Source organism: Ahaetulla prasina, chromosome 3 (assembly GCF_028640845.1).
Source record: "Ahaetulla prasina isolate Xishuangbanna chromosome 3, ASM2864084v1, whole genome shotgun sequence".
Classification (NCBI taxonomy): Eukaryota; Metazoa; Chordata; class Lepidosauria; order Squamata; family Colubridae; genus Ahaetulla; species Ahaetulla prasina.
This window is the reverse complement of record NC_080541.1, coordinates 26,777,348-26,849,436: the sequence shown is the minus strand read 5'-3', so window position 1 is coordinate 26,849,436 and position 72,089 is coordinate 26,777,348. Positions and strand designations below refer to the sequence as shown.

At 40.3% G+C, this 72,089-nt stretch overlaps 1 pseudogene; it reads left to right on the top strand.

Moving 5' to 3' along the window:
- Positions 1-29,394: 29,394 nt before the first annotated feature.
- On the top strand, positions 29,395-39,754 carry LOC131194237 (L-lactate dehydrogenase A chain-like; annotated as a pseudogene).
- Positions 39,755-72,089: the final 32,335 nt, after the last annotated feature.

Genomic DNA, 72,089 nt, shown 5'->3' with positions numbered 1-72,089 from the left:
ACTTGGAGTAGGCATCTACCACAATTAAGAAGGTTTGCCCATGGAACGGCCCGGCAAAATCTATGTGGATCCTGGACCAAGGACCCTGGGGTTTCTCCCAATCCCTTATGGGGGCTGTTGGGGGTAGTGGCCTTGATTCTTGACATGCTTGGCATTTCCCTACCCGGTAGCTAATGTCTTTATCCATTTGTGGCCACCACACGTAACTTCTTGCTAGGCTTTTCATCCTCACAATCCCCGAGTGGCCCACATGCAATAGTTCCAACACATGCCCTCGTAATTTGTCCGGAATAACCACTCTATCCCCCCATAACAGACAATCCCCTTGTACCGACAGTTCCGAACGCTTTTTTGTAAACTCTTTGAAACGATCCCCCGGTACAGCGGGCCATCCCCTCTGCACCCAACCGATCACAGTTCTTACGACAATGTCTTTGTAAGATGCCCTAGTCACTTCCATAGATGTGACTGGGCCAGAGTCCAAAAAGTCAATTAACAAGACGGGCATCCCTGGGGTCGGGTCTTCAATAGTCTCTGGCAATGGGCATCTACTTAAAGTGTCCGCGTGTCCCAAGTCCTTGCCCGGTCGGTGAGACAGTTTGTACGAATATACTGCCAGGAAAATAGTCCAATGGGTCAGCCTGGGTGATAATGCAACCGGTGTTGGACGGTCCCCCGCCAAGAGTCCCAATAAGGGTCTGTGGTCTGTAACTATTTCAAATTGCCGCCCAAACAGGTACTCGTGGAATTTTTTAACCTCAGAAACTATAGCCAGGGCTTCCCGGTCCAGTTGGCTATAGTTCCTTTCCGCTGCGGACATCGTGCGGGAAAAATATGCGATAGGGGCTTCTGAACCATTCAGTAACCTGTGGCTGAGGACAGCCCCTACCCCATAGGGTGATGCATCACAAACTAATACTACTGGCAACGTCCCATTGTACTGAATTAGAAGGCTATCGCTGGACAAGAGATTCTTAATGCCTTCAAATGCCTTAGCCTCAACCCTGCCCCAAGTCCAAACAGATTTTTTCGCTAGCAGTTTATGTAGCAGTTCGGCTACCGTTGCCTTATTTTTTAAAAATACCGCATAGAAGTTTACAAGCCCCAAAAATGCTTGTAATTCTGTTTTGTTTTTTGGGGTTGGAGCCTTTCTAATGGCTCGCACTTTGCTCTCAGTTGGGTGGATGCCTTCCTTATCTATCCAGTAACCCAAGAATTCTACAGATTCAACTCCTATCTGGCATTTGTTGAGTTTAACCTTAAGCCCCGCAGACCTGAAAATGCCCAAAACCTTCCACAATTTGACCCCTAATTCTTCCAAGTTTTCTGCTGATACCAGTACATCGTCGAAATATGGAACTACTCCCGGTAGACCCTGTAGGAGTCGTTCCATTAGGTTTTGGAATAACCCGGGGGCTACACTAACTCCAAACTGAAGTCGAGTGCATTTAAAAGTGCCTCTATGTGTGACAATCGTCTGCGCTTTGGCCGTTCCGTTGTCAACTGGTAATTGTTGGTAGGCTTGAGCCAGATGAAGTTTGGCAAAGACCTGTCCCTGCCCTAACGATTGCAACAAATGTTGCACTACGGGAATGGGGTAAGCACTCTTTTGCAATGCTTTGTTAAGCATTGCCTTATAGTCAGTGCAAATCCAGACTGATCCATCCGGTTTGACTGGGGTCACTATTGGTGTCTCCCATTTTGCATGGTCGACGGGGACTAGTATTCCCTGGCTTACTAATTTATCTAGTTCCCTGTCAATCTTGGGTTTGAGGGCAAACGGGACCCTCCTAGCTTTTAATCTAATGGGAGCCACCTGGGGGTCCAAATTGAATGAAATGGGGGTCCCCACGTACTTGCCCAGGCTGTCTTGAAAAACGTCCTCGAATTCCTTCAACAATTCGTCCTTCAGGTTGACTCCATTGCTGTGGATCCCGGTTATGCCCATTCCTAGGGCTTGAAACCAGTCCAGTCCCAGTAAACTGGGCAGGTTTCTATCAACGATGGTGATCGGCAGGGTTTTCTTGAATTGTCCATATCTTACTCTGACCATTGTGGCTCCTTTAACGGGGATCCAGTTTCCCTGGTAGTCTTGCACTCTCAGCTTTTGGGGTTGCAGCTGTCATTTCGCGACTTCTGGCAGGTCCCGTGCGACCATGTCCCAGGACATAATCGTGATTGATGAGCCGGTATCCACCTCCATTTTACACTGCACTCCTTCGATGTAGGTCTTAGTGAATATTTTCTTTTCTAGTCGTGTCGATGCGTGGCCCACTCGCACAGTGGTGTGATTCGACTTCGCGCCTTTTTTGAACTGACCAATCCCTGGCCGCTTCGCTGAACCGGCACCCTGTTGATTGGCCGGTTTGAAACTTTGGCTGGAAGGTTGGGAGGCTCGACAGGCCTGAGCTATGTGTCCTTTCTTTTCACACCACCGACAAATCGCGTTTTTGAACCTGCAATTCTGTCGTTGGTGTTGGCCTCCGCAACTCACGCACTCATCCCGGTCGCCTCTCTCTGGCCTCCCAGTGTGGAAAACCTCTTCCTCTTCCTCACCGTCCGATTCGGCCTGGATTTCTTCGCTGTGGACTGGCGTTGCTTTTGCCGCGGTATTCGGTGTGTTCGGCTTTTGTAAGGTTTCCGCCACTTTGGTGGACATCTCGTGTGCCCTGGCCTCATCCAGGGCTATCGCCAGGGTTAGGTTGCTTTTCGACAGCAGCCACCTCTGTATTCGGATGTCCCTGACCGCACAAATGAGTTGTTGTAATAGAGAGTCCTCCAAGTCTCTATACTCACAGTGGTTTGCGGCTTTCCTTAATGCGGCCATGTAGACGCTTATCGATTCGCCCTCTCGCTGAACTCTTTGCCTCAACTCGAACCGTTGTACAAACTTCGATGGCACCAGTGCGTAGTGTGCTCGTAGCATCGTTTGTAGCGTTTGCCATGGCACCGACTGTACCGCCGTTGGTCCAACAGCGATTCAGCGGTATAGAAGACTTCTGGCCCACAGTGGCTCAGGAAGTAAGCCCGCTTCCGATTATCTGATACTCCTTGCAGTTCGTTAGCTTCGAGGAAACACTCGAAACGAGCCATGTACGACCCCCATTTCTCCTTGGCTGGGTCGAATGGCGCTGGCGGCGTATAGCTAGACATCACTATGTATCCGCTCTTGATACTGGCTGGGTTTGAAATTACGTTGCTCCTTCAGCTCTTTTCCTAGTCTCACTGCCTTCAATATCCCACCTTCGTCGCCAATGTTAAGTTCGGGCAATGAAGAGGCAGGAGACGATACAAGTGACAACAGCTCTTTGGTTTATTGTGATCCCAGCAAAAGCCAACAGGCAAAAATCCCTCTTTAAATAGTATTTTGGCTGAGGCATCAGCCAATCAGCAACGTGCATTTTCCCGCCCAAATTGCCTCTTAAAATTCAAATACATTACACCCAAGAACCTCTTTGAGATTGGAGTAAACATCCTCTGGTGATTTCATGCTGCTGAAATGCAGAAGTTCTAATTATTCTTGAGAAGTCTTTTGATAAGACTCAGATTCAGGACTTGCAGAAAGCAGTGGCATCTTAGCCACTGTTGAGAAAGAACTTGAGGTAATGAACTTTCCATTTTGGCACAGCTGGAGATAAGTTTGTATTCTATTCAAGACAGTGAAGGCAATTGAGGTGCTGGACAAAAGACAGAATGTATACTTGAATATAAAAGAGGAATTGGGACTTTTCTGACAGAATAATGACAGCTAGTTCTGAACTTACGAATAGACTTTTAAGGAGTGTTTGAAGTTATGACGGACCTAAAAAAAGGTACTTATGGCCCAGTTTCAATGTTCCAACAGCCAACCCCCCTCTCACATGGTCACATAACCATTGGGTGCCTGGACTTATGGTTTCTTGAAAGACAATGCCCATTGAGGAAAATAGGTTTGCTTAGCATATTCACATAATCACTTAATGGCCACCACAAAAAAGTAATAAAATCAGGTTGGTCACATGGTGACCTGCTTAATGACCAGCATGACCTAGGACCGTAATTCTGGGCTCAATTATAGTAATACTACACTACACTACACTACACTACACTACACTACACTATGGATACCTTACCTTTCAATTTTATTCAGTGTGGTTGTGACTGAAATGTCTTCCTCAGCATACTGTGGATCCTTTTCACATTTTACATAGGATGTGACTGGGAACCTCCCCTTTTTGATACTATAAGCAAAACTGCTGCTATCAGATCCAGAGAATGGCTGGTCATAGACAATGGAGGATGCAAGCAGGGTAGCATACCCTTTCTTCACCACATCAGTGCTGAAGTTTTATTATAAGGACTCCTCCTCCCTTTGTGTCCTTGACTTTAATCTTGGTTTTAATTTACTGTTGTTTTAACGTAGATGAATTTTTATGTCTGTAAGCCATCCAGAATTACCTTATGGTAAGATAGGTGGCCAATATATTTTATAATTAAATACATTTTATAATAAAATATACAGTGTAAGTGCTGGTGGAGAAGTATGCCAGCTTAAAGAAAAGCCAATCACACTTCTGACTGTTATAGAATTTTTAATGACAACTATCCTAGGAAATTCTAGGAACTGAATTTCATACATCCAGAAGATACCTAGATTAGGAAAAGCTGGTTTAGGTCTTCTCAGATGCCATATGTTGCCCTTATTATTAAAATTCTGTAAATAGAATCCAGGAAGCTTTGATTTTTCTTTTTTCCTGATCAAGAGAAAATTCATAGAACTACCAAGGACCTTTTGAACATTAATGGGAATGAAGCAGCTATCTTGGAGTTCAGAAAGCTAGAGATGTACTTGTATGGGGAGTGGTCATAATTGCCTTTCTTTGAGAAAATGCCCCAGGGATGGTATTCATTTACTTTCCCTACCAGTTCATAAATGTGAGTGCGCATGTTTGCACGGCCTTCCACGTACGTGCCCGGGCTCAAAAACATGCCTACATAGGATGGCATTCAGATGGGGCAGGTGGGCAGGACCACCAGTTTTCCTGAACCGGTCCAAACTGGCTGAATACCATCTCTGTCCTGCCCACGTTCTGTTGGAAGAAATATCCATCCGGGTTCAGTTCCAAGTGGGGATAAAGACACTGGAAACATGGAGACTTCTTGGAAAAATGGTTTAATGGAGGACAGGATCACATAGTTTGAGTTCCTGAACAGAAAAGGGCGAGATGCTGAGCGTGCCCTGGCTTTATGCTTTCTCTGAGCTTTGAACTTTCTGGGGCACAGGAAGAGTATCCTGATTGGTTGTCAGATTCCCAGGGGGTGGGGGTCTTAGCTAGCCTTGCTGGCTGATGTAATCTTCCCAGGTTCCATGTGGTGAGTTTCTTTTGCTAGATGGGTCCTATTGTGTTGCAGATGATGGGGCCATTGACAAAGGTGGGGAGAATGAGTTTCTGTCTCTGGCCCATTGACAAAGGTGGGGGGAGGCAGGAAGCTGCAAGGAGCTGCTTTGTCTTTAAAACATGTTTCTTCATTTCTCATCCAGGGAAATATAATATTCTGCCCTTTTTAATATTTCCTAAGATATTTCATTCTTCTAGGAGGGGGGTGGGCGCTAACTTCCTACAGTTCTGAAGCCATTCTTTAAACCTTTCATTTATAATGTTTGATAGTCTTGCCTAAGAAATGAGGCAGAAGCAATTTGTGTGATTATGGCTCATTGCACAGTCAGCCAGATGTTTAGACTGAATTTGGCATTTTTATCCAGCTATCACGTCTTTCCCAAGGACCTGGGATAGGCAGAAGTTGTTCTCTGATGATGTTAAAGTATTATCACAGGATGTATTATTATGATAGTGATGATTTATAAACTAATCTCACATGTGCATGAAAAATACAGAATAATGTCAACTGTTCATATTGCAGAAAAAACACTGCAAAACACCCTTGGGTGGCTGTATAATTTGCTAACAGATTGAATTCATGGAAACTGATCGTGCACATTCAATCCAGATAAGGATCCCCAGAAGAAGTTGCAGATATTTAGCAAGTTTTAAAAATTAATCTGACAGATTTCTAACAGCCCTAAGCGAGATGGCGCTTCTGTCTTTCAGATTGGAGGTGACAGGCTGGTTTGGTTCAGCCACTTCTCTTTGGCCCTTAAGTGTCTTCTGGGTGATTATGAGCTGAAGGCAGAAGCTGCTTTCTTTGAAGCAAAACAGGTGCTAGAATGGATCAGCCTTCCTTCATGTTTCATTTTGAGTATTCCTGAAACTTTCATCACTCAGATAAAGCACTGGGGCAGATAACTTTTGGAGGGTCCTTGTGCCTACTGTTAAAGTAACAAACGTGGTCAATATTTACTAGGTCTATTGATTAGGATACTCTTGCTGTCAATTAGATTTATTTTACTAAGTCTATTCATGAGAATGTTTTTTCTCTCAATTATATCAAAAATCGCCAAGAAGACTGACAACTTCAATAATATTGTCTATTTAAATGATAAATTATCTGTACTGCATAGAAACAATCCTCTGTTTAGAATAATAATGGGTCATTGTGTCAAAAATTAAAATAAAAAAGAGAAGATTGAAGACACTTGTCTCCTTTTTCTTCCTTGTTTAGAAATTCCTCACTCCCATCTGTTTGAAAAGCTGGTGAGACCAAGGGACGTCTGCAACTTGTATCAAATTAATATGTAAAAATGACTTGGAAACGTACCATATTCATGTACTGTTATGTTATGTCATGTTATGTTGCTTGCATTGTATCTTCACCTCATGAGCAAGATAATCTGAATTTGAGCTACCAAGTATATTGTTTGTTGGGCAAGTACAGTACAAGTAGTCCTTGACTTACAACCACAATTGAGCCCAAAATTTCTGTTGCTAATTGACACATTTATTACATAAACTTTGCCTAATTTTGCCCCATAGTTGTTAAGTGAATCACTCCTAATTAGTTGTTAAATTAGTAACATGGCTGCTAAGTGAATCTGGCTTCCCATTTACTTTGCTTATTAGAAGATCACAAAAGGGGATCACATGACTCCAGAACACTACAACTGTCATAAATATGAGTTGGTTGCCAAGCATCTGAATTTTGATCATGTGACCATAGGGATGCTGCAACAGTTATGTGAAAAATGGTCATAAGTCACTTTTTCAGTGCGGTTATAACCTTGAATGGTCACTAAATGAACAGTTGTCTATTGAGGACTACCTATATTTGCAGGCCAGCTTTCTCTGTTTAACTTTGTGCACCACACTTCAAAAGACGGTTTCAAACAATTTTGCATAAGTGCAAAACTGATCTACAAAAGAAGTCTTAAGCTAAAAGAACAAAGTCACTTTAGTCCTGGCAGAAGACAACTGAAGAGGGTTATGATTCTTCCACTTCTCAAGTGTCTGGAAAGATGCTTTACAGAAGAAAGCCAAAACTTGGTCTATGGTGTATCCCAGAATAAAACACGGTCTCAGATTGCAGGAAGGCTGATTCTGTTTAAATATTAAGAAGAGCTTTCAAAAGATGAGAGAGTTTCGCAATGAAATGAAATATGAGAAGAGGCGAGTTCCTCTTCATTGGATTCATTCAAGTAGTGGCAGTACCATTCAAGTACTAATCTGTTGGGGATGCTTTAATCTGAATTCCTGCAGGGAGTTGGACTTTATGGCTTCAGGTGATCCCTGACAACCTATAACTCTTTCATTTATCTGTGTGATGACTCTAACTACATGGATATGAGTAAGAAGAGAAGTGCAACACCAAAGCCTATGTTGAAAGACAAGTAATAAGACTTTGATAGCAGTATAAGATATAACACAGCACATTTAAATTGAAATAGCCAGGGAAAGGAAAAATAGCTGTAGGTCAGTCATACCTCTGGAATTGTGATGAATTCCCAGAGACTGAAATAGAAAATCTGCTCAGCTTTCCTGATAATGTTTTTAGAATATTGTCATGTTGATGTTGAAATGGACAGAGACAAAGAGGAGGAATTGGTAAAGTTTAATTTCCAGATTAGAAAATTTCCACTTACAATACAATGCATTTTTGTTCCTCATTTCTTGCTAGATGAGAGAGTCTTAAAAGCATCTTAAAATTTATGTTAACTCCCTTGGTAGGACATGCCATTTCTTCCAAAAGCACAAGTGGTTTGGTGACATCCTCAGTATGCATTAGTTATCACTCAAGTACCTTGGGGGAATTAACTGGAGATGGAAAAGAAAAACATTCATTTGGGTACTCTAGAATATATTACTTGAAGGGTTATTTCATTTTTTTTATTGGACATTTACAAGCTATTGGATTTATCTCTGATTAATTACTCTAGCTTCCCATTTCATCTTGGCACAGCTGGGCAATGAAATTATCTGGAGAAAGAAAGAAAAAAAAACCAATTCCCTCTGGATTTCTTAGGGTAGTTCAGCCAATAAGGATAATCACATATTAATATATGTCATAAAATAGAATGCTATGATATTGTGTTTTGCCCCTGTTCAAATACTAGGAATTGCTACTTCATTAGAGAACAAAAATGTATAATGTATCATTTAATTGAGATTTTGACCCATTGTTTACTTTTCAAGACTTGCTGATATTTTGATAAGAACAGCCCTTTTAATTCAAAAGAGAAAGAAAAAAAAATCCATGTGCTTTTACAAAAGACCAAACTTTAATTAACTGTTCATTGGCTTTCTAATTTCCTGATGATGCTCCATAACCTTTTTTCTTTCTAATAAATTACTCTAAATTTTTCCAGTCAATTCCCTCCTCATCCAGTAAAGTCGCTAGCACAGAATTATCTAGATATTTAATTATCCAAGAATATTTTTGTAGTATAATATTCATTATACGTGTTTGCTTTGAATTCATCCTTCAGATCTGTCAATTGGAATTCAGTAGATCATTTTAGATGCTGGATTCTTTTTCATACATAACATGATGAGTGTATAATAAAGAATAAAAAATTCATGTAAACATTCAACTCAGTATTATATTTAACAGACACAAGTTGAAACTGTTTTCTTTCCAATTGATTGATTCATTTTAAATTATGGTGGTGAACATTGAATTTTTAGACATTTAAAATAGGGCAGAAACACCACTTTCCAAAAAAACTCCTAAGTTTTATTTAAATATATAATAAAGAAAATAGCTTAGAATAGTTTCCTGGCTGTTTAAAGTTCTATGCATACAGTAAGTTTGCAATTAACAGATTTGTATGAGAGTTGCCAAATGTACTGAAAATTTTATTAAAGGGGACATAAAAAGTATGTCTCTATGATTCTGTTGCCTAAAATGAAACAGTCCTGAGACAATAATTGAAGGCCCATTAATTTTGTTCCTCATTTCTTGCTAGATGAGAGAGTCTTAAAAGCATCTTAAAATTTATGTTAACTCCCCTGGTAGGACATGCCATTTCTTCCAAAAGCACAAGTGGTTTGGTGACATCCTCAGTATGCATTAGTTATCACTCAAGTACCTTGGGGGAATTAACTGGAGATGGAAAAGAAAAACATTCATTTGGGTACTCTAGAATATATTACTTGAAGGGTTATTTCATTTTTTTTATTGGACATTTACAAGCTATTGGATTTATCTCTGATTAATTACTCTAGCTTCCCATTTCATCTTGGCACAGCTGGGCAATGAAATTATCTGGAGAAAGAAAGAAAAAAAAACCAATTCCCTCTGGATTTCTTAGGGTAGTTCAGCCAATAAGGATAATCACATATTAATATATGTCATAAAATAGAATGCTATGATATTGTGTTTTGCCCTGTTCAAATACTAGGAATTGCTACTTCATTAGAGAACAAAAATGTATAATGTATCGTTTAATTGAGATTTTGACCCATTGTTTACTTTTCAAGACTTGCTGATATTTTGATAAGAACAGCCCTTTTAATTCAAAAGAGAAAGAAAAAAAAATCCATGTGCTTTTACAAAAGACCAAACTTTAATTAACTGTCCATTGGCTTTCTAATTTCCTGATGATGCTCCATAACCTTTTTTCTTTCTAATAAATTACTCTAAATTTCTCCAGTCAATTCCCTCCTCATCCAGTAAAGTCGCTAGCACAGAATTATCTAGATATTTAATTATCCAAGAATATTTTTGTAGTATAATATTCATTATACGTGTTTGCTTTGAATTCATCCTTCAGATCTGTCAATTGGAATTCAGTAGATCATTTTAGATGCTGGATTCTTTTTCATACATAACATGATGAGTGTATAATAAAGAATAAAAAATTCATGTAAACATTCAACTCAGTATTATATTTAACAGACACAAGTTGAAACTGTTTTCTTTCCAATTGATTGATTCATTTTAAATTATGGTGGTGAACACTGAATTTTTAGACATTTAAAATAGGGCAGAAACACCACTTTCCAAAAAAACTCCTAAGTTTTATTTAAATATATAATAAATAAAATACCTTAGAATAGTTTCCTGGCTGTTTAAAGTTCTATGCATACAGTAAGTTTGCAATTAACAGATTTGTATGAGAGTTGCCAAATGTACTGAAAATTGTATTAAAGGGGACATAAAAAGTATGTCTCTATGATTCTGTTGCCTAAAATGAAACAGTCCTGAGACAATAATTGAAGGCCCATTAATTTTGTTCCCTTCTCCATCCATAGGTAATTTTGAGGGGAAAAGAATAATAATAAAAAAACAGAAACCTATTTACAGTTGAAACCCTACTTTATCAGCTTCAAGAGTGGCTTGTGAGAATAGGCTTAAATTTTCAAGCTTAACTTGTGAAATAATTCCTAGAACTAGCTGTTATGGACTGCTTGTTTGTAACAAAGGTAGTCATTTCTCAGGTAGATCAGTGGCTTCATTTTGGAAGCATTGAAGGAATCTCTGCTTAACCTCTTCTGATCAGTAAGGATGTGAGATTTGTCATGATAGTCATTAGAAAGATGGCTTGTTTATCATGCTGTCTTGACAGTTAGCTTACCAAGGCGATAAGTGTCTGTGAAATACCATTGACAGTAGAGAGAGTAATCGGATAATTAGGTTTAATCAAGAGCAGGTGGCAGTGGATAATATTGGGCAATGATAAAACTCCTTGAAGTCCAATCTGTAACACACCAAGCTGTGTTAAGCCATTTTAAGAGGAAAGATGGATGATTGGTTCTCAGAGTAATAATGCTATTTCTTCTTCATGGTTCTAAGGGTGAGGAATTAGATGAAATCAGAGTGTAGATTCTCTTTCTTATTATTGCAAATATTTTCTTTTCATAATATCAGATTCTGGTGATGGACAATATAATATCTTGTGGACAAAGACATCAAGAATACTTGATGAGTTTCATGAGACTATCAGAAGAAAATATCACCCTGTATTAGATTAGGTTTGTTTTCAGTGCCAGCAGAGACCTCAGTAGAATTTCCTATACCAAACTTTTGTGATAAGGGTTTCATTCTTTTTTTCTTTTCTTTTAATGCTGTGCTTCATGAAAATACAAACTTCTGAAACCATATTACAAAATAATGTATTTCTGTTTACAGGCTCTACATATTAGGTAAATAAATCTTTGGGAAGCTGTCCTTCTTCAGAACAAGGCCCAAAGATTGAAAAATAGATGTTTCATGGATTTGAGATATGAGATGAAGAGATATCTGCTTAAACCTCATAGGGAGGAAGAGTTTTCCTGACCAAAGTGTTGCTGATCCAGTTCTACAGAGGAATTATTGAGTCTGCCACCTGCACCTCTATAACTGTCTGGTTTGATTCCGCAACCTAACAAGACAGACACAGACTTCAGAGGATAATTAGAATTGCAGTAAAAACAATTGCCACCAAGTTGCCTTCCACTGAGGACCTGTATACTGCACAAATCAAGAAGAGGGCTGTGAAAATATTTACAGACCTCTCACATCCTGGACATAAACTGTTTCAACTCCTACCCTCAAAACGACGCTATAGAGCACTGCACAACTGAACAACTAAACACAAGAACAGTATTTTTCCCGAATGCCATCACTCTGCTAAACAAATAATTCCCTCAACACCGTCAAACTAGTTACTAAGTCTGCATTACTATTAATCTACTCATTGTTCCTATCACCCATCTCCTCCCACTTATGACTGTATGACTGTAACTTTGTTACTGGTATTCTTAAGATCTATATTGACTATTTCCCTATGACTATCATTAAGTGTTGTATCTTATGATTCTTGAAGAATGTATCTTTTCTTTTATGTACTCTGAGAGTGTATGCACCAAGACAAATACCTTGTATGTCCATTCACACTTGATCAATAAAGAATTCTATTCTATTAAATTTGTTTATACTTATGAAGGTTGAAGGTCTCTATATCTATCTATCTATCTATCTATCTATCTATCTATCTATCTATCTATCTATCTATCTATCTATCTATCTATCTATCACATTCTTCCTTTTCTTTTTCTTCTTTTTTTATCCTGAACTTTTTATCTTGTCTTTTCATTCTATTTTCTTTCTCTAATCTTAGTTTGTATTAGTTTCTACTTCCTAAAAAATATATTTAAAAAAGAACAGGAAATAATATATTGTTTGACATCTTTTTACTAAAGCAAGGAATTGAGTTTGATGTCAAATGTTGGATTATTTAGGTTCTGAATTAGACACTGCATTTGCAGCCCAGTATAGTTAGAAGGGCTTATGCTTACACATGTAGAGCTGAACTTAAATATATGTAGTTTAGTGGGTGACCTGTTACTGCAGGATAGGATCAAACCAACTATGGAGAACATAATCATGTTAGGTCTAATAAAGTGGAGAGGTAGAATTTTGCACAATTGTTAGATGAAAACAGAGTTCCAGTTTGCTCTCATTCTGAATTCAGCTGGTTCTACTGGCTCTGCTAGCAACATAACCAGGAAACAGAGCTTTAAACACACTCAGCACCACAGGAATAGTCCCAGGAACAGAGCCTGGTTTTTAGGGCCTTATGAAAGGGAATAGAACAACTCGCCATGGCCAATTTACTATGGGCAACTTGGTGCAGGACAACTCGCCACAACCAACTCACCATGAGACAACTCGTTGTGGGACAATTTAACAATTCTATTTAATTATTAAAAATAAATAAAAAATATTTTAATTTTTGTCACTCACATTTCATTCTGTCCCTCCTTTTGCATCCTTTCTTTAATGATTCTATTCCACCATTTCTTTGATATTAGTGTAACTCTTGTCCTGCAGTGAGTTGACTGTGGCGAGTTGGCCATGGCAAGTTGACTGTGGTGAATTGTCATAGACCCTTATGAAAGGCTAACAGGGTTGAGGGACATTCTGATCTCCAAATGGGAGGATGTTCCACAGAGCAGGGGCCACTTCAAAAAAAAAGCTCACCTTCTGGTCCCTGCCACCAGCCAACACTCTTTGGCTGACAATATCTGCAATGTGCCCATTCTTTTCTTCCTGGTTGGAGAGACTCTTAGAAAAAGGCAATCCCTCAGGTACCCCGGTCCCAAGCCATGTAAGGCTTTAAAGATAGCCACTAGCACCTTAAATTGCTTCTGGAAACACACTGATAACAGTGCAGCTCATGCAAGAGCAGGGAAAGGTGCAGAGGAAAACATTGTTAAATGTGCAGACAAAGTTTATTTAAAAAAGTTCATTGTCACAGATTCATCACTATCATCTCACAGTCTTCGGTCTAGTAACATCCAGTCCATAGTTTAGATTCAGCTAGGATACTTAAATGGCAGCAGGAGCAACAGAAAACAGTATTTTAGCAGCTTGTCAAATCACTCCTGTCAGAGATTTGTTTTTCCCAACCTGAAAATATCATAGTTTTTTTTCTCTCTCTCTCTTAGTTAAAGGGCAGGTTTTCTGGGGTTATTTCTTGGTGAACTGTAGCACCTTTTCAACATTAAGATAAAGCTGGTGTTTTATTCTATGGTTGCCTAATGATTTTCTTCCTGATTTTATTTTAAGTGATATCGGTGGGATTTATATCACTTTGGAGAACTGGTACTTGATAGTTCTTAAGTGTTTACCTATATTCAGCCTTCTACAATTTTAAAAAGTTGACACAACAACCAATGTCTGGTGCATATATTAGTATGCATGTAGATCTCTGCACAAGTCGTTTCAAGTACTCAACAGACTGACATTCTTGTTTAGGAGAAAGTGGACAGCCCTGGGCTCATTAAACAACATGCAAATATTTACATTCATTAACCAACACCCTGGAGCTTATGTAGAGCTTTGTGCATAGAAGATGATTTGTTTGTAAGTGTCAACATTTCTCACAATACTTGGCTCGTATTATTTTATTCTGTGCATCTTTTGTTACTCGTCTTCTATTCTCTATATTGCATCATATGCCTAGAAGAAGACCATATGGGTGGAGATCCACAACAGGAAAAATCTGCTGGCCTTATCTTGTACAAATTACACAGGAAGAAAATTCTGGTTCTGAATATATTTTTCGTAATGAAGGATGCGATATCTTGTAATTTCCTGCTGTAGTTTTTGAACCAACAATTCTAGTCATAAGTTTATTGTCCTTTGAGAACTACAATGGGGGTTGTCTTGAACACCACTTAGAAGGTGTAGTTGGTTGGAAATGCATACAATACCAGTACTCCATTAGGTGCTCTGGCCCTGTATGCTTCCAAGTACAATTCAAGGTGCTAGTTCCTATTCACAAATCCCTTACTAACATAGGAATATGTTATTGTTGGATCACCTTTCTCCAATTGTTTCCACCTAGTCTTTAAATATGTCAGGGTGGAGATACTTCAGATCCTGTCTATTAAGCAGTGCCATCAGTAGAACCAGTGGTGAAATCCAATTTTCTTTTACTAGTTCTGTAAAAAACTGTGGGTGTGGCTTGGTGGGCCTGGCAGGGGAAGGATACTGCAAAATCTACATTCCCACCCCACTCCAGGGGAAGGACACTGCAAAATCTTCATTCCCTCCTCACTCTTGGGGGAAGGATATTGCAAAATCTCCATTCCCACCCCAATCTGAGGCCAGCCAGAGGTGGTATTTGCCAGTTCTCCTCAAAATTTCTGCTACCAGTTCTCCAGAACCTGTCAGAACTTGCTGGATTTCACCCCTGGGTAGAACCCAAGAATTGAGCTATTTTTGTTACAGTCCTTGCTCCCTGTTATTTAGCCCTGACACAGCATGTAAATATTTACCTTCATTAGCTGACACCCTGGAGTTTATGTAAAGCCTTTGCCTAGATTATTGGTTTGCTTTATAAATTGCTTTGTAAAACTTTGATGACCTGATATTCTCCTAGGTATGAGGTCTGCAGATTATGTGAACCTATCATTGTGGTTGTCTCTGACATAATGGTGGTTATGTGGCTTGCATTAAATTGCCCACCGGTGTGATTGCACTATTATTGTGCTGTTGTTGTGTTATTTATTATTTTTGTTTTGTTTTTAATCCTGTGCTTGCTATGTAGATTCATGATATTGAGATGGACAGCTAAATAAACTGTCCATCAATAAACTAACTATCTGGATAGAGAAAGAATTGTCAAGTCCTGCTGACTAGTATCCTAGAGAGACATACTCACACACACACACAGACATGCAAAAGTATTTTGTTTTCACTGAATAGAAAGGTGGAATACAGAAATGCTGGAGTCTCAATACATTCACACATCCTTAACAGAAATATATGTGACAAGACATAATGATAACAGAACAATTGAGTCATGATACCATTATATAGATAAGTCAGTTTTGTCACGTGTGATGTCAGTGATGCATGTGTTATTCCCCCCTCCCCAATTGTCTCCCCTGTGGACCTTCATGATCTAAGCCAGGGGTGAAATGCTACCAGTTTGGACTGGTTCCGACGAACCAGTAGTAATAAAAGCTACCAGTTTGGATGAACCAGTAGTAAAAAAATGCTACTGGTTCATCCGAACTGTATTTCTGATGATCAGCTGTGCTATGTGATTTATATTCGCTAGAAAGCAGGAAATCCTACTTTCTGGCAAATCTAAATCATGCGGCACAGCTGTTCCCCCCCTCGCTGTTTTACTTACCTTGGAAAAGGCTTCTTAAGCCTCTTTTTTCAGCACTGCGTGATAGTGCATGTCGTGCACATGCACATGAAGCATGTTCTTGGTACGCACTGTGCATGCACGCATAAAACATGCATTTGGTGTGCACCACACATGCAGGAACACAGCAGACCGCTAGCAGACTTTGGAGCATTTCACCACTGATCTAAAGCTATCTCTGAAGATAGCTTAACTAAGCAAGTGATAATCCAGGCCACCAACTAGTCCTTATACACCATGGTTTATTTCCTTTACTAACATATTTGGAAGATCTTTGTAAGAAACTTTTGGAACTATGTAATAAATTATGCATATTATAATGTTTCCTATAATCCCTGGAGGCTTTCAAGAAGAGCCTGAATAGCCACTTGTCTGAAATGGTATAGACTCTCCTGCTTGAGTAGGGAGTTGGACTAGATGACCTCCAGGGTCCCTTCCAACTCAGTTATTCTATGTTCTATATTGTAATGTTATTTATTCTTTCTGTTTCTTATAGAAAATCCTTTTTTTAAAATCTCCCTGCAGAATATTTGGGCAAAGATTAAATCTTGACAAAATTCATGGTGTTATCATTACAGTACATATCGGCGGAAAAGGCTTTAAATTGGTTGTGGTCTCTACCTCACTTAATCTCCTCTGCAGGAGTCCAATAATATATCAGGAAAGCACAACAGAAAGTATGGTAGCAAAAAAGATGAAGATACATTTTGAGAAGCATTGTTCTGAAGGTATGCACAGCCCTAATAAAAAGAATAAATGTGACGGAGTGGGAGATATGTAGACAGTATGCATACCACAGATCATTGTAAATGGTTATCTAGAAGATTCAGACTTGTAAATAGTATGAGTAGGAATACTAGAATTATTTCAATAAGATACTGCTAAATTCTGCTTCTAATTTCGCAAATATTTTCTCACCCTACAAAATGAGGTATAATTCTATATTCTTTTTTTTTTTTATTGAAAGAGTTTTAAAAAAACAAAACATTTCTTTTTCCCCTCCTCCCAAAAACAAAACACCCCCTCCTCCCCACCCCGGCTTCCGGGTCAATCACAAGGTAAAATTATACATAAACCAAACATAGAATAAAATTTTCCCTTCCAATCCAAATAACCACATCCAAAGCTTTTCGTCTCCCAACCCCCTCCCCATTACATAAAATAACTTTCTAATTATTCAAAGGCAATCTGATATTTCTTAATCTGATATCTGTTTTGTAGATAATCAATCCATTTTTTCCATTCAATTAAATATCTTTCCTGCGTATTGTCTTTTAAAAACGCTGAGATTTTAGCCATCTCAGCCAAATTAATAACTTTCAATATCCATTCTTCTATTGTAGGTATCTCTTCTTTCTTCCAGTATTCTATATAATTCTATATTCTTAGGCTTAATATCGAAGTGTTTAGTATTCAGAATTTAATTTCGTGGTGTTTCTAAACTAAATAGATTAAGATAAAGTGAGAGGAGGTTTCTGAATTTTTATATTGTTACAGGTTCTTCCAATTTCCTATACTCTCTGTGCTGAAAAAAAAAAGCCATGGCCAATTTAGGTATAGTAAATTCTAGCATCTGCAATAAACAGAAGAGCTAAAAGAAGAAAGAAAATAGGGAAGGGAGGGAAGGACAGTTTATCTCCCTTTCTCCATCTATTATATTAGTAGGGCACCCAATGTTTTAGGAGAAGTAGATCTTTTTGGGTGTCTCCTGATTGAGAGGGGATTTTTTTTTTTAGAATTTTTGATTATAGAATCATCTTGTTTCCAAAACATGTAAAGCTTTTCAAAAACAATTTCATTGTTCTTATTATTTTCCATCTTTATTTTGTGCAATGCAAGGTTATGTACCTGATGTTTCTGCTTCCTATTTTCCATAATAATAATAAGAGGATGAAGTGGGTATCTGGGGAAAGGCCAGATAAAGATTAGCATAATAGGGAAACAAATAACATAACATAACATATTAAAGCAGAGTTGGAAGGGACCTTGGAGGTCTTCTAGTCCAACCCTCTGCCCAGGCAGGAAACCCTACACCATTTCAGACAACTGGCTATCCAACATTTTCTTAAAAATTTCCAGTGTTGGTGCATTCACAACTTCTGCAGGCAAGTTGTTCCACTTATTGATTGTTCTAACTATCAGGAAATTTCTCCTTAGTTCTAAGTTGCTTCTCTCCTTGATTAGTTTCCATCCATTGCTTCTTGTCCTGCCTTCAGGTGCTTTGGAGAATAGCTTGACTCCCTCTTCTTTGTGGCAGCCCCTGAGATATTGGAACACTGCTATCATGTCTCCCCTAGTCCTTCTCTTCATTAAACTAGACATACCCAGTTCCTGCAACTGTTCTTCATATGTTTTAGTCTCCAGTCCCCTAATCATCTTTGTTGTTTTCTGGATAAACAACATATGTATAAATACATAAATGCATATGTGCCAATGCATACATATATTTATTATAGTTTTAGATACAGTTAACCAGTCATCAACTATTAGTGCAAAGAATATAGATCTAGTTCCTGCAATATAATTACAGTACTTGCTTCCATTGTGTTGTACTATATATCTTCCTGATGCTGTTAGTATCAAATGTTCCAGCCCATTAAAAAAATGCCTAGACAAGCACAGAATCAGAAAGTTTCCTGTGAGGGAGCTACTTAAATATGTAAGCTGCTGGCAAGCTCAGAAGAAATCTCCAGATGTTTGATTCAGCACAACTAGGCTCGCTTGATATGCTTGAACTCAGCCAGGGGCACTCAGATACATGACACAGCATAGCAAGGTAAAAATATCAATGGGCTTTTTACAATTCATGGCTACTCAGTCCTGAGAACCCCATTCACCTGAGGCTTGAAATATTGCAGATCATTTATAGGGTGATGAATTCTGAACTGGGACAGAGTGTGGTATGAAAAAGCCGGTGTACTTGTATGACCCTTGTGATATTTATAACAAGTTGCCAGGGTCATACCAACAGGACTATTTACCAGTTTGGTGCCCTCCAGATGTGTGGTTGAACTGCAACTTTCAGAATAAGCAGGCAGTATAATCTTGCACTTCCTCTTTACTTCACAGAATCACAGAGCTGGAAGGGATCTTGGAGATCCTTTAATACTCCTGCCTTGGGCAAGAAATTTACTTGCCCAAGGCAGGAGTTCTTATACCATTCTGGACAAATGATGTCCAATCTTTTCTTAAAAACCTCCAGTGATGGACTACCCTACAAGCTAAGCCATTGACTAATAATTTTCACGGTCCAAAAAATTCTTCTTAATTCCAGCAAGGTTTTGTCTTCAATGAGCTTCTATCTATTTTTTATTGTGCCCTCAATTTCTATCTTTTACTTTTGTTTTTATTCATGTTTAATTTGGGGAGACAGAGAAAGACAGACAGACAGACAGATAGACGGAGAGACAGAGAGAGATTTTAACAAATATAATTAATAAAACTCTAGGAAGCAAGTAGGCAATTAAAGTATCAAAATCAGTTAAAAGGAACAAGTAGAGACTACTATGAAAATCTCCATGCTAATATTACAAGTCAGGTTCTACTGACATTGTGGCCCTAATGCCTGGGTGAAAAATCTTTATGGCCTTCTAAAACAGGAGTCTCCAATCTTAGCAACTTTAAGACTTGTGGACTTCAATTCCCAGAATTTCCCAGGCAGCTGGCTGAGGAATTCTGGGAGTTGAAGTCCACAAGTCTTAAACTTGCCAAGGTTGGAGATCCCTGTTCTAAAATGTAAATAGTGTTGGAGCTGTCCAAATTCTCAAGAGTAGATTATTGATAAACCAGGTGCCATGACAGAGGGGGGAAAAAAAACCCTGCTTCTTAAGACCCACCAAATGCCATTTTTTCAGTGAGAGGAATCAGGGCAAATCCATATTGTCAGATCTAGTGGGATGAGTAGAAACCACCAGGGATGGGAGGTCACACAAGAATCCTTCCTCCATCCCATATGTATCTTTCAAGTTGACAAGCAATATTTTGAATCTCATCCATAATTGCTCCCACAGCCCCTCAGTCTTGCCAGGGTCACATTAAAGCCTGTTCTTCCCCATTTATACCCACTGTCAGGTTCTGATGTGAAATGAAGGCGTCCACACATAGACAATGGTTAGAACCTTGTTTATCTGTTGTCAGTTTACATACTGACAACCACAACCAAAGAAAGGAGAATATTGTTGGAGCTACTGCCCCGTGCTACCCACCACCTTATAAAGCAATCAGACCCATTTAGCAATCAACCCTGCCCCACTCCCCTCATTAACCACTTAATCCAACCCCACACATGCTGCTGGCAAGCCGCCCACTCAATAAAGCATTAAAGTAAGATAGTCAGTCCATCCACACCCCCACACATGATCCCAGGATCCATGTTTCTGATAGCCAAGTAGTGGTTAGGCTAGTCAGAGCCCCACACCTCCACTCTGGCTCCCAGCTGTTCTCAGATAGCCTTGGGCACCCTGAGACATCAAGTCCATCCTTTCATCTGTGCTCACTGCGGCGATAGTGCCTCTCAGCTGATCAGGGGAAGCCACGGTGAGCCTGGTGATGTCATTCGGAGGCGCCCACCTCCCAACCAGGTACGCTGAAGCAAGAGCGCCTCTCAACTGGCTCGCACCTCCCAGCTGGCTCACTGTGGTGTCAGCAGGTCCAGCGCTGGGTGAAGAGGTTGACTGGATTGTGGAGGTGGTGGCTAGGCTGGTGGTAAGGTGGGTAGGTCGGAGAGGTGGGTCACCATTGCCATGCTCTCCGCTACCCTGCTGGAGTGGCAGCCCCGAGTCACCGGGCATGCCAGGGCTGACACCAACATAATCTTCAGGCACTGGAAAGCATCTCAATTTAGTGTAATCCTCTCAACAACCCTGCAAAGCCTTACCTAAGGACAACTGATCTTGCCTTACCTAAGGACAACTGAGTCACCCAAAACAGCAACAATAATCTGTGAATGAAGTTACCATGTTTCACTGTCTTTTATTTCCACAAGGCTATCCTTAATAAAGGTTTTTCTTTGACTGAATCACTCACTCTTTGTCTTTCTCCAGTGGCACTCCAGGTTTCAAGGCTGAATATGTGGGTTTTCTGTTCTCGTGGTGGGGAAAAAGGAGATGTAGGAAAGAAGAATGCTTTATGTAGAAAGTCAACTGAAGGGGTGGACCCTCAGAATCGAAGTCTTCAAATGAGAAAAAGTAAACCAACTTCTTTGCTTGCAATCTGTACTTCTAAACATCTCTGGCGGTTAATGAGATGAAAAGTGCAGAATAAATGCTTTTCAAGTTGCATTTTCACTAAACTTGTTTTTTCCCCCCCCTTCTCTGCATATGTGAGAGAAATGGTGAAATGATTAAAAAAAACCACTTGTAATGGTTTTATTTGCTAGATTCATTAACTATGGCTTTAAGTATCATTTTATGATTTTTGTCAGCTGTCTCAGATATAGGATGGAGCCGATTAAATATAGGGATTAAAACAATATCTAGCTAGGGCATTTGCATTTCAAGGATAATGAACATCCCACAGCTGTTTTATATATTAAGCACAACCTCACAACATTGTGAACTTGTAGGGTTGACCTAAAATGGACCTCAGAAAAGAAAATAATTGTACATTCTGTGATATAGTCCTCAGAATTGTAACAGCATTTTCAGTGTTTTAGCTGTTCCTGTGAACACTGAAGAAATGCTATGTAGGAGTGGAATGGGGGAGTAGGTTTTCTCTAGAGACAGAATTATACCTATCTGTAAGATAATGTGCAAACAAGCCTAAGGTACATTGGTGAGTTCTGAGCATTTTTTGAAATTACGAAGGTAATTTACCTTCAGAATTTAATTGAAGAATTCCCAAGGGTTTCTATGCTAGGATTGGTACATCATATGGTCACCCTTAGGGGGTCATGCAAAACTCCATTTAGCTCATAATTGATAGAATTATTTTTATCACTTTCTCTCAGAACTATAAAACTAGTTAAAATTGTTCTCTAAATGGAAAGCAGAATAATGTTTCTCTATATTTATTGGAAGAAAAACAAGAAAAGCAAGATGCCATTTCGGAATGCATAAAAGTTTCATAGGAGTTACGTCTATAAAAGTTAAGTTTATTGTTGAGATGGTATGGGATAAAGATACAGACAAATCTTGGTATACAAGTTAAGTAAAACACACTGAATGTATATAAAATGGGTGAGAGCACATCTGTACATACAAACAGATTATGGGAGATGCTATATGCTAGATCACATACAGTACTTTACAATTCTAATTTAGCATTAACTTCTACTTACTTGCACCAATCTTTTGTAAACTCACAGGTCCCTTATGCCTACAACCAGACAAGGACTGAACGTGGGGCTTCAGTACAAATAGTATGTGAGTTATGCAGTATTCTTTTTCCATAGCATTTGCTATCATTTCTTCAATCTAGGAGACTTTCTAGATAAACCCTGCATGTCCTGATCTAAGATTAGTAATCTTGTCAAGGAACCAAATGTCCACTCAAACATATTCCTGATCAGAATTTTGAAGATAGAAAAGTCCCTGGATAACAAATGTTGGTTATACATCATTTGCTCAATAATTAAAAAGGTAAAAGTTCCCCTCGAACATACGTGCTAGTCGTTGCCGACTCTAGGGGGCGGTGCTCATCTCCGTTTCAAAGCCGGAGAGCCAGCGCTGTCCGAAGATGTCTCCGTGGTCATGTGGCCGGCATGACTCAATGCCAAAGGCACACGGAACACTGTTACCTTCCCACCAAGGTGGTCCCTATTTTTTCTACTTGCATTTTTTACGTGCTTTCGAAACTGCTAGGTTGGCAGAAGCTGGGACAAGTAACGGGAGCTCACCCCGTTACACGGCAGCACTAGGAATTCGAACCGCTGAGCTGCCGACCTTTTGATCGACAAACTCAACGTCCTAGCCCCTGAGCCACCGTGTCAATAATTAAGAAGCCCAAATAACCTTCTTCAAAGGAACCAGATGTTTCATTCAGAAGCTACCAAAAGTGGATTATTTCATTTACATAACAGAGTTCCTATAGAAACATGAGAGATTAAACAAGACTATCCTAGAATAATCCAAGCTGGTTCCAGTTTATTAAGGAATGAGTCCAACTCAAATAAGAGGAATTTTAAGGCTGGGAACATCTTGATTCATGCTCTCATATTACTTCATCCTCTTTTTTTTTGGTTGTGAGCTAAATTTGTGTCCATTAATTCTTTCCCACAAAGTTGCCCCATTTATCATATGATTCTTCCAGAAGGCCATTACTGTCAGGAGATGGCAGGTATCATTGGGGCAATTGATGGAACTTTCAATTTCATGTGTGTATTGTTAGTACCCATGATAGTGCTGTAGAAATCTGGATTTGTTGTAGAATCAGGTTCCCATGTTTGCATCAGTATCCAGTTGTTTCTTGTTGCTTGTGAAAATCTGTTTTGGAAGAAACAGGCTCCCATTTTTCAGGTTCGTTGCCCTATGCTGAAATTTAGAATGACCACAACCCAGGAACTGGGATTGCCCAGCGTAGTTCCCAATTAAGGTCTCCCACTTCTTTATAATCTGCTATTGCACATTTATCAAACCGTTAGACTTGCCACAACCTAAATCTCTAAATAGAAATGATCCTTTTACTAGAGGTCAGGTATATATTTTAGTATTGCATACCCAGAATTGAGAATTGTGCACCAAAATTCCTAAATTCTACTCCCTCCCAATTGCCCCCTCATTGCCCATCCCACTGTAACCAATCAAGTCCACACAAGATGTTTGCATAATGGTCAGTTCAAGCAGAGCTTTGCATGCAACTTCCTCCTTCTTCCAACTGGGTGACCTTGAGCCAAGGTCTGGAGGAAGTACAGTATCTACTTTCAATTCCTCAAACATCCACTGCCTCCTCTCTCCTCCCAACAGCTAATGGCAGTCTGTCACCACATAACAGTGAAGCACAGCATGCATAAGGTGTCAGCTGACACAAACCCACAAATCCAATGTTTTCCTAATTTGAGCAATATGTTCCAAATATCACTCTTCATTTTTGCATGCTCTCCTGTATTTTTGTAACTTTTTGTACAGAAATATTTCTGTACTGACCCTTATAGCAACCATAGTCCACCATTTGTGATGAACCAATGCTGGTTTGAGGTCTAACTTCAGTGCAAAACTTTTTAACTTGAGCTCTGGGAATTAGGATACAATTCTAAGAAAGCAATACTTCTTGCCTTCTTGCTGACTTTTCTTTTCCCTTGGTTCTGGTTGTATGCTGGATTTATGCTAGATTATGGTCTTCCATAGTATTGTAATGAATGCATCAATTATTAGTGGTTACATGGTGTTCCTTCCCCTCTTAGTGTTGGGAGCCAATTGCAAAATTGCTGAGGACATTTGAGAAGAATATGATGATGCAGATATGAGTGAGCAATGGCTTTAACAGTAGTAGTGCAGAAATACATCACCATAAATACACCATACAAAAAGATGAGTATATACAGAAGCTCTCAATATATTTAATCCTACCTATGCGATGTACTTGTTAAGGTGTAAATTCACAATTAAGGAATCCAGATTGAAGTCTACAGTCACTTATGGGAACTTACTAGGTTAGTTTTGAAAATATCTTATATAACAGAATAACAGGGTTGGAAGGGACCTTGGAGTTCATCTAGTCCAACCCCTGCTCAAACAGGAGACAAGTGGCTTTCCAATCTCTTCTTAAAAGCCTTTAGTGATGGAGCACCCACAACTTCTGGAGGCAAGTTGTTCTACAGATTAATGGTTCTCACTGTTAGGAAATTTCTCCTAGCAGTTTTAGGTTGCTTCTTTCCTTAATTAGTTTCCATCCGTTTTTTTCCCCCTTGTCTTCTGGTGCTTTGGAAACTAGGTTACCCCCCCTCTTCTTTGTGGCAGCCCCTCAAATATTGGAACGCTGCTATCATGTCACCCATAGTCCTTCTTTTCATTAAACTAGATACACCCAATTTCTGCAACCATTCTTCATATGTTTTTGTCTCCAGCCCCCTAATATTTAAGCTGAATCTACCTCACAGAACTGCTGCAGAGAGAAAGAAAAAAAAAAACAGAAGAAGAAATGATACTTGCCTACCTTGAATTCCTGGTGAAAGAACATGTATTAATGTAATTAATAGAGCAAATTTATATAATCTAGCTACTGGCAACCATAGCCTCTGGAAATAATTTGGATTTTTCTCTTAGGTAATCTCTCAACATTATTGCAAAATGGGCTGTATATTATAGAAATGAGTTGAAAGATTTTTTTTTTAAAAAAAATGAGTTCTTTCTCATTCTTTTTTCATTCCTTTGTCCTATAAAATAGTAACTACTTTGACGGTTTTCTCTACATATTTCCAACTGTTTTGGATGGATGTCTCCATGGCTTCACACTCCAATAGCATGATAAATGATATAGTCCAGGATACCAACCACTGATGCTTACACAAGCAACAAAACAAATGTTAAAAAATGAGAGAAAGTAAATTCCTCTTCCTACTAAGAAATAGTTCCATCCCTCTTTTTAAGAAACCATTAGCAGATATATCACCCCACCCCCTATACATTTAGTGGAGTCAGCAACCCAGCAAACACTTGTGCACAGCTCTCAAGATGAAAGTAATGTGCAGGATTTACAGGGTCAGTAAACATATTGCTTTTAGAAAGGCAATAATTGTATTGTAATAGGGGTAAAATGTGGAACTGACCTTAGGTGAACTGTTTATGGTGAGTTTATCTTATGGGGGGAGGGAGGTTGTTTAGCTTAGTAAAACAGCATGTGCTTTGCATATTGAAAATTCACGTTTAAATATTTATTTATTTATTTATTTATTTATTAAATTTTTATACCGCCCTTCTCCCGAAGGACTCAGGGCGGTGTACAGCCGAAAGATAAAAACACAGAAATGTACAAATTAAAACGACAATTTAAAACCGAGCATATTTAGAAAAAATGGCCATATTTAAAAGTTTAAAATTTAAAATTATAAACCATATAATAATAAAACCCCAGTTAAAATTTTAAAATATTAAAAATATTAAAAATATTATAAATATTATGCCAGTCCCGCTTGAATAAATAAATGCGTTTTCAGCTCACGGCGAAAGGTCCGAAGATCAGGCACTTGACGTAGTCCAGGAGGAAGTTCGTTCCAGAGCGTAGGAGCTCCTACAGAGAAGGCCTTTCCCCTGGGGGCCGCCAGCCGACATTGTTTGGCGGACGGCACCTTGAGAAGACCCTCTCTGTGAGAGCGTACGGGTCGGTGGGAGGCATGCGGTAACAGCAGGCGGTCCTGTAAGTACCCGAGCCCTAAGCCATGGAGCGCTTTGAAGGTGGTGACCAAAATCTTAAAGCGCACCCGAAAGACCACAGGAAGCCAGTGCAAGCCGCGCAGGATTGGTGTTACATGGGAGCAACGAGTTGCTCCCACTATTACCCGCGCAGCTGCATTCTGGACTAGCTGCAGCCTCTAGGTGTACTTCAAGGGCAGCCCCATGTAGAGAGCATTGCAATACAAATTTAAAAGGTATTTCTTCAGTATCTTCTTGCAGGTTTGAAAATTGTTTAGTCAAATCCAGGTCAGTTGTTGCTGATCCAATGTTCTGGTTCTGTATAAATTGATTCCTTCTATTTTTATTCATCACCAGTGATTTGGAAGAATTTCAATTTTTAGGGTACAGGTAGTCTTTGACTTACAACAGTTCGTTTAGTGACTGTTCAAAGTTACAACGGCACCGAAAAATGTGATTTATGGCCGCTTTATGACAGTTATAACCATTGCAGCATCCTCATGATCATGTGATCAAAATTCAAATGCTTGGCAACTGATTGACATTTATGACAGTTGCAGTGTTCCAGGGTCATGTGATCCCTTTCTGCGACTTTCAGGCAAGCAAATTCAATGGGGAAGCCAGATTCACTTAACAACTGGGTTACTAACATAACAACTGTAGTGGTTCACTTAACAACTGTGGCAAGAAAGATGGTAAAATGGGGCAAAACTTACTTAACAAATGTCTCACTTAACAACAGAGATTTTGGGCTCAATTGTGGTCGTAAGTGTATTTTTGCAGGTATCAGTATCTTGTTTGTGTCAGACAATTGCTTCCAAAATGTTTAACTTTCAAATTAAATGCCATAAAATGTTAAGGCATCTCTCTCTCCATCTCCCCACCCTTCCTTCTCTTATAAAGAGTGCTTATTTCAGCTGGAGATGTAGAACTTTATATTTGACATAGGTCAAAAAACAGAATTGAAACAGATGGCTCCGGGAAGTGCATTTCCCCCCACTAATTTAAAGATTAAAGTCTATCTTTGGGAAAATTTGGTTGATCACAGTTGGCATCTAAAGCTAGATTTCAAAAGGAAAGAAAAAGATTTTGTCTCTAGGGAATGTTTTGAGAAGTCTCCTTTTGAGCAAAGCAAATGAGTCCTCCTCACCATTCACATTTTAATTAATCTCCAGATATTCTGTGAAGATGCACTTCCCAATGCCTTTCCAAAGGGCCACTGGATTTCAGAGAGAATTTTTGAAGCCTGCTTCAGTGGTAGAAGGTTGTCCCCAAAATTAAAATAGAAACCAAGATGGTGGCCACAATTGCTAGACTGGGAGAAAAGAAGGCACGGCTTGAATTGTGAGGTGTCATCCTGACTTTTATCATGCTTGCCATCTTTTGTATCATCAACCTGCAAATCATTTAATATGTGACTTATTTTGGTAGGAAAATTATCATCCCAGAACATAACATAGCAACAAGAAAACTTTCCATTTATGATAAACAGTTTTCATGAAAATTGTATACTGATTCCTTCCTTCCTTCCTTCCTTCCTTCCTTCCTTCCTTCCTTCCTTCCTTCCTTCCTTCCTTCCCTCCCTCCCTCCCTCCCTCCCTCCCTCCCACCCACCTTCCTCAATATCTGTCTAGTTCTCAACTTCAGTTCTGTCACTGCCATCCCAGGAACATGTTTTATAATCAAATAATTACAAAATATCGACGTGTTTGTTTCAGAACTTAATTACCCTCTTTGAATTTTTATGCAACAGAATAACATTTAGAAGAACAGAAGGCAAATGTCTGTAGCTCTCTATATATGTAAACTAACATCTGGGAAATTTCATCTGATAAATAGTCAGGAAAATGCCCATGAATTTTATTTTAACTCAACCCTGTGTACAAAATTGCTGGATAAATTCTTCTACATACCAAACTCTCTCCCCATGCCTACATCTAATGCACAAAATCAGTAAACATATTTTTATTTCACATTTTTCATATTAAATTTTAAAACATATCCTTATTCCCTATGTTGTTGTGTCTTCATCTGAAGCCCTTTGGCTTCCCTGTATTAAGGAAATCCTACATCTCTAAACTCATTTTTCACTGAAGGTATAGAAAAATGAAAGGAAAGTGCTCCCAAATTAAGCCCAGTTACTATATTGGAAAGAGAAAGATAAATTTATATTTTAGTAATCTGGATTTTGAAAATCCTAATTTGATGAGATGTGAAAAAGGATACAGGCTTTCCTGAATACAAAGTGGCTAGTTATTAAATCTAATTTATATAGAGTATTTTCAGTTTTTCTCTCAGTGACTCTTGGAAGTATGAACTGATTTCATGTGTTGATCTTGTCTCCTGATTTTCTATCTCTGATAGAGACTTCAAATTTAAGGTGGAATAGAAAGACCGTGCATTATCTTTGTATGAGGTAGTTTTTCTAATTTGAGGGAAAAGCTAAAATGCAGTAGAAGGACTAAGCAATTCACAATGCCTTTTTTCTCCAAGAAGTGTGATGAACCTTCTAAAGATGAAAATGCTATATTCTTTCAGTACTATATCATAGCCACAAAATGTTTTGTCTCCAAATATATATATTTATTTCCAAATATCTTTCTTATGTTTCATAAACATTAAAATGCAAACTAACATAAAGAGAAAAAAGGGGAGTGAACAACGGGACAGATTAAAAAGTGACAAAGAAATACATCAAACCAATATCAAACAAAAATGACCTACAACTTTTTTCAGTAGAAAGGAAATAGTACAATACAGCAACCTTTCCTCGTTTAAATGAATATTCAACATTTAAATTAGTTTAAAATTGTAATAATCAAAATTCTAAAAAAAATATTCATATTATATTCTTCTATTAATCTAATGTATAGTAAATTGTCAAATATGAATAACCAAAGATTTAAAAAAACTCTAAGCTTAACCCTAAGCATGGTATTTCTCTAGTCAGATAGATTTAATCCTCATATAATGTTTTGTCAAGAGATCTGTTTAGTTTTTATCATTAGAAATATTTAGTGAAATATGGAATAACAGAAAAATGGGATTGATTCAGCAGGATTCATTTTTTATATATATACATAATGACACATGAGACATATATACAATACCAAGAGTGGTTCTTCCAACGTGGTAAAGAGGAGAGATGGTAAGTAAGTATAAACACAGGCAGAGTACAGCAGAGAAGTGTTTCAGTTTCAATTCAGCAGACAGAGAAGATCAGACTAGTTTAGTTCTCAGCACAGAATCAGAGCTGCAGGGCTAAGCCACACCCAGGCTCCAATCTGTTTCAGTTTCCAAACAGTTCCCAGTGGCTGACCTGTTACCATGCCTATTCATTGGCTGACCTTGTTGCTATGCCCTATTCCAGTTCATAAATATTCTGACACCTTATACTATTCTAAATAAATGATGGTATAATCTTTTCTTAAAAACCCTCAGTGAAGAAGCACTCACAATTTCTGAAGGGTAAGATGTTCCTCTGATTTACTGTTTTCACTGTCAGAACCTTAGTTGTAGGTTGGATCTCTTTTTAATGATCTTCCACCCTTTACTTCTTGTCCTGACTTCAGGTGCTTTGGAAAATAGACCAGCCCTCTCTTTTCTGTGAAAGTCCTTCAAGTACTGGAAGACTGCTATCATGTCATCGCTAATCCTCCTCTTGTCTACCTACCTACCTACTAGACATTCCTGGTATGGTTTAGCCTCCAGACACCTTCTCATCTTTGTTGCTTTTCTCTGTACACTTTCTAAATATTTACTGTGAAAATATTTACAGACCCCTTAAATCCTGGACATAAACTTTTTCAACTCCTACCCTCAAAACGACACTATAGAGCACTGCACAGCAGAACAAATGGACACAAGAACAGTTTTCCCCCCCGAATTCCATCACTCTGCTAAACAAATAATTCCCTCAACACTGTCAAACTATTTACTAAATCTGCACTACTATTAATCTTCTCATCGTTCCCATCACCCATCTCCTTCCACTTATGACTGTATGACTGTAACCTTGTATCCTTACGATTTATATTGATACTGTTTCCTGATTGCTTATTTGTACCTATGTCTATCATTAAGTGTTGTACCTTATGATTCTTGATGAACATATCTTTTCTTTTATGTATACTGAGAGCATATGCACCAAGACAAGTTCTTTGTATGTCCAACCCCAATTGGCCAATAAAAAATTCTATTCTATTCTATTCTATTCTATTCTATTCTATTCTATTCTATTCTATTCTACTGTACTCTACTCTACTCTACTCTACTCTACTCTACTCTACTCTACTCTACTCTACTCTACTCTACTCTACTCTACTCTACTCTACTCTATGGTCTCAGCATCATTTTGTATCCTGGTAACATAATATTCCAAGTGTTTATTTCAGTTCACTTCAGCACTGTTAATTGTGGTTATACTTTTAATGAGCAAGTGATATTACCTAATCTAGAAGTCACTGTTTTCTTAAACTATTTGGAGATACTTTTCTCTCTTCTGATATTAGTTGATATTTACACGTCTCAAAAATGTCAAACTCATTTTCCTCTCTCAGGAACTGAAATGAATGCCAGGTTTGTGTGTATTCCTTCCGAATCTTCTTTACATTGTAGTTTTTTTCTAAAAGTAGTTACATTATTCATTTCAAAGGTTGACAGGTTCAAACCTGTCATTTACTTTGAGCAAAATGAGGATGCAATGAAGTACTACAGTTTGGAGAAGATGCAAAAAAAAAAATCAAGGTAAAAATTTAGGAAGATCAAAACAAAGTGAAGTGCAGTACTATAGGAGATTGTCAAGACTGATACATTCTGGGAAATATAGATAAGATTAAGCTGATCATATTTTTCAGAAGAACTTATAAAACAAATGGTTTTTTTAACCACATATAGAATAGAAATAACTACGATTTTTTAAACTTAATATAAAAGAAAGTAAATCTAAGATATTTGCTTATCTAACCAATATTGGCCTCAAAAGTCTGAGTTTAGGCCAGATTAAAGCAGTATACAATTTTCCAATTCAAGATGCACAGGAAACAAAGCTATTTACTTTGGTAACTGTGGCAGAAAATCCTTATAGCACTTCCCTCCATTCATACACAAAATAATGGTAATTAAATGACATCCATAAAACTGGTTAATGAAAAGATTAGGTCCATGGACCTGTGAGATATCAAGATATGTATTTATTTGTGTTTGTGGAACTGGTGTTGCCATCTTTGTGTTTGCAAGGTGCTCTTGACAAAGAGATGTAATATAACTTTCGCCATTACGGCGTGTCAAATTTTTCCACTTTCAATTTCCAAATATTAGGGATGCTCAAAAGTTGTGACATTCCTTGGGGATTGTAAAGATATTTCAGTTACTTTAATATAATTCAGATATGCTTGGTAAGTAACTACATAGATATAAATTTTTAATATGTTGTTAGTTTCATTTCCAGGGCGTGTCAAATTTTTCAACTTTCAATTTCCAAATATTAGGTGTGTTCAAACCAGTGGTGGGTTCTACTTACCTTTACTACTGGTTCGCAATGGGACCATGCGTGCGCACTTGGGTTGCTCGCTCATGCACTTCTGTGCATATGCAGATCACCCATGTTGATGTCGTGGCGGGTGGGCAGAGCGTTGCTTTTACTACCGGTTCTATAGAACCAGACCAAACCGGGAGCAACCCACCACAGGTTCAAACGTTGTGACATGCCTCAGGGATTGTAAAGATATTTTGCTTACTTTAATAGAATTTAGATGTGCTTGGTAAATAACTACATAAATATCATAACGTTTCAGACCAGCAATTCCCCAGCTAACAATTCAGACCAGCAATTCCCCAGTATCATCAAAGAAAAACCTTACTCTATGTGCAGTGAGCCAGGTGGAAGGTGTGATTCTGGGGAATTGCTGGTCTGAACTGTTTGCTGGGGAATTGCTGGTCTGAAAAGTTACAATATTTATGTAGTTATTTATCATTTCATACCAGAGAAAGGCTCAAAAACAGGAAAACCCTCTGAAATGATAGCAGATAATCTGGTGTATTTCATGAAGAAGAAAGGCATTGACAAAAGCTTGAAGGCCATTGGAGGAGATTCTACAAATGTTAATACTGGCTATGAAAGCAGTGTCATGAACTGGATAGAGGTCATCTACTCTGCTGGAACTGATTGACTGGTCTGAAGGTGTATATGAGCCACCTTTGACGTGCAAATTGACTACAGCGGAAATGAAGAAGTTCATTGATGAACCAATGCAAGTACCACGGTGGCCCTGTCATGCCCAATCAATAGAGAGATGTGTGAAACAGGTCACAGAGGCAGCAAGCAGAGTGTATACGCATGAGAAATGTGAGGGTTATGCCAGAGGCCAAGAAGCAAGTCAGCAGCTGATGTCAAAGAACGAATCAAAACAAGACTTGATAAAACTCACTTAAACATTCTTGTAACTCAGATAATTGCTTTCTGATCCTTTAGTTTATGATTGCATGGATTATTTTTTTACTTAGATAAGATTCATGCAGAAAAAAACCCTTTAATTTTTTTTTGACACGAGGTGTAATTTTGAGAAGATAAACAGTATTTGTGGGGTATATGATCAGGCGTCGATTTACCATACCAGGCTAAATGTTGTGTAATTGCAAAAAATAATAGCAGATATGAATTCTTGGTGCAAAAACACCTATTTTTAGAAACTCCTCACTGAAAAAAAAAAATGCAAACATTGATATTCACCCCATTAAATGACATGCCCTACTCCCCATTCTAGCAACGTAACCTACAAAGTTTTTTTTTAAAAAAAATATATTTTCAATTTTATTTTTTTGACTTAATACAAGTTGTACAATCCTACGAGCGTGAAAAAGAAGTAACCCCATGCAAATCAATTTTGATAAGATTCAAATCTATCAAATATGATTTGGGATTTGAACAGCATATGATAAGATTTGAGCCTGCATTTTAAAAGCAATTCGGTTTGATTCAAGCTGCTTCGAGGTTCAAGATTCAGGTGTTTTTTTTTTTAAAAAAAATCAAGGCTACAACAGAGCAACATCAAAAGGCCTGCAGCTGTTTCAATTTTTACCAGAGTTGGGATGAAAATAGCAGGGACTGCAGACTCTGGAGGATCTGACAAGTTTCAGCTGGATAGTTTGAAGGTTTTTGCTGCAGGAAGGTTTGAAATATTGCCCTGTAATTTTGCCTTTGGCCTTTTAAGACAGAGATAGCAGGGAAGAGGAAAGGACAGCACAGCAGCGTTCAAGTTAGCGTCCAGATCTATCATCAGAACCAATGAAAAAATAATCCTGTCCAGAAAATGGTTAGTTTGAAACTGAACTTTTAAAATGATATAAAAACGAAGCTGTTATTTTTCTATATGCTTTGGGGAGGCTAAGATCGATGGCATGTCTCTGAAGTGTGACCATTGTTTTGCATGTGAGGATGATGCTATTTCTTGTTGCTAATAGCAGTAGCACTAAGACTTATATACCACTTTACAGTGCTTTACAGTCCTCTCTAAGCAGTTTACAGTTGTCAGCATATTGCCCCCAACAATCCTCATTTTTCCAACTTTGTAAGGATAGAAGGTTGATCCAGTGTTTTTCAACCTTGGCAACTTAAAGATGTGTGGACTTCAACTACCAGAATTCTCCAGCCAGTCTTACCATCAGGGCATGATTTCTAGGGATCAAGCAGCTTCTTTAGAACAAACAAGGCTATAAAGGCAGGGCCTCTTTGGCTCAGACTGATAATGCAGTCTGTTATTAACAGCAGCTGCCTGCAATTACTGCAGGTTCAAGTCCCACCAGGTCCAAGGTTGACTCAGCCTTTCCTCCTTTATAAGGTAGGTAAAATGAGGACCCAGATTGTTGGGGGCAATAAGTTGACTTTGTATATAAATATACAAATAGAATGAAGACTATTGCTAACATAGTGTAAGCCGCCCTGAGTCTTCGGAGAAGGGCGGGATATAAATGCAAATAAAAAAAAAAATCTGATACACAAAAATCCAGATGTTCAATAGGGGGTAGTCAAGAGATACCAGTAGCTTGAATTCTTTGCTTCTCTAGTGACCATTTATATTTTTGCAATCCAGATGTGGTAGCTCTAATGTATAAATAAAACTACACTTAATTTCCCTTCAGATAAATTACACGCACCACTATAATTTGCTCCACATGCAAAATGTAGACGTGTGAGCTACTCCATTGTTCAGACTGTCTCCAGTTGTTCTACAGCAGGAAGCATCTTTACACCTCAAAGTAAAATTTATCTATACGAAAATGTAAAAGAAAAAGTGTATATCCACTTAAAGAATCTCCCTTCCATTGCTAATATAATTACCTCAAGTAGTGGCGTGTGAAACTCACCATATAATGAAGTTGAGTTTGATTGCTATTCCCAGTGAAGTCAGAAGAAGCACTAACAATTTATTCAGTAGAAAATCATCTGGCTAAAAAAAAAAAAACATCAAGAATACACAGTGGGATTTAAGAAAGATAAGAATGATTAAAGCCATTAACTAGAGAAGTAATCTGATTTAAAATTAATTGTTCAGCCCTGCTCTCTCTCTATATATAACAGTACTGCTTTTCACAAGTCCACAATTGTCACAAATTTGCTCTCTCTTTAACAGTAGCAATAGTAATGGGAGAAATTTTTCATTCAGGCAAAGAAAGTTTGTGTCATGGATTCCAAATTGAAGGCTTTGCTTTGAAAAGGAAAATGAAGCAGACCTATCCAATAGCCTCAATTTTTTTTCTGCAAGGTAAGTTAGATCAGGGGAAAAAAGATTGATCCAAAACGTGTCATGGGCAAGCCAGGACTTAAAGGTTAATCCATAATTCTTGTCAGAGCCCATGTCCTGTACTCTTTCTCAAAGAATCAGGATGAATAAAAGGAAGTCTTGGAGACCACTGACAGACATGTTCCCTGATTTAGTTGAGAAAACTAGGAGGAATTAGACTTTGCAGATGGTCCTCCAGCTTCAGATTATGATTTAAGTTCCTTAAAGCTCATAAAAATTAATGTCAATGTTTGGCTGAGAATAGGTAGCTGTGTTGTGACCGAGGCCCAAATAGTGATTACTGATTACTGTGAACCGCTCTGAGAATCAGCTCCACTTGGGTTTTCCAACCAGTGTCAACTCTGAAGCGAACCTGGCTGAAGCCATCTTTTGCTGCCTCATAGTTGCCACAAACCCTGACAGGTGGGAAGGGAGGGGGGAATAGACCGGCTAACAGTCAAAACAAAAAGTTTTCTTGGAACCAAAGTTATCTCAACAGTGGCAGATCAAGGAGTGGCATGACCAAGCAGCCTGCCAGCTACTTCCATTGGACAATGTGACCGGTGACAACTGGGAGGGGGAACTTTTGCTGTTTTAATTAGGTGAAAATCGTGGGAACTTTTAGTTGGTCTAAAATGATCTAAAATGGACAGCTAACATCAAAAACATCATCAAAAAAGCACAAAAAAGAATGTTCTTTCTGCACCAACTCAGTAAGCTCAAACTGCCCAAGGAGCTGCTGATTCAGGTCTACAGAGGAATTACTGAGTCTGTCATTTGCACCTCTATAACTGTCTGGTTCGGTTCTGCAACCCAACAAGAAAAACACAGACTTCAGAGGATAATTAGAACTGCAGAAAAAATAATTGCTACCAACCTGCCTTCCATTGAGGACCTGTATACTGCACGAATCAAGAAGAGGGCCGTGAAAATATTTGCAGATCCCTCGCATCCTGGACATAAACTGTTTCAACTCCTACCCTCAAAACGACACTATAGAGCACTGCACACCAGAACAACTAGACACAAGAACAGTTTTTCCCCGAAGGCCATCACTCTGCTAAACAAATAATTCCATCAACACTGTCAGACTATTTACTGAATCTGCACTACTATTAATCGTCTCATAGTTCCCATCACCAATCTCTTTCCATTTATGACTGTATGACTATAACTTGTTGCTGGCAATCCTTATGATTTATATTGATATATTGACCATCAATTGTGTTGTAAATGTTGTACCTTGATGAATGTATTTTTTCTTTTATGTACACTGAGAGCATATGCACCAAGACAAATTCCTTGTGTGTCCAATCACACTTGGCCAATAAAATTCTATTCTATTCTATTCAATAAACATGTTCTTTGAGGAATCTACCTGCCTCAGAGTTCTGCTTTCAATGGGTGCATTACAGTGGTAGGTTGCTACTGGTTCTCCCCGGTTCAGGAGAGCTGTTAGCAGAAATCTTGATGTGTGAGCGAACCGGTTCTCTCTGTCTTGTCAGTTGGGCCCTCCCACCCACCCCCGCACTATACATACCTTTATTCCTTTGTTTCTAGCCCAGCTGTAAGGTGCAGCAGAGTGGATTGCCATGCCTCAGCTATATTTTTATTAAATGCGCTTGCACAAAGTGCAAGTTCAGCATGCGTTGCAAGTGTAGCAAGCAGGTACATGGCGATTGCTCGCAAAGCGCATGCATGAAGCGAACCGGTGGTAAAACCAGTTAGAACCCACCACTGGTGCATTACTTGGAATGCTGAGAACCAGTTGGTTAGAAGACTAAACAATCAAACAAAGAAAACAAGTCCAAAGCAGGCACAGAACTTTAGGGGAGATGCTTCAAAGAAGTTATTCTGTCTGTAGCATTCAGATGAGAAAACCATAGCAACTGAAATACTATGCGACCCAGAAGTTCAGGATGTGACTAGGAGAATATATTTTTCAAGTGGATCCGCACCCCAAAATAGCTACAAAAGAGGCCTTTGAGGCAGCAAGTTTAGAATAAAGAAGGCTGTGCTCCGTCCTCAGCCCTAGCTGGTGTTAACGGTTAATGGTAGCACAATCCTTTCTTGCCTCAGGATAGATATTTTAATGCAAGTGCAGACATTGATGTATTACGGCAAACAACCATTTCCAGTTAAAAGTGAAAAAGATAGTAGCCTTAAGCAAAAGCAAACTATGTTTTCCATCAGAGGATTACAGCGTTCATAGAAGACATGTTTTTTTATCCCCAAATGTAATTACCTTGTACCATTGATTTTTTTAAATTGGAATCACCTTCCAAAACTGGCACTCAAATAGCTGAGGGTAAATTTGCTGTGAGTGTTCAGTTGGGCTTCTCTAATCCCCTTTCTTCATTCAGACACATATTTTGGACCTAATGGAAAAATGAAAAGTCAGGGGAAATTTTTGCATAATTTTAGCAAGAAGCTACAGTCAGAAAAGGGAAAGGATACACAAATATTTTTTTAACCCTTAACATACTATTTCAGCTAGGCTATTACAGACATGAGGTCATGATGACCTCATTAGCAAAAAGACATTCGATGTTTTCATGGCTGGATCTAAAATTTGATGTATAAAGCAGTAAACCAAAAAATGTATTGATCTCTATCAAATCCACTTTGCGCAGGTCGCTTTTTGTTTCTCCATCCCTGAACTTCAATCTTTCTTCTCTAATTTTTACATTGGTCCACTGAATGATGGCGATAATAATTTCTTTAGAAAATAATAATTTCCAAATCTATAGGGGAGTAGGTGAATTTCCAAGATTTCTAGCTGCTGACTGTAGTCCAGGTAATTAAACAACAATATTGTGACTATTCGGCTCTGGAACAATTGCTTCCAAAAGGTGCAGAAGACCATTTGAATTTGTTCTTGCTATTTAAATTATTGCACGACGTAGATTGTACCTCGTCATCAATTTCATTGGGAGTGTTCTTTTTCCCTCCCCCAATACTCCCAACAAAGAGTAAGTCAAAGGCCACCTCTTCTACTTTATTTACATAGATAAATGTAAACGTCTACCCACGGGCCTGCCAAGTTTCTGGAGATAACGAGGAAATTATAGATAAGGCCAGAATTATTCCCGAATATATTCTTCCCTCCATTGACACAGTTTGCCCACGCAAATTCATTGCTTTGTCCAAGACAAAAAACCAGGAAGTCCCGCCTCCTATTTATAGTCTCTGCAGATGTCACTGCATGACCATCATTCCTTGGCTGTATCCCAACGCTTCTTCTGCTGCGCGCGCCGGTCACATCTGCGCAGTCTTGTATCACTCCAAAACTGTTCTTGGGGCGTTGCCAAATCAGAAGAAGGCTCGAGAGAATCAGGCTTTGCCGGTCCCTTTGAGTGGGTGCCAGGGAGGGAGAGGGCCCAAGAGAAGCAGGGCTTGCCAGGTCTTCTCCCTCACTTTCTGAATCATCCGAGTCCAGGAGTCCGGGTCCAGGAACCTGGGTCACAACAGGGAGCTTCATCATCGTTGATGTCAGAATCGGCGGCGGGTTCCTCATCGTCCGAAATTTTCAAAAATTTTCATCACAATCCAATTCCACTTCACTCAGATCATGCTCTGCTTCTTCATACCATTTTAGAACCATTTCTTTGATGTTTGGATTACCAAATTGCACTCTTTTTGGTGGAAAATTTGGCCCCGACATTATAAAAAAAAATATGTGATCTGTGGTCAAAAGATCTGTGGTCAACAGACCGAAACTCAAATTCAAATGCCACTATAGAAAACACCAAATAACTGATGCAAGTGCAATGCTCCATACATTCTTATTGGTGGGAAAACAAAAGCTATTCGCAACCAGAATGGTCCATTTCTAAAAATAGGGGTGTTCTGAACATTTTGGAAAACTGTTGCGGTCAGTATGACCGCAGGTCTGTGGTTATGAGTTAATATGGCCAAAGCTTTCTGCAAGTTCTCAATATCCTGGGGAAAACTTGTTTTAACCTGGTTCAGTGTAATGTGAATATCTTCAAATTCATCATTCCCAATATTGTCAAGTACAGCCCTCACTGCAAGCTGCTTGTTGTTTCCAATCCAGTAGAAACTCTGACCTATGTGGCATGGAAAATCAGTGGCTTTCCTAAGCACCGTGTTATTGGAAGTGGCTGTAATATGGACTCTGCCCATTGGATGACAGACTGGGTATCCATCCTCTCAGCTGCCATAATTGGATTATTGGAGAGCATCGGGATTCCAGTGTGCCTGTCTGGAGTGAAGGTTGATGATGTCTCCTTAAAAGAATTGCATCCTGAAATGGGTACTGATGGAGACAAGGAGAACTGGAAAGAAGCCCACAAGCAGGTGGTGGACAGTGCTTATGAGGTGATCAAGCTGAATTGCCCACATCATGGGCAATTGGTCTGTCTGTGGCTGATCTGGCTGAAACCATGATGAAGAATTTAAGGAGAGTACATCCAATTTCTACAATGGTGAAGGGTATGCATAGAATTAAAGATGACGTGTTCCTAAGCGTTCCATGCATTCTGGGCATTACAGATCTGATCAAAATGACTCTGAAGACTGAAGAAGAAAATAAATTGAAGAAGAGTCCTGAGACACTGTGGGGAATCCAGAAGGAGCTTCAGTTTTAAATCTCTCTTTGCTATTTACTAATGTGAAACAGGCCTTAGTTGGTGGTTACTTGCACTTTTCAAATGAGACAATTTATTGAGACAAAATACAAGTATGTATCTGAGGCATCAATGGTTAAATTACAACAAAATTCCTGTTCCTCATTTAGAAATAGAAGCTACAAGATTCCTATCTTGATCTGTGACCAGAATAGGAATATAATGTAGTTTTATGAAAGGATATACAGTCGATCCAGCATCTACTTAAAACATTCTAGAAGCTTTATTAGAAGGCTGCACCACCCCAGATTTGAAAGCAAAAGATATTTAGGAATATGTATGGGAGTGCATATGCCAATTTTTAAAGCAAGCTCGTCCTTTCCAAGTGTTGAAGGGCAATGCTGGAGGGCTAATACAGAAACCTGGGAAAAGACATGGTAGCTTGAAGGAGTTTCATGTGTTCCCTGCAGCATCCTTTTTCCCTTGTGCTGCCCAGCGTTATTTGTCATGAGCTTTATATTACTGAAAGAACAAAATAACTACATTTATGATGGCCTGAAGGAAAATAGAAGGGAAAATGATGTTTCATAATTCAGGCACTTCCAGAACTCTGGAGATACTTTATCACTTCAGATTGTCCTCAGTTAACAATGGAAATTTGGATGGGAATTCCCATCACTAAGTGATGCAGATGTAAAACATGGCATCGTGTCATGCTTTTACATTGCTTTACATTGCTTAGCGATGGCAATCCTGGTGGGCAGGCAAGTCGCTAGTGTAGAGCAGGGAAGACTGTGAGCAATTTACCAGAGCGACTTGCAACCTTCCTCACTGGCTTCCCCCATTGATGTTGCTTGGCAGAGAAAATCACAAATGGTGATCATTCGACCATGGGATACTACAACTGTTGTAAGTGCAAGCTCATTTCCAAATGCCCAAATTGCAATCATTTGGTTATGGGCAGGGGTGGGTTCCACTTACCTTTACTACCGGTTTGCATCGTGCCTCATGAGCAGATCACTTTTGATGATGTTCGGATTAGTGGGCAGAGCCTCCCGCCAGTTTTACTACCAGTTCTATAGAACTGGTCTGAACTGGGGGCAACCCACCACTGTTATGGGTGTCAAGGATCCAGAAAAACCTCCTCTGCATAAAAAAAACTCAGAAGCCATTGCCTTTCAGAGTTCTTTACTAGCATAAGGAAACTGGCACACGCGGAGTGAAATTCCAAAACTGAATTTCCGGATTCTTTTCCCAGTTATACAAACCCCAAGAGTCCCATCCCCCCTTAACCTCTTTGCTGGTCATATGGTCCAACGTTCGTCCACTTTATTCAAAACCTCTTCTTGCCACTCTTTCTGCAGATGTGAACACCATCCGACCCTGACCGCTTGAAGAATGTTACCATACCCCTCAACCCCCCTTCTTCCCCTCAGGGGAAAAATGTGGCAGCGTCTGGAAACCTAAGGCCTAGTATGATTTCCAGGCCTGACAATGGGAGTGTTAGGAAGCCAGAACTTCAAGGACTGGTCCTAAGTCCCCCTTGTCCAGCAGTGTTATAAGTTCAAAGGTTTGCTAAGCAAGTGATCGTTAAATGAAGACTACCTGTAGCAGTCGGAGTCAGAAATCTGTTCTAACAAATACAAGTAGCCCTCAACTTATAACAGTTCATTGAGTGACACTTCAAAATTACAACGGCACTGAAAAAAGCGACTTATGACCATTTTTTGCACTTATGACTATTGCAGCATCCCCACGGTCATGTGAATAAAATGCGGATGCTTGGCAACTGATTCATATTTATGAAGGTTGCCATGTCCCAGGGTCATGTGATCCCCTTTTGTGACCTTCTGGTAAGCAGAGTCAACAGGGGAGCCAGATTCACTTAACAATGTTAGTAATTTAACAACTGCAGTGATTCACTTGACATATGTGGCAAGAAAAGTCGTAAAATGGGGCAAAACTCACTTAACATATGTCTCACTTAAGAACAGAAATGTTGGGCTCAATTGTGGTCATAAGTCGAGGACTACTTGCATATCTATTTCTATTGTGGCCTGCCAGTGGCCAGCAGAGCTAGCAGTAGATTCGGATAGTGAGGAGATTGGGCAGGAACATGGGCCAGTCCTGGAGTCTGGGGAAGGCTCTGATGAAAGTGCTCTGTGTCGGAGGCAGAGACGGAGCCAGGGCTATATGACAGGTATCAGCTGCCTTCGGAGTCAGACATCAGTGAGGCAGACGGACAGCTGGAGCCTGTTCCCAGTGTGTGCATGCACAGAGTTGCCAGATGAAGGGAACAGCTAAGGAACAAGGGTCAACTTGGGAATAAGGCCACAGGTGGACGATGAAGGGCCCCTCCCATAGAGAATAAAAGAGGAGCCAAAGGGGAGGGGTGTTTGCAGGAGACAATTAGTTCATTCCTGCATTCTTGCCAAATATTGCAGCATCTGAAAGATATCGGCCTGGCTACTCACAAAGCCTGATAAAGGTCAGTAATTGTGAACTATCTTGAAAGAATGTGGGACAGGAAAGACTTTGAGGACTCGGCTTCGTGTTGCTGGGGTAGCCTAGGTCAGAACAATTCCATCTATTCTATCATTGAAAACTATCTCATGCCCTCTGTAAGCCAGAAGATGACAATATTGCCATGTTGGCGAGACCCTAGTACAGGAGTGTCAGACTCACTGCATCGTGGCAGTTTCATGTGACATATTGTGACTTTTTTCCCCTTTGCTAAACTGGGCATGGGCATGGGCATGGCCACTGCATGATGCATCCAGCCTGCATGATGGATCCAGCCTTTGACAGCCTTGCTCTAGTAAGATGTTTTATTTAGGGCTGCTCTTGACGATGATTCTGAAATCAACTGCTTATTTGTTAATCGGTACTGATCAGTTCAGCCAAAAAGCCTTGGAGTGGTGCGGTGGCCTAGAGATGGAGCTCTCACCTCACAATCAGGAGGCTGTGAGTTCGTTCCTCAGTAGAGGCAGATATTTCTCTCTCTGGGCACACTGAAAATATATCTGCTGAACAAAACTCTGCATTGGTGACAGGAAGGGCATCCGGCCATTAAAACACTCTGCTGGCTCCATTCAGTTGCCCAGACTCCACCCTGCAAGGGATTATGGGGTTGTTAAAAGAAGATGAGGATGAGGATGATGAGTTCAGCTGTTTTGCCGGGCTTGCACTGGCAGCCATCAGAGTTAGGTTCTTCTTATCTTCAAAAATACACTGTCTATAATCTAGCAGTTGGAGAATGCAGTGAGGAGCTGTCTAGTGAGAACCTGAAAGGCTTACGACCATCTTTTGTTATCAGACCTCTCATTCTGGAATGGTGTGACCCATGAAATCAACCTTAGCTCCACCTTTTTTTTTTGTCCACCACACAACTGTCAAAGATACCCCTCTTCTTAGATTCAGAGGATTTTAATTAGAATGGCAACACCTCCTCTTTTAATGTTGCCTAGTTCTTGTGGATGTTTTTAGATCTATGTCTCAAGCTGTACAAGGAGGTGACATACAAGTGTTGGTCTAAGTGCTGGTATACATAAATAAAGCAGTGTGGTAGCTGTAGCCCCGGGGTCGAAGCTCCTGAGAATCCACAGAGTTCCTGATTATGTATTTCATATTATAGCTTTTGTTTCTCATAGAATTTCCACACTAGTAATTCCATCCCTGTGGTGATAAATCATGAACTCAGACAGGCTTTTTATCACCTTGGTGATGGCTGGGTGATGCTATAAATTGCTAGTGCAGAAATGTTCCTGGTCACCTTAGAACATGAGAGAAAGTTGAGACTTTAACAGCATGCTGAGGACAGACTGGTAAAACTTTATTTGGGGATGTGTGTTTGGAAGTAAAAAATATGACATGCAGATATATGATCCATCACATTATTTATTAACCCTTTATTCTAAGTTTATTTTGATGCAAAACAGCATTCTCACTCATAACATATTCTCCTCCCTCTCCCATTGATTCAAATGGCAATCTATAGAGGCTTACATTGCCATTGGTATTATTATTATTATTATTATTATTATTATTATTATTATTATTATTATTATTATTATTATTATTATTATTAAATTTATTTATTTGTCAACAAGTATAAGAAAACAAGTAACAGTATAGACATAGACATGGACACATGAAAAAAATTGGCACACACAGAAAAAGGATAAAGGTAAAGGTAAAGGTTCCCCTCGTACATACGGGCTAGTCGTTGCCGACTCTAGGGGGCAGTGCTCATCTCTGTTTCAAAGCCAAAGAGCCAGCGCTGTCTGAAGACATTTCCGTGGTCATGTGGCCGGCATGACTCAAAGCCAAAGGCACACGGAATGCTGTTACCTTCCCACCAAAGGTGGTCCCTATTTTTTCTACTTGTATTTTTATGTGCTTTCAAAACTGCTAGGTTGGCAGAAGCTGGGACAAGTAACAGGAGCTCACCCCGTTACATGGCAGCACTAGGGATTCGAACCGCTGAGCTGCCGACCTTTCAATCGACAAGCTCAATGTCCTAGCCCCTGAGCCACCGCGTCCCCTAGAAAAAGGATATAAATAGGCAAAACATAGCATTCCATTCCATTTTCTTGTTCCTCCTCTAGGTTGCAGTGATGCAACTTTTCTTCCGCCTTCTGTGCTGCTGGGATGCTTCTCTCTATCCATAGTTTAGCAAGTTCCCAATGTTTACCCCTTCAGATCTCATTTGGCTGAACAAAATTGTTGCCGGAACTTCAGACCGGTGATTGAACAAAGAAAAACGGATCATGTTTCCACAGTCTCATTCTTAGATCGTGGCTGGTCAGAGTTGGCATTGCTGGATCATATAAATACTGGAAAGGGAAGGATTTCTCAGTATTAAAAGGTTCAAACAGTCTAGTTTGGTATGCATATAAAGCATTGTTCTCCAAACAAAAGGAAAAGGCAGTCTAACCAGATGTCCACTTCTTGGAGTACGGTTCAACAAGATGAAGAAATGGCACAAGGTAAGCTGTGGCTCATTTTTCTATACTGTTTTCCTAATCTCCCAAGCAATTTTATTTGGCTGACTTATTGATCTTCTATTTGAGAAAAGTTTCATATGAAAAGAAAAGCTAAACAGCTTCCAGCATAGCTCCTGGATCAATCACAGGCTTTGCTTGAGTAAGCAATGGTTTGGTACTGCTGCTGGTTTTGAGGCCTTCTTGTTTGCAAAAACCTGGAATTGTTCTCTACACTTTGTCTATATCTTACCACCAGGGGTGGGCTTCAAAAATTTTACCAAGGGGTTCTTTGCCCTGTTGCTGGGTGGGCATGGCCATGGTGGGTGTGACCTATGAGTTCTGTTCATCCCTTAAGAGCAAAACCAATAGAATGGCTTTGAATCTGCCACTCACTCTCTGTTAGCTTCAGCAGAAAGGCAATGGCAAACAATTTATGAAAATGTTGCCAAGAAAATTGCGTGGACTTATTCACCAAAAGTCAAGACAAAAACAAATGTATACACAAACACACACACACATACAGAGAATCTCTCCATCTGTATTTTTATTTCTGCTTGTCAAACATGCTTTTGGTCTTTTCTCAGACTTTTAAATTTATTCTGATGAATTTCATTAAAGTTTGTTGGTCATGCTTTCTTTATTGTTTGGGCTTTCCACTGTGCAAAAGTAGTTGAAGTCTTGGATAGAAATATTTCAAACAAGTAATAAATGTTTGTTTATTATGTGATCTGAAACATAATGAAAAGTAACATGGTACACGTTTTTGATGCACGACAAACTTTAAATATTGGTTAAAAAATAGTAATTTTGTCTCTGTACTGAAATGTGGCAGATTGTTCTGAAGAGCATAGTAGGGATCCGGGTGAAAGGAATACATATTCCTTGTTTCTTCAGTTGATTAGATTTTTTCCTTTTTTAAAAGAAGTCTCCCTTATCCATCCTGTGAATAAAGGTCAGCATGATTAATTACACCGTGTTACCATTTCTGTTCATTGTGTGGAAGGTTAATTGAAAACACAGAAAGGCAATTTGCTACTATCATGGAATAAATAGCAAAATCCGTGTCAATTAAATAAAAACAAAACCAACAAAGAAGAATCTAATAGAAACAAAATTTAAATTTATCATCAATTGGTTAGATTAATCAGTTCCCAATTGGCTTCTTATAGAAAATATTGGATTTTCACAGTTTTAATTCCCGACCTTAATTCCTACATATTGCTGATTGGAGAATTGGAGACCTGATAACCAATTCATTAAAAGAGCCCTTGCTTGGTTTATAATGGGTGATGTGATGCCCAAGAGATATGGCCAACATGATTACGCAATCAAGAATGAAACATTTTCTGCCTCTTTGTAGTTCTTTCCTTCCCGCCCATGGAATGCTTGCAACTAAAACAGAGTTATGCAAGTCAATTGACTTCAAACTACATTGTGGGATTGCTCAGTTTAAAGATCAGTAAGAGCAGATGAACCATCCAGAGAAACACTAGGACTAGAGATGGTAAAACAGCTCCCTGTCCAAAGAACAGGAGACCAAAAAGAAGGAGGAGGAGGAGGAGGAGGAGGAGGAGGAGGAGGAGGAGGAGGAGGAGGAGGTGGAGGAGGAGGAGGAGGAGGAGGAGGAGGAGGAGGAGGAGAATTTAAGGGCCTGGACTTTCCTTGTGTAGCACCACCATTCTGATGGCAAGAAATGTTTCTTTGGCTCATCTTCATGATCAGATCAGATGATCTGATGACCTGAATTTGATTTTTGTGCAAGGGTTGGTTCTGCAATCAGAATAACCTATCATATATTATCTTTCTTAAAATTATGGTCGGCCTATGTTTTAACCAAGAGCCAGTTTAATGGTTAAGGCAGGGCTGTCAAACTCCCGGCCCAGGAGCTGGATGCATCACACGCTGGCCACGCACATGCCTGGTTTAGTGAAGGGGGGAAAAGTCCCAATATGTATGTGATGCTGCCATGATAATGTGAGTTTGACACCCCTGGGTTAAGACATCAGGCTAGAAACTGAAGGCCAACACTTGCCTTAGCACAAAGGTGACCTTGAGCCAGTCACTTTCCTCCTACCTTAGAAAGGAAGCAATGGCAATGGTTTATCAATGTTTTGATCAACATCACCAAGAAAACTGCAGAGACTTATCCAAGTGACCTCAAAGAATTGGACATGATTGAATATATATATATATGATTGAAAATATGAGATTCGAACCTGGGGTTGCTTGCATATTATGCAGATGTACAGTCAAGGCTATTGTTTTCCCAATTGCAATTTATGACTATGAAAATTGATCCATAAGAAAGGTTGAGTGCCAAAGAATTGAGGCCTTTGAACTCTGGTGCTGGAAAAGACTCCTGTGAGTCCCTTGGACTGCAAAAGAAGAATGGGACGACAGAGAACGAGGTGGCTGGATGGAGTCACTGAAGCAGTAGGCATGAGTTTAAATGGACTCTAGAGGATGGTAGAGGACAGGAAGGCCTGGAGGAACGTTGCCCATGGGGTTGCGATGGGTCGGACACAACTTCACAATTAACAACAACAACAACACATCAAATCACCTTAATGAAAGATATTACCAGGAAATCTGGGATTGTGGAAGAAAGTTATATACCAAGGAGATGGTTTCAAAATAGTTAAGCTGCTTATAAAAAGTAAAAATTTTGTCCAAAATCATGAAGAAAATCATCTCAATCCTTAAGCATAGATTCTGAATTATACCCTTTCACTATAACCCTGATCTATAAAGAAAAGGTTGCTAGATGAAAAAGAGAGCCTCAGAACACCCAGAAATGCTATCATAACAAATCCCGAGAGAATGTGAGACAGGAAACTGCAACTCCTTTTAATGACTTCACATTTTTCAGCCAAGCACACTCTTGTGGGTCTCCTGACAATACACCAAGTGCCAAAAGCTGACTGTGGAAAGTTATAATTTGTCCCGTCATGCAAAAGTTTGTCATAATGAAACCTGGCTATCTTTTATAAATGAATGCCTGAGAGTCTAGCAAAAACAAGTCAAAGAAAAAGAAGAGAAGCAAGAGCGAGAAACTTTTTTTGCAATGCTCAAACTTAAAACCGGGTTGGATAAATACCAAAGTGATTGGATTTTATTTTCAGTTGAGGTTGGCTACAATCGGTCTGTCTTGGAGTCTCAGTTTCCTGCATGCACTAAGTAGCATGAGGATGCTCTGTGAAAAGGACACGGTTTATATCTATGCTGAAGAGAATCTGCTGAAAAAAAACAAAACCCCAGGTTCAAAAGGGCCGGAATAGCTCAGGCTGTAAGGAGCCTGTTATTAGAACACAGTAGCCTGCAATTACTGCAGGTTCAAGCCCGGCCCAAGGTTGACTCAGCCTTCCATCCTTTATAAGGTAGGTAAAATGAGGACCCAGATTGTTGGGGGGGGCAATAAGTTGACTTTGTAAATATACAAATAGAATGAGACTATTGCCTTATACACTGTAAGCCGCCCTGAATCTTCGGAGAAGGGCGGGATATAAATGTAAAAAAAAAAAAAAGCTTGAAATTTATTTTAAAGAAAGAACAAAGAGAGGAAGGAAGCAAATCACTAGGATCAAACTCGTGGCATCATGGCGTCATCCTGTTTCTTTCCCCTTCACCAAACTAGGTGTAGGCATGGCGAGTGTGTGATGCATGCAGCCCATGGGCCTCGAGTTTCACAGCCCTGATCTATCTGAAATATTGCAATTAATTCTTTTAGCTAGCCATATGTGCCTGAACAGATACAGATGTGGAGCTGCATAGGACCATTCATTCAGTGGTGAGTTTCAAATTTTTTTACTACTGGTTCTGTGGGTGTGGTTTGATGGGTCTGGCATGGCTTGGTGGGCATGGCTTGGTGGGTGTGGCAGGGGAAGGATACTGTAAAATCTCCATTCCTTCCCCAATCCAGGGGAAGGTTACTGCAAAATCCCCATTTCCTCCCGATCAGCTGGGACTCTGGAGGCAGAGAATAGATGGGGGTAGGGCCAGTCAGAACTTTTACTACCAGTTCTCTGAACTACTCAAAATTTCTGCTGCCGGTTCTCCAGAACTGGTCAGAAGCTGCTGAAACCCACCTCTGCATTAATTTATTAAAAGCTCTATAAAGAAGGAAGGAATTTTCACCTCCCCAATTAGGCCTCTACATAATAGACTTTTCTGTTTTTTTAAGATGGAGAAATAAAAGCTGCTAAAGTTGAAATGTGAACCAAAAGTCAGATTTCAAGTCCTGTAGATCTTAAATGAAATGGATATGTGTGTACAGTGCATTGTGATTTGGGAAGAGCAAGTCCTCAAATATGGCAGAAATAGAAAGATATATACCTTTGGGTAGGAGAATGTCAGATTTATGACATTCAGAACTTTGAACAAGCCTTGGAAAAATATGAGTGAATGCAAATAAAAGAAATCCTTTTTAAATATGCCATTTTATTACAAGTGGAAAAGTATGTTTATTTTATTTATTTATTTAGTCAAATACATATTAAATAATATATATAAGTATAAGCATGAATTGAATACATAAAATGAATACAACTAAAGGGAACATTAGGACAGGGATGGGTAGGCACACTGGTGCTCTTATGCACGCCCCTACAGACCTCTTAGGAATGGGGTGAAGTCAACAGTAGACAGTCTTAGGTGAAAGTTTTGGGGATTTGGGGATGAGACCACAGAGTCTGGTAGTGCATTCCAGGCATTAACAACTCTGTTACTGAAGTCATATTTTCTGCAATCGAGATTGGAGCGGTTCACTTTAAGTTTGTATCTATTGTGTGCTTGTGTATTGTTGTGGTTGAAGCTGAAGTAGTCATTGACAGGAAGGACCTTGTAGCAGATGATTTTATGAGCTATGCTCAGGTCATACCGAAGGCGGCGTAGTTCTAAATTTTCTAAACCCAGAATTTCAAGTCTGATGGCATAAGGTATTTTCTTGCGAGCAGAGGAATGGAAGACTGTTCTTGTGAAATATTTCACAAGTATGAGCGAATGCAGATAAATCCTTTTTAAAAAAGTCATTATTTTATTAGGAGTAATACCAACACCACAAGGAAATCAGTTTTTACACAACAAGCATGGTTCATTTGTGTTCATTAAACCAAGTAAGTACACAGTCTTTTGTACATGAGAATTGGCAAATCTTGAATTGGAATTTCTTTTTCAACAGCATTTTGAGGACATTATTCCTTTGAAACTGCTTCCCCTTGTTTCTAAGACTAAAGGACAGTGGCAATGTTGATTCATTTTGCTCTGATACACAGATGTTCACAGCTGGCAGTGTTACCCCTTGGCAAAAGCTGCTGAGAAAAGTATTGTTCAGCTTCTTCCAGGCAGTTCAGCTAAAATTTTGGACAGTCTTGCAGAGCATGTAGCACTGCACTGCTTGCCCTAAGCTTTGATAAGTTGCATCAGAAAACATATTCTTTGTGTTCCAAAATATGTCCTTGCCAAAGGTTGAAAAAAAGATGTCTGGTTTTGTCAAATGTCAGGTAACAGACAGGGAGAAGGTTTAGACCAGTGAACTGGGGATCGATATCAACACATCTTGAAGTTGCCAGAACTGAGAAACACTGGTTGAAATGATGCAAAATGCTGTAGGGAAGAAAACCATGGTGACTCTGCTTTGACAAGGAAAACCATGCCATGTGGTGTGAATGCCTCCATCCAGGGGTGGGCTCCTGGGGGTTTGGTCTGTAATGTATCTTTAAATGTTTTGGCGGGAAACAAGCACGTTGCTGATTGGTTGAAGCCGCCGGCTAAACTGTATTTAAAGAGAGGTTTTTCCCCAGCCCGGTTGCTGGGTTCATCATATATTAAAGAGCTGTTGTCACTACCCTGGTCTCCTGCCTCGTTACTGCCCAGACTTAACACTGGCGACGAGGGTGGGATTCCGAGGCTAAGAGCACCAGGAAAGAGCTGAACGCACTACGAGGACCGAACCCAGCAAAATTCAGGACGGAACACAGCGATGGCTGGCTACACACCGCCCACGCCATTTGACCCGTCCAAGGAGAAATGGGGGACATACATGACCCGTTTCGAGAGTTTCCTCGAGGCGAACGAACTGCAAGGAGTTCCAGACAACCGAAAAAGGGCGTATTTCTTGAGCCACTGCGGTCCCGAGGTCATCGACATCGCGGAAACCCTGGCAGAGCCAATGCCGGTACAATCGGTATCGTGGCAAACGCTACAGAATCTATTGAAGAACCATTTCGCGCCGACACCGTCCAAATATGTACGGCGTTTTGAATTTGGAGAGCGCAGACAGCAAGAGGGCGAATCCATCAGCGATTACATGGCCGCTCTGAGGAAAGCCTCCAAGGATTGTGGGTACCGAGATCTGGATGAGGAACTGTTAGAGCAACTCATCCGTGGGGTTAGAGACATTCGTTTGCGGAGGCGGCTGCTATCAAAAAGCAATCTAACGCTGGCAAACGCTCTGGACGAAGCCAGAGCTCATGAGATGTCCACCCAAGCAGCGGAAACCCTACAAAAGCCGCTCACACCATTGGCGAGCGCGAAATCAACCCCGGTTCACAACGAAGAAATCCAGACCGAATCAGACGGCGAGGATGAGGAAGGAGTTTTCAACACCGGGAGAATGAGCAAAGAAGACCGGGACGAATGCGGAAGTTGCGGAGGGCAACACCAGCGTCAACAATACAAGTTCAAGGACGCTACATATCGGCGGTGCGAGAAGAAGGGGCACCTGGCTCAAGTCTGTCGAGCACCCCAACCTTCCCGCCGAAAATTCAAACCAACCAATCAGAGCGCGGGATCGGCAAGGCGACCCGCGATTGGTCAAAACAAAAAGGGCGCGAAGTCAAATCGAACGACCGTGATAGTGGGTCGTGCAGAAACCCGCGTAGAGAAGAAAATCTTCACAAAACCGAAAATCGAAGGAGTGCCGTGCCGACTGGAAGTGGACACAGGGTCAGCGATCACAATCATGTCCTGGGACACTTTTGCGAAAGCTTTGCCGAAAATCGCCAAACGCAAACTGCAAGCACAACGGCTAAAAGTTCAAGACTACCAAGGGAATCGAATCCCTGTTCGAGGGACAACCTCCGTCCGCGTCGAGTACGGACCACACAAGAAGACCCTGCCCATCACGATAGTCGAAGGGACCCTGCCAAGTTTGTTGGGACTAGACTGGTTCCGTGCGTTGGGAATGGGAGTGACTGGCATCTACAGAAATGACTTTAATCTAAAGGACAGACTAATGGACGAATTCGAAGATGTGTTCAAGGACTGCCTGGGCAAGTACAATGGGACCCCTATTTCTTTCAATTTAGACCCCCAGGTAGCCCCCATACGGTTAAAAGCAAGGAGGGTCCCTTTTGCCCTTAAACCCAAGATTGACAGAGAGATAGACAAACTCATCAGTCAGGGGATACTAGTGCCAGTCGATCACGCAAAGTGGGAGACGCCAATCGTCACCCCAGTGAAACCAGATGGGTCAGTTAGAATCTGCGCTGACTACAAGGCAACGTTAAACAAAGCCTTGCAAAAAAGCGCTTACCCGGTCCCCGTGGTGCAACATTTGCTGCACTCGCTGGGGCAAGGGCACGTTTTTGCCAAATTAGATTTGGCCCAAGCCTATCAACAACTGCCTGTAGACGCCAACACAGCCGAAGCCCAGACAATTGTGACTCACAGAGGTGCTTTCAAGTGTACCCGGTTACAGTTTGGGGTGAGTGTGGCACCTGGTCTATTTCAAAATTTAATGGAGCGACTTCTGCAAGGGCTCCCGGGGGTAGTCCCCTATTTTGATGATGTATTGGTATCAGCCGAAAATTTAGAAGAATTGGGGGAGCGTTTGAGAAAAGTTTTGGGCATTTTCCGGTCAGCCGGTCTAAAGGTTAAAGTGAACAAATGCCAAATAGGGGTAGAATCCGTAGAGTTCTTGGGCTACAGAATAGACAAGGAAGGAATCCACCCCACTGAGAGCAAGGTCAAGGCAATAAGAAAGGCTCCAGCGCCCAAAAACAAAACAGAGCTACAGGCATTCCTGGGTCTAGTGAACTTTTACGCGGTCTTTTTGAAAAATAAGGCAACCGTTGCCGAGCCGCTACATAAGTTACTGGGAAAGAATACTGTTTGGTCTTGGGGAAAGACAGAAGCTAGGGCTTTCGAAGCAGTAAAAAACCTACTCTCGAGTGATAGCTTGCTGATCCAGTATCATAGCACAATGCCATTGGTATTAGTTTGCGATGCTTCCCCTTACGGGGTGGGTGCTGTGCTCAGTCACAGGCTTCCAAATGGCACAGAAGCCCCAATAGCCTTCTACTCCAGAACGATGTCCTCGACAGAGAGGAACTACAGTCAGTTGGATAAGGAAGCTCTAGCTATAGTATCAGGGGTAAAAAAGTTTCACGAATACGTTTTTGGTAGAGACTTTGAAATTGTTACAGACCACAGACCACTGTTAGGGTTACTGGCTGGCGACCGCCCAACGCCTGTGGCGCTTTCGCCCCGACTGACCCGATGGACTATCTTTTTAGCCGCCTACTCCTATAAACTGCGGCATCGGCCAGGAAAAGAGTTGGGGCATGCGGACGCGTTAAGCAGATGCCCACTGCCAGGGGCGATCAAGGACCCCACTCCGGGGACGCCCATACTTTTAATTGACTCTCTGGACTCTGGCCCAGTCACATCTAAGGAGGTGGCTCGGGCGTCATACCGGGACATTATTCTGAGAACTGTACTTGGTTGGGTACAAAGAGGGTGGCCCGCTGCGCCGGGCGAGCGTTTTAAAGAGTTTGTAAAGAAACGTGGGGAACTTTCGGCTCAAGGGGGGTGCCTGCTATGGGGGGATCGAGTGGTGATCCCAGAGAAATTGAGGAAAAGGGTGTTGGATCTCCACGAGGGTCACCCAGGATCGTGAGGATGAAGGGTCTAGCGAGAAGCTATGTGTGGTGGCCTTAATGGACTCGAAATTGCTGAAAGGGTAGGAAATGCCAGGCCTGCCAGGAGTCCAGACCGCTACCCCCAACGGCCCCGGTTCGGGAATGGGAGAGACCCCAAGGGCCCTGGTCTAGAATCCACATTGACTTTGCCGGCCCCTTCCACGGCCAAACCTTTCTGGTAGTAGTCGATGCCTACTCCAAATGGCTGGAAATCATTCTCATGAGATCCATGACAGCCGAGGCCGTGATCTCAGTCCTACGACACCTATTTGTAACCCATGGGTTGCCCGACACATTAGTATCCGATAACGGCCTGCAATTCACGGCAACCCAGTTTGAGGAGTACTTGGCAGAAGAGGGCATCCGGCATGCCCTCTCGGCACCTTTCCACCCTGCGACGAATGGCCTTGCAGAGCGTTTCGTCCGGAGCGCAAAAGAGGCATTGTCCAGACTCAAGCCAGGCGACTGGCAAACAAAAATCGATGTCTTCCTGGCCGTCCAACACAGAACCCCCTGTGCCACAACCGGCAGAAGCCCAGCAGAATTATTAATGGGCCGAAAGCTCAGGTGCCCACTAGACCGTTTAAATCCAAACTATACACCGGAGGGTTACAAGGGGGGACTCGAAAAAACAAGAGGGATGGACATAGGCGACCGAGTGTGGGCACACAACTATGGTGAAGGCCCGACCTGGGTAGCAGGAAAAATCCTAAACATAACAGGTCCAAAATCATACTTGGTGGAGATAAAAGACGGCCGGGTATGGAGGCGCCACATAGACCAAATAAGAAAACGCATAGCCGAACAATCCGAATTAGATGAAACAGGCCCTGACTATACAATGTTTGAATCCACAGCTGACTCAAACCCGGGAAAATCGCAGGACTTATCTGAGTTCCAGGAGGTCCAGCGACGCCAACAGGTTCCATTAGAAAACAGCAGGGACGACTCGGCAAATAATCCAGGGCCGGATGGCCTAGAGGAGGAGCTGAGAGGAGCAAACAGCCCCTCCGGTCAGCTCAACCCACTCCCAGGGAATGAATTGCGCAGGTCCGAAAGAGTCAGGAGACGCCCAGTCTATTTGCGTGATTATGTTGAAAAATAATATGTAAATACCATGTAAATATTGGTAAAGTGTTTTCTGGGAGGGAAGGAGTGTAATGTATCTTTAAATGTTTTGGCGGGAAACAAGCACGTTGCTGATTGGTTGAAGCCGCCGGCTAAACTGTATTTAAAGAGAGGTTTTTACCCAGCCCGGTTGCTGGGTTCATCATATATTAAAGAGCTGTTGTCACTACCCTGGTCTCCTGCCTCGTTACTGCCCAGACTTAACATGGTCGATCCTCTAGGCAAGGATTGCCAGGTTCGGCAAATCCCCAAATGTCACCCCTGGCTGGCCACCTCCACCCTGCCCTGCCCCTCCCACCCATCCCGCCCCTCTCAGGAGTCTCCACACGGTTCCTTCATCATTCCAGCTAAGTGCAAGGTCTGGGAGGGCAAAAAATGGGCCTACCGGAAGTTCCGGAAGTCCAGAAATGGCCCTGTTTCTGGCTTCCAGAGGGCCTCTGGACCCTGGGAGGAAACTGTTTTCACCCTCCTAGAGGCTCGAAAAAAGCTTCTGGAGCCTGAGGAGAACAAAAAGTGGGCCTCCCGGAAGTTCCAGAAGTCTGGAAAAAGGCCTGTTTCCGGCCTCCAGAGGGCCTCCAGACCCTGGAGGAAGCAGTTTTTGCCCTCTCAGAGGCTTGAGGAAAGCTTCCTGAACCTAGGGAGTGAGAAAAATGTCCCCCCTGCCATGGTGCAGGTGGCCAACTAGGCCACGTCCATCATGGCCATGCCCACCCAGCAATGGGGCAGCAAACCCATTGCTAAAGAATCTGAACCCCACCCCTGCCTCCATCAAGGAACATCACAGAAGCATAACTGCACATTTATTCAGATATAAGAAGAGTCTGTCAAAAGTTAGCACCCACCTCCCTTAGAAGAATGAAATATTTTAGGAAATATTAAAAAGGCAGAATATTATATTTCCCTGAAAAGAGAAATAGAAATCTTAAAGGGTTAAAGACCTTCAGCTCCAGGGTGATGTGATTAAGACATGACCCTCCAGGACATAATAGGATTATCTCACTGCATTGCAAAATCACCTGGGGGCATTGCATCACCCTCCAGGCTTCAACCAAACATGATTCAGACAAACATGACCCCACATAGCCCCATGGGAATCTGACTACAGCCAGTGGAATGCATGTCTTGCACATGAACAGGAAGCTCAAGGGCAAGGCCCAAGAGGGTATAAATAACCCTCACTCTCCACTCCATGTGGTCAGCTGCACCAGGACCATGTGCTTGATGCTTCTGCTCCATTAAACCATCTTTCCAGTCAGCCTCCATGTTTCCAGTGTCTTTCTCCCTGCTTGGAACTGAACCAGATGGACATTTCTTCCAACAAGTCTTAAAAAGATTGCAAGCTGTGGCAAACTGGACCAAAATTGTGGCAATTCGGACGGGGCGTCTGAGGGCGGTCTTGGTGATATTGTCTGGGATGAGTTTGACCCTGTGGCTCCCGAGGACATGGACAGGTTGCTGGGTAGATTGAATGCCACCACGTGTTTACTGGACCCGTGCCCCTCCTGGTTGGTGCTGGCCACTCAGGAGGTGACACGAGGCTGGCTCCAGGGGATTACGAGCGCTTCCTTGTTGGAGGGAGTCTTTCCGGCCGCCTTGAAAGAGGCGGTGGTGAGGCCCCTCCTCAAGAAGCCTTCCCTGGACCCGGCTGTTTTAGGTAATTATCGTCCGGTCTCCAACCCGCTCGCAAGGTTGTAGAGAGTATGGTGGCATATCAGTTTCTGCACCTGGAGGAAACTGTCTATCTGGACCCGTTCAGTCCGGCTTCCGACCCGTTACAGCACTGAGACGGCTTTGGTCGCGTTGGTGGATGATCTCTGGAGGCCAGGGATAGGGGTTGTTCCTCTGCCCTGGTCCTATTAGACCTCTCAGCGGCTTTCGATACCATCGACCATGGTATCCTGCTGCGCGGTTGGAGGATTGGGAGGAGAGGCACCGTTTATCGGTGGTTCTCCTCCTATCTCTCTGACCGTCGCAGACGGTGTTGACGGGGCAGAGGTCACCCCGCGCCTCACTTGTGGGTGCCGCGGGGTCGATTCTCTCGCCTTCTGTTCAACATCTATATGAAGCCGCTGGGTGAGATCATCAGTGGCTTCGGTGTGAGGTACCAGCTGTACGCTGATGACACCCAGCTGTACTTTTCGACACCGCGCCACCCCAATGAAGCTATCGAAGTGCTGTCCCCGTGTTTGGAAGCCGTACGGGTCTGGATGGGGAGAAACAGGCTCAAGCTCAATCCCTTCAAGACGGAGTGGCTGTGGATGCCGGCATCCCGGTACAGTCAGCTGAGTCCACGGCTGACTGTTGGGAGCGAGTCATTGGCCCCAATGGAGAGGGTGCGCAACTTGGGCGTTCTCCTGGATGAACGGCTGTCTTTTGAAGACCATCTGACGGCCGTCTCCAGGAGAGCTTTCCACCAGGTTCGCCCCTTTCTAGACTGGGATGCCTTGTGCACAGTCACTCACGCCCTTGTGACGTCTCGTCTGGATTACTGCAATGCTCTCTACATGGGGCTCCCCTTGAAGGGCATCCGGAGGCTTCAGTTAGTCCAGAATGCAGCTGCGCGGGTGATAGAGGGAGCCCCTCGTGGCTCCCGCGTGACGCCTATCCTGCGCAGGCTGCACTGGCTACCTGTGGCCTTCCGGGTGCGCTTCAAGGTGTTGGTGAACGTCTTTAAAGCGCTCCATGGCATAGGGCCGGGCTATTTACGGGACCGCCTGCTGCTACCGAATACTTCTCACTGACCCGTGCGCTCTCACAGAGAGGGACTCCTCAGGGTGCCGTCGGCGCGACAGTGTCGTCTTGCGACGCCCAGGGGAAGGGCCTTCTCTGTGGGGGCTCCCGCCCTCTGGAACGAACTCCCCCCAGGACTCCGTCAACTTTCGGACCTCCGAACCTTTCGTCGCGAGCTTAAAACTCACTTATTCATCTGCGCTGGACTGGGTTAGTTTTTAAATTTATGGGTTTTTAATGGGTTTTTATCTTAAATTTTTAATCTTGGCCAATTTAATAAGTTTTTTAATTGTATTTTAATCGTATTTATATTGTATTATTGTGTATTTTTTATCTGGCTGTGAACTGCCCTGAGTCCTTTGGGAGAAGGGCGGTATAAAAATTTAAATAATAAATAAATAAATAAAATAACTATGCGGGCTTAGAATTAATTGCAAAAAAATTGAAGAAGGGATATCCCAAAGTTGCTTTTTCAAAAGGCAAAACTTTTTCTTTTGAAGATGTTTCACTTTAGAAACTTCTTGTATAAGATGCGATACATATTCAAAGGGAAAAAAAAGTCCAGTTGCCTTTTGAAAAAGCTCCTTTGGGACAACCATGGATGATTGAGAATCTCCATAGAAAAAGGGATATATTCCAATATTTTCCTTCCATGTCAAAAGCAGGAATTCCATTTCAATTTGAAAGTCTAAAATATGAAATGAGGTTTCAGAACTGCTGATAGTTTTTATTTATGTCAGATAGCATGGTCAACTATAAGAGATAATGGTTTGTGTTTTGCATTTTTTTTACCAACAGGTGTAAATTCAGTATTGTCATTCTTCCTAAAATGCCTGTTTGGTCGGCGTTGGTGGATGATCTCTGGAGGCCAGGGATAGGGGTTGTTCCTCTGCCCTGGTCCTATTAGACCTCTCAGCGGCTTTCGATACCATCGACCATGGTATCCTGCTGCGCGGTTGGAGGATTGGGAGGAGAGGCACCGTTTATCGGTGGTTCTCCTCCTATCTCTCTGACCGTCGCAGACGGTGTTGACGGGGCAGAGGTCACCCCGCGCCTCACTTGTGGGTGCCGCGGGGTCGATTCTCTCGCCCCTTCTGTTCAACATCTATATGAAGCCGCTGGGTGAGATCATCAGTGGCTTCGGTGTGAGGTACCAGCTGTACGCTGATGACACCCAGCTGTACTTTTCCACACCGGGCCACCCCAATGAAGCTATCGAAGTGCTGTCCCGGTGTTTGGAAGCCGTACGGGTCTGGATGGGGAGAAACAGGCTCAAGCTCAATCCCTTCAAGACGGAGTGGCTGTGGATGCCGGCATCCCGGTACAGTCAGCTGAGTCCACGGCTGACTGTTGGGAGCGAGTCATTGGCCCCAATGGAGAGGGTGCGCAACTTGGGCGTTCTCCTGGATGAACGGCTGTCTTTTGAAGACCATCTGACGGCCGTCTCCAGGAGAGCTTTCCACCAGGTTCGCCCCTTTCTAGACTGGGATGCCTTGTGCACAGTCACTCACGCCCTTGTGACGTCTCGTCTGGATTACTGCAATGCTCTCTACATGGGGCTCCCCTTGAAGGGCATCCGGAGGCTTCAGGTAGTCCAGAATGCAGCTGCTGGTGATAGAGGAGCCCTCGTGGCTCCCGTGACGCCTATCCTGCGAGGCTGCACTGGCTACCTGTGGCCTTCCGGTGCGCTTCAAGGTGTTGGTGAACGCCTTTAAAGCGCTCCATGGCATAGGGCCGGGCTATTTACGGGACCGCCTGCTGCTACCGAATACTTCTCACTGACCCGCGCCTCACAGAGAGGGACTCTCAGGGTGCCGCCGGCGCGACAGTGTCGTCTGGCGACGCCCAGGAAGGGCCTTCTGTGGGGGCTCCCGCCTCTGGAACGAACTCCCCAGGACTCCGTCAACTTCGGACCTCCGAACCTTTCGTCATGAGCTTAAAACTCACTTATTCATCTGCGCTGGACTGGGTTAGTTTTTAAATTATGGGTTTTAATGGGTTTTTATCTTAAATTTTTAATCTTGGCCAATTTAATAAGTTTTTTAATTGTATTTTAATCGTATTTATATTGTATTATTGTGTATTTTTTATCTGGCTGTGAACTGCCCTGAGTCCTTTGGGAGAAGGGCGGTATAAAAATTTAAATAATAAATAAATAAATAAAATAACTATGCGGGCTTAGAATTAATTGCAAAAAAATTGAAGAAGGGATATCCCAAAGTTGCTTTTTCAAAAGGCAAAACTTTTTCTTTTGAAGGTGTTTCACTTTAGAAGCTTCTTGTATAAGATGCGATACATATTCAAAGGGAAAAAAAAGTCCAGTTGCCTTTTGAAAAAGCTCCTTTGGGACAACCATGGATGATTGAGAATCTCCATAGAAAAAGGGATATATTCCAATATTTTCCTTCCATGTCAAAAGCAGGAATTCCATTTCAATTTGAAAGTCTAAAATATGAAATGAGGTTTCAGAACTGCTGATAGTTTTTATTTATGTCAGATAGCATGGTCAACTATAAGAGATAATGGTTTGTGTTTTGCATATTTTTTTTTTTACCAACAGGTATAAATTCAGTATTGTCATTCTTCCTAAAATACCTGTACGCCACAAATACGGAAACATTTATCTGTTCAACTCACAGTAAGCAGGTTGTATCAGAAGGCTGATAGCTGAGTTCTGCTTTAAAGGCTTTGGTAGTATCATCAGGTCCAGCTGTTCAAAGAAAGCACTGTTAGAAAGTCTCTTCCATTCCTTCCACTTTTATTTCGCTTTCAAGTGTGAAAGGATGTAGAAATGTTAACACATGATTGAAAAACAACTGGCATTTTCCCAGATGTTCAGAATGTCTCGGAATGCAAAATCCTGAAATGGTGTGTACTGAACTATGGTGGGGAATAAAACATATTTTCAGTTGGCTATATTTTTCTCCCTTGTGACATAATGCATTTGTGGCCTTTATCAAGTAAAGGATTTGACATTTTGTACTCTTTTGCCAAGGCATCAAGTATGTATCAAAGGTTCTGTGGTATATTTTTCCTTCTGTTGAAAACATAAAATAATCCTCAGTTTTTTAAAGGGGCAAAAGAACAGTGAAGGTCAAGGAAGCAATGTTTTAAAAGACATTATTTTAAATTATGGAGAAATGAATTTTAGTAAGGTGACTTCACTCAATACGCTTAAGGTTTAATAAGTTTACAGACACTGGATTTGAAATGCATTTTGGCAAGAAGTCACCAATATACTATTCAGACTTCAGTGTAGTTTCCTGTACTATCACAAAAGTTGCAGAAACATGCTACGGTATTTGCAAATGATACATAGATATCTTAAAATATGAAGATTTAGAAAAAATAAGGTTGCTAAAAATATTTGGAATATGTACTTACATATGGATGGATGAACTGTTGGATGAGCTTTGTATAAAGTTAGCATTTTACTTGATCTGTTTATTTCCCAAATTTCATCTATCTATCATCTATATAGAATAGAATAGAATAGAATAGAATAGAATAGAATAGAATAGAATAGAATAGAATAGAAATTTTTATTGGCCAAGTGTGGTTGGATATACAAGGAATTTGTCTTGGTGCATATGCTCTCAGTGTGCATAAAAGAAAATATATATTCATCAAGAATCATAAGGTACAACACTTAATTTCATAGGGTAGAAATAAGCAATCAGGAAACAATCAATATCAATATAAATTGTAAGGATACAAGCAACAAAGTTACAGCCAGCTATCTATCTATCTATCTATCTATCTATCTATCTATCTATCTATCTATCTATCTATCTATCTATCTATCTATCTATCATCTATCTATCTATCTATCTATCTATCTATCTATCTATCTATCTATTTATCTATCTATCTATCTCTTCTATTTATCAATCTATCTATCTGTCACCTATTTATTTATATCTTAGTTTTATTATTTTTAAAAATAATCCAGGCAGTGAACACACTCATACACCTCCCTCCTATTTTCCCTGGAATAACAACCTTATGAGGAGGTGGGTTGGGTTTAGAGAGAATGATTGGCTCAAAGTCATTCAGCCTAAAATGGGATTAGAACTCACAATCTCCTGGTGCCTCACAATTGTTTGAGGAGGGGCAGCCTGTCAACCTCGGAGCCATCTTTGAACATTTTCAAGGTTGCTACAGTGAAGCTGGAGAGAGCTATGAGGAAGGGAAGGGGGGGGGTAGAGATAGCTGTGGGAATATGTAGACAAAATAACATTCTTTTTCTGGGAACCAAGGACATTCTCACCAGCACCTGCAGGGGCATGGAGTTGGGGCTGGGAGGGAGATTTGATTGGGGCATGTAATGGTTGTGTGTAACGGGGGAAAGAACTTTGAATTTTGAATGGGCTGGGAAAAGCCTGGGGAAATTCAGAGTCATGTTTTCATCAGCCCTGCGAATATTACATGCCTAATAAATCTATATTTTGAGGAAACCTCTGGCCTTGGAGTTTTGATTTCATCTGGGCTATTACTTGGAACCCTGATATCAATATATCTTCAATTTTATGGGGAAAAAAGTATATTTGTGATTGTGGTGGTATATATGTGTATACAATTTATATTAAGTATTCGATCCTATGCTTTCCAAGTATATTTCTTTTCAGGGTAATATAGAACATCAACCATCAATAGAAAATTTAAAATGCTTAAAATGCAAAAAGAAAAGCACAAAATGAGCAAAAAACAGAGATATTTGAAAAATATCTACAAAAATTAAAGCAGAAAGAAGTAGGAGATGACACCTTCTAAAATTTATGATGCTTGTGGGAAAATGTGTTTTAGAAAAGGTACTTAACACATTAGCAAAATAGCAGCCAAAAAAGTATGAACTCCCTACAAGTATGTGCTATTCCAAAACATAAATGTAACTCCTTTTTCTTGCTATAGTTACAAAATCAATGTCTGTCAGATATCTCGCATATCTTAAAGCATGAACATGAATGACAAGAAGCCGCCATCTTTAAGGCTGTTTGGATTTAACTTACTTAGAGCTTGAAGGATCACCCATACTTTGAATTGTGTCTTGGAACAAAGTAACAACTAAGATAAAAATCTAATAAGGAAACACATTCCAATATTCTTGTAACTGTATTCAGAATCAATAGCAGTTTCTAAACACTCTTTAAGGTTTACTCAGAATAAAGGAATTGTTCTAATCCAATACAAATGTAATATTTATGTACATTTAGAAAAAAAAACATCTGGTAGAAAAAGAACCATTATTAATAGGACTGGATAGTCCTTATTATCTAGAACTCTGAGAAACAGAATTTTGGCTGGTATGAAATCTACCATGTATGCAAATGTATGCTAACTTCAAAGGTCACTTGCTTGCTTTACCCAACTGTGCTGAATAATAGAGGCATTCTGAATAGAAGGACATATAATTGTGTCAATAAATTATAATTATTCAAACCCTAAGAACCAAAACAGCAAAAGAGGTGATCAAAATTATTTGGAGAACTTTCTCCTATAATTCTGAAATCCTGTGGAATCATGCCTAAGGAGGTGGTAGAATGGACGATTACATCTCTAAGTGAAGTTGGAGCAAATCTCTTCATAAAATCATCATCATTCCATATTATTTCTCTTTATTTGCATATTGCATTGGTTTTCTATTTGTATAGTTTATCATGGAGAACAATATGTTTTGAAAACAACAACAAACCCTTTGACTTGAAATGGTTCAGTCCATTGTATTTCACATTGCTGTGAAATGAGATGGTCAGCCTTCGACGCATTCTAAAAGAAACAAACTTTTTCCCAATGTCTAACTTTTATGTCACTAAAAAAAAAACCCTCACAAGGTTCCTTCATTCAGCAGTTTCAATTATTCAGCTGCATTTCAGACACCATATGTTAACAGGAGAGATTTGAAAGTCATATAAAGGAACAAAAAAAAAATGATTAAAACAAAATGCCTGACATTTTACATTCATTTTCTAACTTCACACCTTTAACTTATTACCTTTAAATGCTAAAGAGTTCACTGTCATGTTGATGAATTGCATTTCATTGTGTCAATAATCAATTCATTTAGAGTCCCTAACATTTGGTTTTGACCTGGTAAATTTGCAAAATAGTCGGATGATTATCATTTGTTTATTTTAGTAAGAAATCATACCTGATTAAAAATAGGTTTTCAAACTAGGTATGAGAACCTTGCATCTCTTTTGATATTTATAATATAACAACAGAGTTGGAAGGGACCTTGGAGGCCTTCTAGTCCAACCCCCTGCCCAGCCAACCCTACACCATCTCAGACAGATGGTTATCCTACATTTTCTTAAAAATTTCCAGTGTTGGAGCATTCACAACTTCTGCAGGCAAGTCGTTCCACTTATTAATTGTTCTAACTGTCAGGAAATTTCTCCTTAGTTCTAAGTTGCTTCTTTCCTTGATCAGTTTCCACCCATTGCTTCTTGTTCTATCCTCAGGTGCTTTGGAGAATAATTTGACTTCCTCTTCTTTGTGGCAACCCCTGAGATATTGGAACACTGCTATCATGTCTCCCCTAGTCCTTCTTTTCATTAAAGAAGACATACCCAGTTCCTGCAATCGTTCTTCATATGTTTTAGCCTCCAGTCCCCTAATCATCTTTGTTGCTCTTCTCTGCACTCTTTCTAGAGTCTCAACATCTTTTTTAGATTGCGGCAACCAAAACTGAATGCAATATTCCAAGTGTGGCCTTACCAAGGCATTGTAAAGTGGCACTATCACTTCACGTGATCTTGATTCTATCCCTCTGTTTATGCAGCCCAGAACTGTGTTGGCTTTTTTAGCAGCTGCTGCACACTGATGGCTCATATCTAAATGGTTATCCACTAGGACTCCAAGATCCCTCTCACAGGTACTACTATTGAGCAAGGTACCACATATACGGTACCTATGCATTTTGTTTTTTTATTTATATATAATTATAATATATAGTTGTTTTATATTTACCAATGCCCCCTCCTCACTCCCCGCCATGAAGTTCAGTACTTGCAGGTCATATTTTCAGAAGATCCACTTTATATTAAAATATTATTTGAACAGCATATTTGGATCTTATGAATAGTTGTCCATAAGTTATGATGCCAGAATAGCATGTATTAGATGCCGTACACTGCGATCTGAAGATGCTTGGCAAACTACTATTTTTGTATTTGGAAGAATTCAGCCAAAATAAAAGCTAGGCAAGTTTTGTATGTGATAAATAGACTAAACTGATGGATGAACAACCCAATTTGTCACGTATTAAATACAATTATTTACTTCTCTTGATTTCTTCCCTGTGATTTGTGGACTGTAGAAGCCAGAATTTGTATATCTTCCTTTTCTTTAAAAGAAAGGATACTGGGTTTAAAAAAAAATACTCAGAATCTCCTAGATTGAATACACAAAGGCAAGGCTCAACTCCAGCTTTCATATTGTAGGATATAGAATAATTTATATAGTTGGGTTACTGTAGTAGGGATGTTTGACTGATTTAGACTTTAGAGTCACACATAGCTTTGGAGCATCAAAGAGTAGGAGTGTTGCTGCTTGTTTTTGTTCTTAGCTTTATTGTTTTAGTTATGAATATTTTCAAAAGGTTTGGGAATTTGGTTTGTTGAATTAAAAAAAATCATAAAACAAGGAGAGAAAATGAATCGGATTAGGAGAGAAGAGTGAGTGGGGAAAAAAAGGATTTAATTTTGATTCATTATGCATTGATTATCAGATTTATCACTCAATTAACAAGAATCAGTTTCTCAAGTCAAATTGTTCTGAATTTAATAAGCTACTACAAATGGGAAGATGAGCATAAGGCAAGGAAGAGTGCAAATAACAGAATAACAGAGTTGGAAGTTTTGGAGGTCTTCTAGTCCAACCCCCTGCTCAAGCAGGAAACCCTTTACCGTTTTAGACAAAACTGTCAACATCGTTTTCGTTGACAGTACTGCTGGATTAAAAATGGACCTCAAAGGCATATTTACAAAATAAAAGTAATGGCTCATTAGGATCCAGTGTTTGTTTTTTATGTGATTTTTTGGGAAATGCACCCACCTGCCCAAATAAAAAGGAAACATTTTGGGAAGGTAGAAATCTTCTTGGATAAACTGGAGGAATAATGGGGAGCAGTCTTACCAGTTTACCTATTAAAAGAGAATTTTATATTATCAGGTTACGTGGGATCATCATAATGGCTGGCATTTTCTATCAAGCTAAAACAATCATTTTACAAGACTGCTTATGACATACTCTTAAAATTCCAGAATTGAATACTAGTTGAAAAAGTTTGCTGATTCTTGTTATTATGTTCTTTATTGGCTTAAATGTCACTCTTGTGTCTGCTAGACCACAGTGCAGTGTGAACAGGTTTTCAATAAGCTTTAGTTGTCTCAAGAATTATTAAATATTTCCCTTCCTCTCAATATACTCATAATTCATATCATAATCAGGGAACTTTGAGTATATAAAACAACTGTATACCCACTTGTATTTACCGAAGTTGCCAAAAGTTTCTTTCCATTTCCTATAGAAAGTGAATTATTTTAGCACATTAAAGTATGTTTGGATTTCAGCTAGGATCAAAGAAGATTTACTTTTAAGTCCATTTTTATTGTTACTTTATTGACTTTAGACTACAAGGACACATACAAACCAGTGTTTCAAATATCTGTAAGACAAACAAACACAAACTTATCCCTTGTCTCCTGGAAAATTTGGTGTCCTATACATTCCTTTTCATGTTGGATAACAGAAGAATTTAAAAAATCATAATTTATTAAATGTAAGTACTAATTAGAAAACATCATCTAGGGTGGCTATTCACACTGAAGATAATACATGAAATGGCAATAATGTGATTATAAAAAAATGAAAAACAATGTATCAATACAATAAAATGAAATCATTTTTCAAAATTAATGCATCGGTGCTACTGAAATCTGTTAGACTAAATGCATACGAAAGTAAGGCATGATTTAATAATACGATGCAGTCCCTCGTTTTATATTTTTTGAAGACTTGGCAAAAGCCTTTTGTACCTTGATGTAATAAAAGATTTATTATATTTTAATTTTCTATAATGCTTTAAGTGAGTTCTTGCAGCTAGCCGCAAAAGCCAGGTGCCAATTCTAGTCTTGCTTTCAAGGAAAGCATTCAGTCTATGGCTTGCAGTTAGCAGGCTGAGAGCCTGCTTGCTTTGACCAGCCTTCAAGTGATTGTCCATGGCCTTGCATAACTCAATAATGCAGCTAAGGGAATCATGAGTATTTAGAAGCCCAGCAAGCATACGGTTTTTAAGACACTGTAGAACTGTATCTGTCATCATTTTTTACAATTGTTTATGGTTATGGATTCTAGGTACTATTTAGCGCAGCAAAATCTAGAGGCCTGCAAGTTCTCCATCAGCGATATAGGACAACCTGGGTAAATGAGGGAAGAGTATCTGTATGTGCCAATGGTGGACTTCAAGGTGATAGGAGAGAGGAAAACAAACCTTGAATAAAATAAGGCTAGCTTTCAGAACTATTCTTCTTCTTCCTTAGGGTTTTCTGAGCTTAGCTGCTTGCTTGCAGATATTTTATTACCTGACCGGGCAACATTATCAGTACTAGTGACTGATGTTTGCTCCTTGTTTATATATAGTAGCTTACCCTGTTTGTGATTCTGGGAGTATAGTGTTTTTTCTTCTTCTTTAATTAGGGTATTGTTTTCTGCTTCGCTATTTGTTTGGCATTACTTTGCTGATTTGGGTGTAAGTTGCTGGAGAAGATAGGTTCTGATCTTTTTCTTTTCCTCTTAGTTTTTTTTTATTGTCTCTTTTGAAAGGTATATAAATGTGGTTTAGCTCTGAATGCCAATCTTCTAGGACTTCCCTAGAATTTTTTGGATTTAGTTAGTTCTAGGATGCTCAGTTTCCCAGTGGAAACTGTGATTATGTCCATGTATTGTGAGAATAAAGGACTGTCATTATGTCTTCTGACAGTTTGTGGATATGCTCTGCTAATCTTCTGCCTCTCTATCCTACATAGTGGCTGTTATACTATAGAAGTTGCACACTGTGTGGGGGGCTGTTTTTGCCTTCCCCAAGCTCTGGAGGCTTTCTACAAGTCTCTGGGAAGGCAAAAACTGCCTCCCCCAGGCTCTGAAGGCTGGAAATGGGCCCATTTCTGGCTTTCTGGAATTTTCGGGAGGCCCTTTTTTCCCCTTCCCGAGCCCCTGCGCGGGCCCTGCATTTAACTCTCATCCAAAACAGGCCACATGGAGACTCCTGGGAGGGGCAGGGTGGGGTGGGGTGGGCAGGGCCAGCCAGGACTGGGATTTGGAGGTTCTCAGAACCAACCATAATGTTAGGTACAAGTTTTCCTGAACCTGGATAAACCCATAGCAGCCCAACCCTGGCTACGTCTTTTGATTTACTAAAGACATTTTGGAGGCCTTTGGTTGGTTTGTGTGCTATGGTGATACCTCGTGGTTGTAATACTCTGTTGATTATTTATGAGATGTTTCTGATATATGGTAGTAATATTGTTTTCATAGCTTAGGTTGGTTTTGCTGTAGTGGTTCTGGCCCTTTTTGATTAAATTGCGTGGGTTCACATTTTGTTGGAGGATGTTGTGTCAGTGGTCTGTTGTTGTTTTTTCTGATGTTCTGGGTTGCTGCAATGTGTTTGTGCTCATCTAAATAATTTTCTTAGCTCCTCTTGTGGGAGGTTGGGTTGCTACTTTGGTAATGGAGCACTTGATTAGTGTGGGTTGTTTTTCAACACTGCCCTGTCCCAATCATGATCATGATAGGTCACTTGACTCTGCCTGGACAAAGTCATGGGCAAAAGAAGAATAAAATATTATATATCTATTTTATGGATCCACTGGGTATTGTTGGCTATACATTTTTCCTATTTGACAGAAAATATGGTGCAGTCCTTGGTGTTCTCTGAGCTTGGTTATTTGCTTGCAGATATTTCATTACCCAACTAGGTAGTGCTGATGTTACCTAGTTGGGTAATGAAACATCTGCAAGCAAAGCATGACTGTTAGATTCTCCATCCCATCTGCTATGAGAATAACCAGCAGTACTTTGTCTCTATATAAAAGGAAGCAATGCTATTTCTGCACGAAAAATGAAGTAAGGGTAAATTTACGTTGTAACACAGTTGTTTTAAATTCTTAAACAACCAAGCTCAGACAACACCAAGTACTCAATTGTTCAACCGTAACTCAGTATATTGTCTTTTATTCTTCCTTACCTGAAGCAAAGGGTGACAGTTTTCCTTGATAAAGAAATCACTCGGTTTATCTGTGTCTGATTATTATACCCTTGATAGCTGAAGGAATGCAGCACACTGACTCTCCTGAGAAACACATTAGCTCAGGTATTATAATTCTGTAGTTACCTTGAGAAGATGTATTCACACATGCCAATCATTATATGCTTCTGTCACCATTAACAAGTATGTAGGTATGAATCAACTACAGTGTGAAATATCCAAGTCAGTTGGCTATGTCATGTACATACAGTTGAGATACGATCGTGCAATATATAATATGAGTTTTATTCTGTTTGTAGTTCTTCTATTATGTAACAATTGAATTGTGCTATTTATATAAAATTCTATTTGGACTTATTAACAATGTACAATGAAGTTTGCTAAACCTACTCCAGATATCCATCCAGGAGCATCGACCCCCATATGAAAAGGAAAGCATGGAAACAAATTTGGGATTTTATCTATTCCCAGAACAACAGAGATGTCTTACATGTGATTGTATCAAAGGCTGTCATTCAGAACTATTAGATTCTCTATTCCATCTGCTATAAGAATAACCAACAGTACTTTACCTTTATATAAAGGGAAGCAATGTTATTTCTGTCAGCTGCATGAAAAAGAGTAAGGGTAAGTTTATATTACTACACAATTCTTCTACATCCCTAATCAAGTTATCACACAAGAAAAATTTTAATATAGTACAGAATTGTCAGTGCACTTTTTATAACAGATACTGCTGCAGATATAGTAATAATAAAAGGGCTCCTATCTCCCAAGAAAATTACATTATTTTCTCTTGGATTGTATCCAGTAACAGACTTTACTTTGATTACAGTGAAACTTCAAAATCATTTTATTTTTTTAAAAAATCTACTAGAGTCAGCAAGCCTTTGCCAAATGTTTGTAAATTGTCTTTTAAAGATTCTGTTGATTCTTATTAATATAATTAGAGGGTTTCTGATTTATTTTTCAGAATGTTAACTAGCTTATTCCTCTTCTGAAAACAAGGAAAAAGAGGAAATTGTTGTTCTCTTTCATCAGTTTTAATATTATAATCTTATTTCTTATGAAGTACCGTATATACTCGAATATAAGCCGATCCGAGTATAAGCCGAGGTCCCCAATTTTACCCCAAAAAACTGGGGTAAACTGGGGACTCGAGTATAAGCCGAGGGTGGGAAATGAGGCAGCTACCGGTCGGGGAACCCCTCCCTCCCTCAGCCGAGAAGGCTGGCGGCTCCCCCGCCCCGCCCTCTCACTGCACCGGCAGGGCTTCCCCGCGCTAATGCAAAAGCCCGCCAAGTTTGCGCCATCCGGTATAATGTGAAAAAAAGAAGAAAAAAAAAACCTCGAGTATAAGCCGAGGGGACGTTTTTCAGCACAAAAAACGTGCTGAAAAACTCGGCTTATACTCGAGTATATACGGTAAGTTTTCTCATGTGAATGCCTGAGTATGGTCTTGTCTTAACTCTGAAAAACACAACAAGTTAAAGTTGGGTAACATTTCTTCTACAATCATAGCAGGGGTGCTATTCAGCAGGTTCTGACAAGTTCTGGAGAACCGGTAGCAGAAATTTTGAGTAGTTCAGAGAACTGGCAAATACCACCTCTGACTTGCCCCAAAGTGAGGTGGGAATGGGGATTTTGCAGTATCCTTCCCCTGGAGCGGGGAGGGAATGGAGATTTTGCAGTATCCTTCCCCTGCCACACCCACCAAGCCACGCCCACAGAACCGGTAGTAAAATAAATTGGATTTCACCACTGGTTGGAGGTCTTCTAGTCCAGTTCCCTGTCCATGGCAAGAGACCTTAATCCATCCAAGACAATTGGATGTCCAATATTTTCTTGAAAACCTCCAGCAATGGAGCATCCATAACTCCATGAGGAAAGCTATTCCATTTGTTAAGTGTTCTCACTGCCAAGAAGTTTCTCCTTAGTTCCAGGTTGGATCTCTCTTTTATGAGCTTCCACCCATTGTATAGTGTTTCATATCTTTCATGTCTGGAACAGAAAGACTACAATATCATTGAAATCCAGATTCAGCCATGAGGTTCACTCAGACCAGTCAACTCTCTTTCAACTTTAATTATATTGAAGGATTGTGGAGATTATAAAATAAGCATGCTGAAGAATACAATCTCTGCAGGATACCCTTGAAGAAGGTTGAATAAATAATGTGACCTTTAAACTTTGTTAAGTTTAATAATCTTCATTAAATGCTTAAGCTTATGTTGACATAGATTCTTCAAGTCACGTGAAGGGACTGACTGTCTTGACATAGCAGGAAAAGATCACCAATAATTCTACTTCTACTTGCTTCTTTCCCTGATTAATTTTTATGCCTTGTTTCTTGTCTTCTGGTGCTTTGGGAAATAGATTAACCCCCTCATCGTTATGGTAGCTACTCAGATATTGGAACACTGCTATCATGTCTCTCCTAGTCCTTCTTTTCATTAGACTAGACATACCCAATGTCTGTAACCATTCTTTGTATGTTTTAGCCTCCAGCTCCTGAATCATCCTTTTTGCTTTTTTCTGCACTTTTTCTAGAGTCTTAACATCTTTTTTATATTGCAGTGACCAAAACTGGATGCAGTATTCCATATACTATTCCTTATTATAATTATGGAATAGTATTCCATATATCCATTCCAAATGCTTCAGGATCAAATAATATTAATCTAGATTTCTGGTAGCCAGTTAAAATCCTAAAATTATAAAATTGGGAGGGGCTATTCATGCCACTTGCTACAATTGCTTTTCAGTTGGAATTACCTTTGTCTTGAACTTATCTAGTGAAGTGGAATTCACCAGCTCCTTTGCTTGGGTGAGAGAGATCATCTTTCTTCTATATATCAGGGTCCTGGTCACTTACAAAACACATTGGAATTAGTCTGAGAGTTTTATGTAACCTTTGGTTGTAGATTTGTGTCTCGGGGGGCGAACCATAAGGAAAGTAAGCACATTGTCGACCACGTCCTCTTGCATATTGAGTTTCAATCCAAAGTGCACTGAATGTTCCTTCACTATAGTTGAACTTTTGATGCATGTTTGTATGTATATCTGCAAATGATGGGTTTCTTCAGCATGCAAATTCCTCTTGTTTGTTTGTCTCCAATACAGGAGAACCATAAAGGAGAACATCTATGGAGATTCTCAGTCATCCAGGTCATAGTTGTCTCGAAAGTGCTTTTTCAAAAGGCAACTGGACTGTTTTGTTTTGTTTTTTGAGGAGGAGGAAGAAGAAGTTTCATTTTTCATCCAAGAAGCTTCATCAGCTTCATCTGTCAGTGAGCCTTGGGAATGCAGAGCAGGATGGAATCCATTAAATGATTAGTATGAATGTGTGTTGTCGCCAGGGTAATGGTAGAGTGTTATTATTTTATTCT